Here is a 71,567-nt window from a genome sequence, read left to right on the forward strand (position 1 = left end):
ATGAAGTTCAACAGGGTAGATGTACTTAAGGAACATGAGACTTTTTCAGATAAATAAAGGCAAATATTGCAAACTACACAAAAGGCAGCCGCTAAAGCGTTTAAGTTTCAAAATAGAACAAACGAAATAGACTAAATTGTCAATTCCACTTAGAAATATTAATTCTAAAAATAAATCTTAGTTTGTTTTACAGAAGAACAGACAAAACTGACTAACTTTTGTCAGTATCAAATAAACTGAGAACTAAAAGGAAATTCTCAATCTCTCCTTGTTGTATAGCTGAGCTTTTCAAACAGTTTTAACAGTTACTTTAGTCTGACAAAAGCCGAATGACGAATTAGCACTTCCAGTCAGAGACCGAGGCTACGTCCACACGTACACGGGTATTTTTGAAAACGGAGATTTTCCGTTTTCGTTTTAAAAAATAATCCCGTCCACACATAAAGGCAGAAATGAAGGAAAACGCTGCTATGAACATGCCAAAGCAGCAGGAGGCGCTAGATTCCTAACCGTGCCTAAATGTTGGCCAATCAGAAGTCTAGAAGCCTCGGTGGGAAAAAGTAAACAAAGCTGGGGCACAGAAGCAGAACAGAGTCGTATGTGTGGACGGACAGTAACTGTGTGTATATGTAAGCATTTAAACACTGCAGAGAGTAGAATTAACAGTATTGTAGAAATTCATTTCACCGAAACAATAACGTGGCGCACAGTGTGACGCATGCACCAGTTTATTGTATTTCCAGACTTGCTTTCGGCACATTTACAGTGCACGCTACTCTGTTTTTGTCAGACTTGAAATAGCCGAAATACCTTCACACTACGGAACTTCTGTGGCTCTTCCGTTCGACAATCTCTCCGGCGTTGGAACCATCATCGGTTTTCTCTTCGGTCACGCTCGGTTGATTTTTCTAGTCGGCGCACTCATTTCCTCCATTACCCGGGCTGTACGATGGCTGGCTGCTTCCCAAACAAACACACGTGCGGCTTGGCACTTGTGCTGTACGTTACAAGTCACGCGACATGACGCTGCGGCTGTGATTGGTTCGGCTCTGCGCTACTTAATTTGGATTGCTGACTTTTTTTCTTTTTTTTTTTAAAAGAGGACAAGAGCGGCGAGGTCTATCGCGATAGTTTAATTTCTCTATCGAGTAAAAGTTATATCGCGATACATATCGTTATCGTTCTATCGCCCAGCTCTACATACCTGGCTGGGCAGCTCTCTGGGTGCTCAGCACCCCCAAAGCTCTGATCCTAGAATCGCCCCTGGTCTGTGCTTAATATTTGACTGTTTAACAGGAAGATAGGAAAGAAACATCGGTTAAATTGATCAAAAATACACCACAAAGTGGTTGCTGCAGAGACCAGAGAATTCAAAATCGAGCTAAATGCTTGTTTTGACACACATTTTGTTCATTTGACTTTTAACCCTCTGATGCATAGTGGTCACTGGAGTGGACAGCTACTAAAACGTACATATCTCTTTAATGCATTGGTTTCTATGGTGGAACTGCATATTAGCCTCTAGAGTGCTCTCTGCTGCCATGCTCCATTGAGGTCAATTCAGTGTTCAGTTAGTGCAACTGCAAGTAAATTTCCTCTGAATCAAAGATGGCAGACAAACTGTCACCCCTGCCGACCACTGCTGGCATATCCTGTCAATCCTTCTATGCTAAAAGAGCCCAACAGGTAAAAAAAATATGATGATATGCAGTAACATCTAGGGAAGGATATTATCTGTTTGGAATAAGAAATTGTTATGTCTAATATGTAGAAAACTACAATTAACCATGTGTCCACTGTAGTGGACATCATGCATTACCCACTATATTTTTTTAACATAAGTCATAAATTGTCTCACTGTTTTTTGGGACTGTTTTGGTTATTATTAAGCATATAATTGTTACATTTATAAGCTACTCATTTAAAATATATATTTCTGTGCAGATCAGCTGTAGTTTGAGTTACTATAATAATTATTTTATCATATTTTGTAGACTTCAAATGCAGCAAAGAATAAGGCAGCGTACAGAATAGTCCAGGAAATTCCATCCAGCTCCAGTGATGATGATTTCATTGATGAGTGCAGTGATGAGGAGTTCAGTGATAAGTCCAGTGATGATGAGAGTGGCTGCCAGAGCAGAACAGAGACATAGGAACTACGGATGATGAAGACACAGACAGTCAGGATGCAGAAAGTGAGAACGATGAGGGGCAGGATGAAGAGGAAGGTCAGTATGATCAGGGAGCTGTGGGAGATGGGTACATGGCACCTGACCATACTCAAGCCCGCAAAAATATTTGGAAAGTCCAAGACAATGACTTGGTTGGAGACTTGCCTCCTTTTCTAGGAGAGTGGAAATTGAATGTGGAGGGGAAGGATCCCATAGATTTCTTCAGACATCTGTTTCCAGCAGATCTAATTGATAATATAACATACAACACCAACTTGTATGGGAAAGAACTGTCAGTAACAAGAGAAGATATTCACCCTCCAGCAATGCAAAAGAGGAAGACCCAGTGGGACCCCACAACCCGTGAAGTGGAGAGCAGTCACCAAAGTAGCCTGTGAGGTCAGGTTTGCCACAGGATATCACTGGCCCCAACTGACCGAGGTGAAAAATGCAAACAGGTGCCATGATGTTGCGTGCACACGGAAGACCAAATACATCTGCATGCAATGCTGTGTGCCATTGTGCCCTGGATGCGTTGCAAACTTTCGCACAGCCTAGGTGTGATGAACATAGAACTGTTTGGAGATGCAGAGACTAAGATGTCAGTTTGTGTTTTCTTCCAGCATGCTACTAAGGGCTTGGTAATACTGTCCTGCATCGTTATAGAACTGTGTAGACTCAAAAATGTTTCTCTTGTTGGAGATAGTTTGCCATATTCAGGTGTAGGATTCACAGCTAGGACTGTTGATTGGTTTTGTTATTTACGTCTAAACATTGGGGCCTTATGAGTTGAAAGTTCCAAAAAAATTGCTGAGATGTTTTTCAAAGGATACAAGCAAACAAGTGTTTGTATATTTACAATAGAACACGAGGTAATTAATTTTTACAGTAAATTCACAGTATTTCATGCTAAGTGCTCAGGCGCATGTAGTCCACTGGAGTGGACAAGTTTATAACTTTATAAAAAAACATATTTTTGGAAAAAAAAGAGTTAAACATTTTTTTTCATGTCCTGAGAAGAATAAAAGCACTTAAGAAAAAAATCTTGACCAAGGCTTTCATAATTCATGCATCAGAGGGTTAATTTTACACGGATTTTAAAACTTTAAAAAACAGCAACTTAATGTTGTGCATATACATGAGCAGTATGTTTGCGTTTCTCATCATCAACAAAAATTATCTGTGCTTACCGCTGTTGAGGTTATTACTCAAGGAAGGTGATATATTACACAGAACACCTTTCTTAGAAGTAATGCAGTAGTTTACTAAAAGTTAATTTGTTACATTATTCATTATGTTACTTTCATGTTACTCTGAAAAATGACCTGAAACAAATTCTCTCATAATTACTTTTTAACAATATAAACCTAAAGGCTTCAGCCCCACATCCATCGCTGGTCCTTACAGAGAACAAAATGGTATTTGTATAGCGCTTTTTACTAGTCCCCCCTAGGGACTCCAAAGCGCTTTACACACCCAGTCATCCACCCATTCACACACTGGTGGAGGCAAGCTAGAGTTGTAGCCACAGCTGCCCATGGGCAGACTGACAGAAGCGAGCCTGCCATATCGCACCATCGCCCCTTCTGGCCAACACCAGTAGGCGGTAGGTGAAGTGTCTTGCCCAAGGACACAACGACCGAGGCTGTCCGAGCCGGGGCTCGAACCGGCAACCTTCCGATTACAAAGAGAACTCCCAACTCTTGAGCCACGATCGCCCCACAAAAGACATCCTTCCCAGTGTTTCTGTGTTGACTGAATGCTTAACCTCAACAGCTAATAATAAACTCAGATGTTGAAAGTTTAACAGTGTACGATCTCTGATTGGCTTCCATATGTGCACAGTTTATAGCAGGTGTCGTGCAAGTTAGTGACATTTTACTCAACCAGATGGAGTTAATGAACTGCTGAAGGTTGCTACAGCTGAAGTTGAAGTTAAAGGACTAAATAAAGCGCTATACAAATACAGGCCATTTACCATTTAAAATTGCAGAATGAGAGACTTGAAGAGTCAACTAATTATAGTTATTACAGGGTTTTGGGTTATTTTACATTCCTGATTTTTGAGATTATACACAGCAAATCCAGCATGTCCAAATTAACACTGTCGGATTTGATTTCAACACTATTAAAGTGTCTATATGGGTCCACACCAGAGAGTGTTAATTTAACTCTTTTTGGAGAGTTGGTACGTTAACTCTGATTTAGTGTTAAACACCAAATCTGTCTGGAGTTGATCATTTAACACTTGGTGTTAAGAGTTTATATATTAACTCTCAAAGAGTATTTTAGTTTAACTACTTAAGAGTTATCTTCTAATTCATTCTAAAAAGCGGGAATTTTACTGTTCTGAACTTCTAGAAATTTCTTTTGGAAATAAACATTTACTAAAAAGACGCAATGGTTTTTGAAAAACATTTATTCTGAACTGTGCACCACAATTTCAAAACATTTTCTGAAAGATGTAACAGTGTACATGTTCTCACTTTCATTAGAATTTTGTTTATCAAAAGGTCTGACATGGTAAATGCAAATAACAGCATTCTCATCACTTATTTCTTCAATACAATATGCATGTCCTTCATTCATCCCTTTGTGGAACTTCAACGCACTTCTGCTCTCCCCCATATTCCATCTTCACAAGCATATCCTGTGCGGAGATTGAATAAAAATTAGTTGACACTAATTAACGGCACAAATAATCCAGTAAACAATTGCAGCACAGTAAAAAAAAAAAAAAAAGGAATCCTCTTTGAGCCATTACTTGTGTAAAGTATTTTCCCAAAAGACAAGGACACAGGCAACAGGTAATACTGAACTAAATGTAAAACCTCAACCTTTTTCATTTTTACCTAAACCGTGTGCACAAAACTCTGGAGGGATCTATGCTAACGTAGAATCCAGTCAGGACGTCAGCTACTGCTGTCTGCTCGTTTTTTGATTTTTTTTTATGGGCGATCGTTTTCAGGCTTCAAGTAGCACCATTATACCAATATTTCACATTCTAGACATTGTTTTAGGTGTATTTGACCAAAGGTTTGACTGAAAATTCACATGCAAGCTTTTTTTCAAGGCTGTGGTATTTGCCCGCAAACAATACCTTTCAGCTAGCTAAAACAGAATATTATGCTATCACCGAGCAACATGGCTAATGCCTTTCACACAGCTTTGTCTCAATTCCAAAGAGCCACAGAAGTAAAAGCTCATAATAATAATTGAAACAATCTTTGAAAAAATGACTTACCAAGCATGGCAAACAACTCAAATATATAGAGCAAAATGTTCTGAAACGGCTGCACTTCAGCTTCGATTGGAGCCGTGCTGGGGGCGGAGTCTGTGAATTTACTCTGTTGGTGTCATAGCCCCTGTAGGAGTTCAGAGTTAAGAGGTCAGGAGTTAATGTTTCCATTGTAACACCTCCAGATTTGACAGAGAAACACTCATTTTTAACACTCGATTTTAACTACTATCATTTTACACCTCGGACTTACATTAAAAGAATGTGACTCTACTTAGAGTAAAATTAACTCTACTTTTGCAAGAAGACTATTAACACCAAAACATTTAACACTTTTGAATTTGCTGTGTAGAAACCACACATTAGGTAAGGAACATAGATGCACCTTTGATTTGTCATTAGCTTCAGTTTACTTCAGTTAATTCAGTCATGTACAGGGAGAAAAAGCAGAACTAAGTAACACACACACACATCAAGTTAGCTCAGAATGAGTTATTTTTATTGAATCTATGTGTGACGTGTAAAGGACCAAAATAACACCTATATGATACACATTTTTGGTTTCTAATGCTAGAGATTTGCAACTGGCTTTGGGCTGTGCATGTCCTATGGGCTCAAAATGTGGTCATAAATATTTTGTACTTGTAAATCAGTTTTGTATGTGTAAAAAAGATTTGTGTGCGTAAAAAAGCATTTTGAGCCCATACATGTCTCTCTCTTCCAGAAGATGACTGAATAAATAATTATAAATGTTTTGACCAACTGAGTCGTGTTCTCTCTATTCAGTGAAAGAATGACAAGAACCAGATTTAATACTTACTTATCGAGTTCCTATAATCCAACCAATTCCAGATACCAGCCACAAAAGGCTCCAGTGAACACTTCATGATGACTCGGCTAAAAGCCTGAAGGGAAAAAAAAGATGCTTTTGAAAATATAAAATGTTTAAATAACTCTTCTCTTGCCACTTTATCATCACCCTCTTTATTGCCTTAGGGTTTAACCATCGTCATTATCGATAAACTTGCATCTGTCCATTACCAGACATTTAATTTTCTACAAATCCACTCTTTCAAGATGCACCAGTTTTTCTTTTCAGTGTCTTTATCCTGATCAACACATAATATGTGTTAAAAGAGAAATATTATAAATAAAATAAATATTATATTATTATATTATAAATATGTTTTTTTAATATTTGTAATTTTTTTTGTAATTTTTTTTTGTAATTTTTTTCTTTGTTACAAAAACTGATTATGAAGTAAGTTTTCACTAATTCATCTAAACAAGGTATTTTGTAGACAGATAAGTAGCTGTGGCAGTTTGTCCTGAAACAACAAATAAAATTTCAACTTTTTTCTCAAAATGATCAAAAGTATATATTTTTAATGTGACTCTAACGATCCAGTCCAATCAGCAACAGATCCGATAGACAAAAAAGGCGCATAAAAGACTATAAAAACGAAAGTGAAACTAAAGAAATGCAACAACAACAACAATAGCAAGCCCTACACGCTCACACACACACACACACACACAGAGTTTCCAGTTTGTGCCATTCTTTAGTGCAGCAGCGAGTCAGGAAACCTTCACAATAACTGATTGAGTTATAAGAAAGACTTCAAAACTCTTATGGCGTGAAAGTAAGTCACCGCCTATCTTCCTGCTTTATGTCGACTTTTGTCGGGCAGAGCGATGCGTGTTTTTTTAATCAGCCGACATCTTGTTTTACTGCAGTAACTGCGCACATAAGAAGGATCATCGCAGCAGCAGATTTCACAGTTTACAGCGACTCAGCGTAAACGAACTCAAACTCTGCCATCGATTATTTTTATAATTCACTATTTAGGAGCGATCGAGGGTGCTGCGTGTGTTTATCCATATGTCCACGTTTAACCCTGTAAACACTCCAGTAACGTTATAAAACCGAGTCAAATTCGCATTGTTATTCTTTTACTTCCATTTTCGATTTGACTTGCCTCATAGTATGATTGAAATAGATACTCTAACTTGTTTTTTAATACCTGCTTCACCTTCACGCTGTCATTGATCATCCGTGTAAACAAAAGACCGTTAAAGAGGCCCTGCACTGTCGCACCAATCTTAAATCTTACCTGACAGTGCAGTGATTACCAAAAATATTAGGTCTGTAAACAAAGAGTAACTTTATTGAATATTTAAAAAGTGCATTTAGTGTCTAGGAGGGTAAATAAATAAATAAAGCTACAGCTGTCACTGTAGGTGGCAGTCACAGCTGCCACCTACAGGCTGCCAGCTGTCACTGCAGCTCATCGCAGTTCAGGTTCAGGAAGAAGGATCTTTAACACTGGAATTGCCAATAAACTGTATGAAGTCTGTACAGCTGGATTTTTTATCATTTACAAACTATTCTCTGTTTTTTTCATTTAGTTGTGTTTCAGCTGCAGAAATGTCTGAGACAAGAAAGAGAAAACAAGCTGACTCCGCCCCCTCACTCTCCAAACAGCCAATCAGCTCCCGCAGTGGGCTGCTAGTCAGGTATGTCCGATCATAAATAAAGAAACTCTACATTGGAAAACGGTTTTTAGTGCAGTGTGGTTACAGTTTATTATCTACACAGAGCTCTCTTTGTTTAATACTTACAGATAGGTGACATATTAAAGGAAAAAGTGGCTATGTTATGCTGGCAGGATTTGGACCCCCTTAGAGGGAAGAGTCTATAAATTATTAAGGAGTTGTTCTGAGGGATAGAGCATGACACGAGGTCTCACTGAATAACCTGATGAGGATGAAAATGATGTTACTCTGGTCTAACATGTTTGCCTGATCTCAAACAGCTGAGCAGCTGTGGAAAAGTTTGGGGCTTCTTGATCAGGTGAGAGGGAAATCTTTTAGGAGAATGGAGTTCACCCTCACGTAAAGTTCACAAGACACTTGATGCACTTCATGTAACCAGCGCACCAACATATTGTTGTTTTTCCTTTCATTTGTCACCTGCCTTCACATTCCTTTTCTGCCATCCTATTAGCATTTAGCTCAGAGGTCCATCATGGATCAAGGTTCACTGTTATTTTTTTAAAGGAAAAAAAAAGATTCATATCCTGTTCTGAACAGTTCACAGAAGAATAGAGATGACTCTCCCGGTCCCAGCTCTGTGTCTATGAAGAGTGATGGATCCATGTACCAGCCAGCTAATTTTGGTGACAAGCAACATCAGGGGTAATCCTTATTTTGTACTTTAAAATGTTTTCCATTAATTTGTTAGTTATTCTTCTTTCACTTTTCCTGGAAACAAATACAATAGAAACACAGGTGGTTTCTTTTTTGTAGAATAAATACAAATATCTCCGTTTTTAGTGGAACTGAGTCCAGAGTTCCCAGTGTTGTCTCCATGAAGAGTGAAGGATCCATGTACCAGCCAGCTAATTTTGGAAAGACACAAAGGTAAAGTTTTTCTCCCCCAAAGGAATAAATGTAGCACATTAAAGATTAAGTGACAGACTGACTGACCTGCAGTTTCACATGTGGCATGTTGATTTTTCTGTATTTTTGCATGGCAATTTTATTCAGTTCAATTTTCAATTTGATCCCAATATTTACCCAGTTACCCAAATCATAGCATGCATGGAAACAAAGTGTACACTCCACAAAGACATGTTTTCACATTGAGTTTTCAAACCCATCTGAAAAAGCAAACATTTGATCCTCTTAAAAACAGCACCTATATAGGCTGTGTTCATCTTCTTTAGGAGTCACATAAAGCTCCCAGCATGCTCCTTTTTTTACAACAATCCTCTGCGTGTCATTCTTCACTACATCCATGGTCATGAGGTCTTCCTCTTTTCCTCCTGCCTGGCAGCTCTCTGTTAGAGTCCTTTGTCAAGTAAATCCACCATCCTCTCTCTGCACATGTCCAAACAATCTCAGCCTTACCTCTAACTTTGTCTCCAAACCTGAGCTGTCCCTCTGATGTATGCATGTCTGATATTGTCCATTCTGCTTACTCCCTATGAAAATATGACCATTTTCAACTCAGCCTCCTGTTTCTTTTTCAGTCACCGACTCTAAACCATACATTGTTACAGTTCTTACTGCCATCTGCTATTTTCGTGATTGCACCTTGGTGATATATAGTCTCTGATTCTGATCTTGTAAACCTTCCCTTTAACTGCTACCCTTCTTTCACAAATTACCCATGACACTCATCTCCACCTGCTCCACCGTGCCTGCACTTTATGCTTCAGATCTCCTGTGCACTGCCGATTGCTTTGGATGGTTGACCCCAGGTATTTAAACTTTCACTTTCACTATCTCTGCATGTTTACCCTCCCACATGTCTTCCTCTCTTTCTCACCTGTTCTATCTTGTTTCTACTGACTTTCATTCCTCGTCTCATTCCTCTTCTCTCCAGGTATGCTAATTGTAATATATGATTGCACTGATTGCCGATCACGCTTCAACTGAGTCGTCCTCGGTCAGAAGGAATGGTACTCCACATTGATGTAGTTCAAATAAGTTTAATGAAGGAGAAGGCAGATGGCATAAACAGGATGAACAGGATTGGTAGGGATGTGATTGAATTACAATATATTTACATGCAGGTAAATGGGGTTTGAGTGTGTGTGTGTGTGTGTGTGGTCATCTGTAAACAGAAAAATTAATTTGTGTATTAACCACTATGTAAAACACTGCTTATACAATACTGTGGGTTTTCAGCGTAATGTTATACCATCTGTAATATAACAACATGGCCACTAGAGGGCACCCTAAGACCATAAATGAATTTTCTGCCCGTGTGTGTGTGTGTGTGTGTATACATATATCTATCTATCTATCTATCTATCTATCTATCTATCTATCTATCTATCTATATATAGATATATATATATATCTGTTAGCAAACAGGACCTCTACAGGTTACAACTACTCAGGCAATAACCATAAAGATAGTTACATCCACTCACAGCTACAATAGTAAGTCATATATGAAATGGAATATGGGCTAAAACCAAGGCTGCCTGTAATAGCCCAAAGCCGCATCTTAGCGATAGTAATGGGACTAGCTACTTAGCAAATAACACAGATAAAGTTAAACCTACAATACTCACGTGGTAACCACGCACACAGTTTTAACTCACAAAGGAATGCAAGTAAATACGTTACACCTCCGACACACCTCTCAGCACCGCACTGAACATGTTCCCATCCAAAGTATAATACTGAGGAGTAGACTTTTAGCACTAATAGTCAGAGGATTAGCGTACCTCCACCTCTCCTGGTTCTTTCCCACTTCTTCCCTACTCCCTACTCTCACTACAGATCACAAAGTTGTGTATGAGCATCATAGTGATGGTAAATTTGATTCTTTTTACTGAATCGAGTTTGAATGAGTCACTCACCAAATTGAATCGAATTTTTGCGTCATTTGAGTCACTTAGTCAGTTGCCCAGAGAGTGCAAAAAATGTACATTTTCACTCAAACCTAATTTGTTTCTCTTTTCATGGAGGAAAAACAAGGAAAAAAATTCTAAAGGGAACATTTATTTTATTTATTTTTATTTTATTTTATTAGTATTTTCTTCAAATGTGTCAAATATATATTTTCTCATGTAAATGTCCACTGAGCTGTGAGCCAGGGGGCGGTAATGCGCCTTAACATTAGTTGCCAACCAAGAAGAAGAAGCTGTGAGCCAGGAGGGAGGGGGTGAGTGAGTCCTGAGTGATTCGCTCATGCTACGATTCAGATTTTGATTCCTTGAAAAAGTTATAATCATTTCACCTTAAGAAGCATAATACAAAACTGGATTAGATTTCAGAGTACTCACAGTCACTTTGGTGGAGTAATGCTTAATGCTTCATTAAATTTAGCCTAACAATAGTGTATCTGATGAAAAAATAAATCTTCAAGGGCCCCAAATTTGATGAGACAATGTGCTCTTCAACTGTCCGTATTGTTAAGTGCAGCTGTTCAGCACGTTTTAGCTGCATGGGATTTTACCAGGAAAACCCTTTGCTTTCATACAGAAACATTACACTAAATCTAGTTTGCTCGTGAACACAAAGGCAGGCTTTTTGGAATAATGTCGTAGAACAGATTAATTGAGAAACAGTTATGTGGCCTCAATAGATATTGGCACACAATAGATAGCTTTTTCAAAGAAAAACCTTGATCTAGTAACAACAGTGAGCTTTCATGCAGAATATAGATCAATGTTTTCCAACAGTCACAAATTAGATTATGAATTCTGCATCGTGTGACAAAATACTTGAAGAACCTGGAGGTCTTTTCAACAGGGTCTAGATTAATCCTGCTAAAGGGGCAACATTAGTTTCTGCTGAGGAATATTACGGTTGATATTTGTGAACTCTAAACGGATGCAGATGCAGACTGAGTGAACGTTGATGGTGTATGAAGGTGATGTTTTAAGGCTGTTTATTTTCCATAGCAATATAGATATAAATCTCCAGACCAACAGGTTTCTGAATACAGGAGAATAATTTCTTTGTTTGTAGATCAAATGCTGCCTCAGATACAGTGATATCACTGTGTGTGATGCACAATAATAACGAAATGTTTTCTTCATCTCCCATCTAATCCAGCTGTCCAGTGTGTAAGGAGGTTTTAAAGGATCCAGTCCAGTTCATGTGTGGACATGAGTCCTGCAAACAGTGTGTAAGTTCAGATCAGTCTGATTCACCAGCAGAGGACTCCTGTCCACAGTGTGGAAAGAAATCCAGAATAACATTGAAAAGCTTGAAAGATACTGAAGATGACAATGGTAAGTATTAAGAATTTGTATAACTACTATGAGAAAAGTTTTAAACTCTTATTAGATGTAAAATGAGTTTGAGCGGTATTTTGAATGTTTGAATATTTGGGATTTTCTTGTTAATAAAACATCTCTTTTATACACAGTTTTTTAGGTGTGTAGGGTTCTTTTTAATTGGTGAATTTTCTGGATTTTAATTTTTTTTTCATCTTACCCAAAATTTAAACAATTAAACCAATGAAAACTTTAATTTCAAGATTTGTTCTCTTTGTCATTTTGTGATTTTGCATTTTTACCATTTAAAAAAATGAAATCATTTGGTATTAACAATGTAATTTTGGGCTTGTTCATCTTGCATTTCATTGTTACAGATGACATCAAACTGTTTGAGGCAAAGAAGACATGGAAAGAAGCGATGCAAAAGAAATTTTTTTTGGTGTCTGAAGGTAATGGTGACAAGCCAAGTCCATTGAACAACATCTATACAGAGCTCTACATCACCACTGGGGAGAGTGAAGGGCCTCGTACAGAGCATGAGTTCAGATATGGCACAAGTAAACTGGAAACGTGTTCATCAGTCAGTCTGAGTGACATCTTCAGACCGTTGCCTGATCAAGACAAACCTCACAGAACAGTTGTGACGAAGGGCGTCGCAGGAATTGGAAAATCATTTTCTGTGCAGAAGTTGATTCTTGACTGGGCCGAAGAGAAGGCAAACCAGGATGTAGACTTTGTTTTCAGTCTTGCTTTCAGAGAGCTGAATTTGATTTCAGGTGAAAAAAGCCTACATGAGCTCCTGACTTTATTTCACCCCACACTGTCTGAACTCAAAGATTCAGTGGACTATACCAAAACCAAGACTGTCCTGATCCTGGACGGTCTGGATGAAAGCAGGTTTCAGCTGGACTTTGAAGGCATTAAGTCTATAACATCTGTCAAGGAAGCAGCACCTGTGAGGGATCTCCTAGCAAACATCATCCAGGGTAAGCTTCTTCCTGATGCAAAGCTCTGGATTACTTCCCGTCCAGCAGCAGCCAATCAGATCCCTGCTGAGCATGTTGACATGGTGACAGAGATAAGAGGGTTCAATGACTCACAAAAAGCTGAATACTTCAGGAGGAGGTTTAGTCATGATCCAGATCTTGCTGAAAGGATCATTAAACATATTCAGTCTTCACAGAGTCTCGACAGCATGTGTCAGATCCCGATCTTCTGCTGGATTTCTGCAGTGTTATTCCAGGAAGTCTTTGGAGGAGACGAGAAAACTGAAATTCCTCAAACTCTTACAGAAATGATGGCACACTTTCTCTGTGTCCAAACAAAACACAGAAGTAGAAAATATGACAAGGACGTTGAGACAAACAAAGAGAAGCTTCTGAAAACACAGAGGAAATTTCTTCTGAAACTCGGCAAGCTTGCATTTGAGCAGCTGCTGAAGAAAAATCTTATCTTCTATGAGGAAGATCTGGAGGCCTGTGGCATTGATGTTAAAGCAGCATCCATTGACTCTGGATTTTGCACCACAGTTCTTCGGGAAGAAAAAATAATTTTCCAGAAAAATGTCTTCTTCTTTGTGCATCTGACTGTGCAGGAGTTCTTTGCAGCTCTCTACATCTATGACTGTTTCATTAACAATGATACTAAAGATCTCAGCATCTTCTTTGATGTAAAGGGCAAGGAGCATACTTTAATTGAACTTCTTAAAATAACAGTAGACAAAGTGCTGGAGAAGAAAAATGGCCACCTGGACTTCTTCCTGAGATTCCTCCTTGGCCTCATGGTTGAACCCAATCACAGAGTCCTTCATGGTCTGCTGACTCCAACAGATCGAAGCCAAGATACTGACAAGAAAATGTTGACTCACATCAAATCTGTGCGAAGGAAGAACCTCTCTCCAGACAGCTGCATCAACCTTTTCCAGACTATGGTCGAGATGAGAGATCACAAAGTCAAAGATGAGATTCAGAAATATCTCGCACTGTCAGATCATTCAAAAACAGAGTTGACTCCCCTGCACTGCTCTGCACTGGCCTACATGCTGCAGGCATCAAAGAATGATCTGGAAGTCTTGGACTTGAAGAGTTACAACACATCAGATGAGGGCAGACGGAGGCTGATACCAGCAGTGAGGAGCAGCAAAAAGGCCTTGTAAGTTTTTTTCACTCTTGTTTGTGAGATAAACTCTTCACCCTTAAATAATTTCAGCGAACTGGACTATTAGCCAGAATGCAAAAGAGGAAGGAGAGGGGACAAGTCCTCTGTATTACAAATGGCAATCACATGGTTGGCCATTAAGTATCTTTAAACATGCCTTTTCTTTACATCTATCTGTTTCTATAAAAATTAATAAACACCCATCACCCTCCATAGACTAGCAGACTGTAAAGTAAGTGAAGAGTGGGTTGATCATCTGGTCGCTGCTCTCAAATACCCCTTCTCACCTCTACGAGATCTGGACCTGAGCAACAATGACCTGAAAGATTCAGGAGTGGAGCTGCTCTCTAAAGGACTGTTGAGTCAGTGCTGCAGACTGGAAACTCTGAGGTACATTACATGTTTATGTATCATAATATAAACATAGACAACCCATCCAACCTCCTACAAAGTGAAACAGATATCACCTGGCAGAAGTTATTTTAGCACAGGTCCTGTTCTTCATAGCATCTGCCCTGTAAATACTCATTCCTGCAGTCATTTAGTCTTTTAGCGATGCAACAGATGTAGTCCTGCTGATGGATTTCTAAATCTTCTAAAAGCTGCATTTATATGTATCAAACTATTCTTTTCTCAGGTTATCTGGGTGTCTGGTGACAGAACAAGGCTGTGATTATTTGGTCAAAGCTCTGAAGTTAAACCCCTCACATCTGAAAGAGTTGGACCTGAGTTACAACTATCCAGGAGAATATGGAGAGAAGAAGCTCTCTGAGCTGAGGAATGATCCACAATACCGGCTCAGCCAAGTCAAGTAATGTTTTCCTTTATCATGCACTGTTTGGAAAATGGTCCCCAAGCTCAAAGCAAGCACGGAAACACCCCAGGAAGCTGTTTGACAAGTTTTTTAATGGATGAGAGCCAGCTCAAAATGTTCTGTTAGTCTTCATCGCAAAATGCTTTCTATTTCCTGTTAACGATTGAGAATAAGTTTATTTCCCTCTTGTAGCCCTTGAACAAACTAAAAATAGTAATAATAATAATAACAGCTAGTTAACAAACAAACAGAACACATCACTATATTATTATTATTATTTGTATATGTACCATTTACAAGAAGATGCATCACAATGAGGAGAAGAAAGTCTGATCTTAATCTAAAGTGTTTTAAACTTTAGTTTTTGCTTTTTCACCACCTAAAGATTAGAGCACCGCCACCTTTTTACTGGAGTTTCGTGCTGTAATACTCGTAGAGTGATACAGAGTAATTTTCTGTTTCCTAACAAGTCAAGTACCCTGGTTGTTACTCAAAAAAGTAACATACTTTTCTTAAACGTAATGGAGTATTTTACTTAATCACCCACTGAAGAAGGTAATTTGTTACACCTCTTATTACATTACTACCAAACAAATCCCTACACTGTCTTCCTTTTAATGAGTACAGGCACAAAGTCGACAACACAAAGCAAAGCTTGGACTACAGTAAATTTAATACATCAACCTGTATGGATAGAAATTAAAGCTAAAATGCTGCAATCCTGAATAATCATCACCTCTGTTACCTGGTGAAGATCAGACTCCAGCATGCACTCAGCTTTATCATTACTCTGTTTTCTTAGCCAGCAAGAGACCAATATTGGGTGTTGGGTGGTGAACAGAATAGATGCATATATTACTAATTAATAGTTCCATTTCTATTTCTTAAACTCAATTTCCTCCACAGTTTTGAACATGGTGGAAGTCACCGGATACACCCAGGATTGAAGAAATGTGAGTATCTACAGGAATCTGTTGAATGTTTCAATGTCTGAATTCTAAAGGCATTAAGATGCTACAGGACTTAATTACAACATGATCATTTCAGGTTAATGTGGCAGAACTTTTGTTTTAAAGCAGCTTTCTGTGTTTCACCTGAGCTTCCAGCGAGGAGCCTCCCTCAGTCTCTACCACACACCACCACAGTCACCATCAGTTTCAGTGGGTCCTCTTTACATAGTGTTTTCTGTAAGAGAGGATTTAGACTTATTAGAATAGAATAGAATAGAATAGAATTCAATTTTATTGTCATTGCACATGCACAGGTACAGGGCAACGAAATGCAGTTTGCATCCATCCAGAAGTGCTTTAGTGATATAGATATATTACAATATATATTGGCAATAGTATAGATATGAAAGTATATTACAGAAATGGGTCTATTATGGTATTTTATAATGTACACGGTATGAAGTATGTTGTGAATATTCTATAACTATAAGTATGTACAGGCTGTAGTGAGTACAAGCTATGTACAGGCTATGAACAGGATATAAATATGAAAAACTATACAGAATATGAAATAAATAACTTTACAGAATCTGAGATATACAGCTATACAGAAATGGGAACTATGCAAGTTGTAAACAGTTGTAGGATTATTAGATCTAATGGTACATGTAAAAATACTGGATATTGAAGGACAGCAATAAAATATTAAGAATCGTAGAAATACATTGTTTCTTTTTAAGATCAATTTTAAACATTCCTGTCATGGTTCTGCCTTTAAGAGGAAAAATAAACATCACTCGTGTATTCAGAAATGTTATTTTGAGAAGAATGTTGACTTTTAACTCAGGAACAACTTTCTTTTGATGGATTTTTTTTTTTTAATTACTGCCCAACAGCTCTGTACTTCATACTGCCAGTGGTGGACAAATGGTATACTATTAAAGTCTTTACTGACTATATAAGTGTTTTCTTACCTCCAGATGCCTGTGCGCTCACTTTGGACTCCAACACAGCTCACAAGAACCTGCTGCTCTCTGAAGACAAAAGAAAAGTGACCTGGGTGGAGGAGGAGCAGGCTTATCCTGATCATACAGAGAGGTTTGATTGCTGTCAGCAAGTGCTGTGTGAGCAGGGACTAAAAGAGCGCTGCTACCTGGAGATGGAGGTGTCAGAGCCCTTATGTGTTGGGTTAACATACAGAAGCATTGGCAGGAAAGGAGATGTGGATGACTGCAAGCTGGGACAAAACAACAAGTCTTGGTGTCTGATTTGCTCTGCTGATGGTTGTTTTGTTCAGCACAACAAAGAGAAGGTCTGTGTATCATCTCAGTGTTTGCGCTGCAGTCGGGTTGGGGTGTATCTGGATTGGGAAGCTGGCACTTTGTCCTTTTACAGAGTTTTTTCTGGTAGCCTCATTCACCTCCACACCTTCAAAACAACCTTCACTGATCCCCTCTACCCTGCTGTTGAACTTCACACCTGTTCCTCTGTATTGTTTTGTCAGCTACCGTAGAAAGAAGTTTCACTGTAGGTTAGAAAATGAATGCCTGCTAAACAACTTCAGGAAGGCTAGACATCAGTTGAAGCCTGAGCACTGTGGAGAAGGCTGTAGCTCAGGTGGTAGCGCAGGTTACCTAGTAATTACAAGGATGGCGGTTCAATCTTAGTCTGCTTCAGCCTGCATGCCAACTATCCTGGGATAAGATACTAACTCCGCCCTCTCTGACACTCCGCACCTGTTGGAGTGTGAATGTTAGGTAGAAAGAGCAGAGAAATAGTGCTTTTGTGAATGGGTGAAGAAGACAAGTGCTTTGAGTGCTCCAATAGAGCAGAAATGTGCTGTATAGGAACCAGTTCATTATCTTTAACAGACAAACACAAGGTCAAAAAAGTTGCCCTCTTGAAGTGATCAGTTGATCCTGCAGAGAGGATAAGACAAGAAAACGTGCTCACTATTCTGTTAGTAACTTTGTTTTATAAACATAACCTTAAGTATGAATATGTATATATGGTTATTTTAGTGACACATACAGTTTTTAAAGTGATGAAAAATGGTTTTTTAAGAAGTGATTTCTTGACAGATTAAGTTAAATAAATAAAAATTTGGTTCATTTGAGGAAAATGAACATCCATAGATAATTTTCATTTCACTTTTATTTTAAACCCTCAACTGCTTGATTGCAAAATAGCTACACTTTTAGCCAACACATCTATATGGATACTGTCAATACTGTCATAAAATGTCAAAAATAAGCTCTCCTGACTCTGGAATAGTGCCCAAGTTGTGGGAAAAGGGCGTGGAGCTCCTGTCTTCACTAAGTGGCCTAACAGTTTTTATGCTACATATAAAATATTATATGTAACATGAGTTATGGTAAATGGACTGGTTCTTATATAGCACTTTTCCACTCTTCTGAGCACTCAAAGCGCTTTACACAACTTGTGCATTCACCCATTCACACAAGCACAACTGACATTCACACACATTCATACTCCGATGAATGCATCGGAGAGCAATTTCGGGTTAGTATCTTGCCCAAGGATATTTGGCATGCAGACTAGGGGAAGCCAGGAATCGAACCACCAACCTTCCGATCAGTGGATGACCTGCTCTACCACCTGAGCTACAGCCACCTTTTATATGACTCATCATAATGAAACATGATTTCTAAAACCACATATTTGTCACACAGGACTGGGAAAATAATGTTAGCATTGAGTTTGACAGTGTGGTAAACAACAGAATAGACTAGTAGCCGAACAGCCAGGAAGCAGGCAGGTGGTTGATAGCAGATCTTCTTTCTTGTACTTACACATAAGCCACATTGTTAATTTGCTAGTTTACCTGCAGTTTACCGCAGCCCAGGTTAAGTCTACACACTGGCTGTTACCTGTTGGTGTAGATCTCATTTTAAACATATTATCTTTTGAATGAATGCGTTTGTATTACATACTTTCTTTAGCAGACCAACATGCTTACAGTATCAGTGCTAAAAAAGTGTTTTACATGAAGTGTATACTATATTTATTTACAGCTAATGGGAGTGTTGTTAGTTTGAAATATAACCACCCTGAGGAAAAAAAGTGGTTGTCTCTTGGTTTCCAGCTCACAATATTTTATATCAAAATTATACTCAAAGTTTTGAAACAAGTGTGTTGTAGGAAAAAATGATTCCTCACATTAAAGTTTTGAGATACATTAACGAGGTAAATATGGTCGAGTCTCTCTACTTTAAAAGCATTATGTCAGTGTTGATTTGATAGCTTAAGCTGCTCTCTCGGGATGAAGTAAAAGTGGAGCAAGCAGCAAAGTTGCACTAGTACATAAGGAATTAACATTCCTTATGTACTAGTCTTTATGTACTTAAGATAAGCGTTTATCTTAAGTATTAGTCTGGTTCTTTTATGTCGATTTGAATGTAAAGTATACAATAAAGCAGAGAATAAAAGATACCTTAGCAGTGTGTGTGTGTGTGTGTGTGTGTGTGTGTGTGTGTGTGTGTGTGTGTGTGTGTGTGTTTCTTTTTTGATTGGCAGCAAGTTTGTTCCCCTCCCTCTGATGTTAGACTGATGAAAAACTGCTTTTAATATTTTCTATATGTACATTTAGTTTTAAATGTGCTTTTTAAAAAATAGACTGGAATATTAAAGTAACCTGTACCATCAAGTGCTGCTGTTCTGTTAAAAAAAACCTCTTAGTTTTTCTTAAATAAATGACATCATGTCTCCAGTCACAAAATAAATATAAAATAAATGGGTACCTTCAGATGCTCACTTATTTCTAATGGTCACTGTATTTGTACAGATTCGACACAGGATGCTCGTAAACTGTAAAATTCTAAACCAGCTGCCACAGCTAGAATTCATACAAATACATACATAATATACACAATCTGGCAGGCGGCAGTGGTGTAGATCATCTACTGACAGACTATTCACATTGTTCTCAGTGTCAAAATTCTGTCCCTTTTCTACAAGCCTCATTCACTGTGTGGTCAAAGAGCAGCATAACTGTGTTTTGTACCCATGCTACTTAAACATAACACCACCAGTTAACTGCCAAACACGTCCTAGTTTGTTTCCTGTGGGAATTGTTTTCTATTGAAATTCCCTTCTTTACTTGCTTTTTACTTTCACTTAAACCCACTAGGTTTAGGCACCATAAACTTTATTGTCCTTTTGTATTTTTTGTTAATCAAATATTTTGTTTCACAATTTAAAAAAAATACTTAGTTTGTTTTAAAGAAAAAAGACCCTACCCTTCACAGATGTCATCCTGTCTCACTGACAAATTACTTTGGAATGACTGAGCTTTGGATTGTGGCTACCCCTATAATAAATCATCACAGCAGCTGCACCATCTGTTCCTAAGCTAAGCACCAGCACTGGCTATTTTAAAAAATTCTGATTTAGCTAATCAGGCATGTTTCTCATTCATTTGTGATATTGCTTTTTATTTTCTGTGGGATTCTGTGAGATATGACTTTTCCCCCCTTTTATTCAGCTATCAGTAGTTCTAGTATTTGTAGTGTTGATTGAGAAGTGTACCTATATACTGTAAATTGTCCAAGAATCCAATATGGGATCATATCTTACTATATTAGTGTCATCAGGTAGGGACAATGCAAAGCAAACGTAGTCTATGTGTTACCTGATGGGTACAATGTTGTTCCTGCTGCTGCTGCTGATAGGGCTGGAGGGCAGGGCTGTGCTGATCGGAGACTGTAGACATTAGAAAGTCCACAGGAGAAATGGTAGCTTATTGAACAAGTGTTATGAGATAATAATAAAATGCAAAGATTGGCGACAGTGCTTGGAACCATAAGGCAACAAAAGTGAGAAATAAACTCGGCTCTGCCTGTGAATCACTCTTTGCCTCTCTTCCTCCTTCCATCTCCTCATCTCATCTATCACTCTCCACTTGCTGTCCATCTGAGAAATAGGCACAACTTGATATTGCAATAATCCAGTTATTCTCAAACTTTTTACATTATTCCCCACATGGCAGGAATCCTTCTAAACGAAACTATGACAGAAAGCCTAGCAGCAAATTTATTTAGATAATAAACTCATTCACAATTTCTGTTTTGAACAAACAGCTTTCATTTCAAACAACTGTTTGTAACTTTTGTCACTAGACTGATTCATTAGTCTGCATCACTTCTTCAAAAAAGCAACAAGTTAAACAGAATGTGAACATTGCCAAACATGGAAAAATAAAGTTCAGTCTTAGTCTTATAAAAAAGAAATCCAGAAAATTGTGAACAGAGATGAAAAATATATAATTTAGTGAGAGTCTACTATTCACTCTTTGGCTACGTTCACACTGCAGGCGAAAGCACATCAAATCCGACTTTTCTGACCCTATGCGACCCATATCCGATCATGGTATGACAGTGTGAACGGCACAAATCCGATCAAGGTCACTTTCGTATGTGGTGCTGAATCCGATACATAACTGATGTTTTAGAAAGCGACTGCTGTTTGAACGGTCACGTCGCATTAAATCCGTCTTTTATGTCACTGACACAAGACAGACGCCGAGAGAAGACATCGCGAACGCTTCCTGGCCATCCAGAGAGTTGGGAAGACAACGTTGGAGAAACGTGAACATTTTATTTGTACTGTATAATCTGCAAATTTTGACAGAAATGTGCAACTATCCTTTGAAGCGCCGCTCCTCTCTAAAACAGCAATTAGGATAATTATTAGGCCATATGTAAATAACTTTATAGTTTAAAGAAAAATTGGGAAACGTAATGTCCGAAGTCTTTATATTAAGAACCATCAGTCAAACAATACTGTTCGGTCTGGATCTAAACAGAGCACGTTGTGTGTGACGCCTTCTTTTGCGCACGCGGGCCGCTTTGATGGTTCACAGACTAGAACAACACGGTGTCACATTTCATTTGTAGAGTGAACAAGCAGACACAAAGCAGTTTCATTCGTGAACACGTCACTTGCCTGCTTGCAAATAGTGAAGCACGAGGGGATCGTGCTTCACTATAACGCAACGATATAAAGAGAAAAAGACAGCTATAACTCACATTAATGAAACTTTAGGTTGTATTAAGTAGTTGTATTCACGATAATTACTTTTAAACACTTGGAGCCTGTGAGGTCCGAAGTCTGTTGCAGCACGTGGATACATCATCTGTGGACACAGGAAACGAAACAGAGACCTGACTTTATATATTGTTTATTTAAACAAGAAGAACGAAGGCAGGATGGACCGGGACGAGGCTTTTTGTCCTTCAAACAAAAGTAAGTAAGATCCGTGTATCACGTGGGCAGCGAGCTTGTCGGCTGGGTTTGATTAAAATATCTGTTATTTGATTAAAGGAAGAATGTTTTGCTCATTTTGCGCGTTTTCCCTCTTTTTAGTGTGCTTCCTTAAAACAGCTACAGTTTGGATTGCATTGTAGTCGTTAGAGGAAGTGACTCGTGTCCTTTGTCTCCATGGTTTGATTTCCCAAAACCGGCTTACCTGAATAATTAATGAATTCAGGTAAGCCACAGTTGTGGCTGGTTTCTAAGGTGATGTCTGCACAGTGACCAGTTTCTATGACTGACCAGGTTTACACCGACTCAGTTAATAGATTATATATACATCATCGCTTTATGTTTATAAGAAAAGAGATCCTGAGACCTGATTTAAAATAGAAGCGATCTTCAGGTGAGTGTGCTTCAGCATTAATGCTGTCAGCCAGTATCAGCTCATAGCAGTTCATATATTTGTCCAAACTTTGGAACCTATGTTTTAATGTATTACAATACATTATATTGCACATCTTTCCTGTGCAAATACAGTGAGACAACCGTTATAACGGTCTGTATGCCCAGATGCGGGTGTGTTTTAGTCGGTTTAAGATCATGTTAGTACTTATAGTAAACTGTAGCTTTCGTTCTGTGATTTGCATTGACTCAAACACAATTTTCATTCACATTTCCTCTGCAAAGCTACAGTAATGTGTTTTCCTAGTTTTTACTGTTGCTAAGCTAATTTTGTGAGAGGGGTTCATTATTTGTTCAGATGATTTTTTTATAACTTAAAAACGTATATTTTGACCCAGCCTTTTGAGTTTTAGTTTATTTGGATGTTATGTTTAAGTTCTTTAGGGTAGCTAAATTCGTTTGTTTATTAGTTTCTCTTGGTGTTTTCTACCCCTGTATTTAAGTTTCCCTCTCCCTGTTTTCTTGCTGCGTGTCTTATGTTGTCAAGTTTATATTGTCTTGTCTGGCGGAGCGGGGGGGGGGGGGGGGGCGGCTTACTGGGCTTAAGCCCGGGTTTTTTTTCAGAAGCCCGGGGTCTTTTGGAGTGTAATTTTTTCATAGTCAGATGCCTGGCTGACACTGTATAAAACAAAAACTACGCACGCACAATATTCGAAGCACATTGTGCACACTGTGGGAATTTACGACTGTGCATGAATCCCCCCTAATATTGGTATATGTGTGTGTACCACCGGCAGATAGAGGAGGTGGCTGATATCCAGAAATCCTACCAGTGGCTGGACAAAGCTGGACTGAAAGACAGCACAGAGGCACTAATCATGGCAGCACAAGAACAAGCTCTGAGTACAAGATCCATAGAGGCTGGGGTCTATCACACCAGGCAAGACCCCAGGTGCAGGCTGTGTAAAGATGCCCCAGAGACAATCCAGCACATAACAGCAGGGTGCAAGATGCTAGCAGGCAAGGCATACATGGAACGCCATAACCAAGTGGCCGGCATAGTGTACAGGAACATCTGTGCCGAGTATAACCTGGAAGTCCCGAGGTCAAAATGGGAGATGCCCCCAAGGGTGGTGGAGAATGACCGAGCTAAGATCCTGTGGGACTTCCAGTACTGAGGCAGGTTATTGGTTGGTAGTTGGATGGGACGGGTCCCTTCTTGGGGTCCTTGGGGATCAGGACCGTCCGACCTTCAGTTAGCCAATCGAGGTGTCTCTCGTTAACTAGCAGCTGGTTCATTTGTGCTGCCAGACGCTCGTGGAGTGCAGTCAGCTTCTTCAGCCAGTAGGCGTGAACCATGTCGGGCCCTGGTGCTGTCCAACTCTTCATACTGGAGACCCTGTCTTGGATATCTGCCACTGTGATGGTTACTGGACCCTGTTCAGGGAGGTCGCTGTGGTCTGCCCTCAGATCCACTAGCCACTGAGCATTGCCGTTATGGGTTGCGTCCTTCTCCCATATGCTCTTCCAGTATTGCTCCGTCTCCAGCCTTGGTGGTGCTGTTCTCTCATTATTATTGTTCCCTTGAACCTTTGCTGGTTCTGTGGAGAACAGCTGGTTTATTCTCCTGCCTTCTATCTCTCTGGTGTACCTCCTCAAGTGGCTGGCCAAGGCTGTGAGTCTTTGCTTGGCAGTTTCCAAGACCTCAGGTATGAACAGTTTGCTGTATTTCTTATGCACCTTCTTTGCTGCACCTTTCTGCAACTCCGTTAGTTGGCTAACCTCCCTCCGTGCTACTTTGATCTTGCTCTCTAGCCTCCTTCTCCATGGAGGGTACTGCCCCTTGTGGCTGTTCAACTTGTAGCCAAGCATCTTACTGATCACTGCTGCCGTATTGTAGATCAGCTTGTTAGTGTCGGTAATCGTGGTTGTAGGTATCGTCCGTAGTGCTGCATTAACATCATCTAGCAGACCTTCTGTGGGTACTTCACGTAATCTTGGTAATCTTGGCTACGGGGGATCCTATTTTTCAGGTCAGTTCCTCTCGCACTCAACGGTCCTTCTCCTATCGCACTTGGGGCTATGTACCCAATCTCGGGTGGGGGTGATGATATCTCCCCCCTGACCTGGCATCCTGACTCGTCAATCTCTAGCTGTGAGAGCAGTCCCTTCTTTCGAATGTTGGAACACTGAGCTACTAGTTGTTTCGCCGTCATTGTGGATGTTGGGTATCGAAGAATCCATAGGTCCGTCATCCTATTCATGTAGCCCCTTCCGCCGGGGTTACTTGCGTAGTAGCATTCCAACAACGCCCTGTTTTCGTCTCTTGCCCACCGATGCCTTCTTGTTCCAGTAGCCCACTTTTCGTCAGGGTGCCCTCAACACCTGACGCGGACCTTGTTGATCCGGGTGACGTCCGAGCCGGCATGCCTTCATATTTATCTGTCTCGCTTCATTTCATTCATATATATATATATAGCCTCAGATACTCAACTAATCAAAGTGATGTCATGACAACAATGAATGACCAACAAAATATTTTTCTCCTTCATTTCTGTCAAACAAAGCTGTATGTAACGTTTCTCGCGGTTAGTATCATGGTTGCTAGGCAACCTGAACAGTGCGACGAAGGCTAGACCGTCCCATTTCACAAGCCTCTCACTTCCGCACTTCTCGTACTTATAGTACGCACCGTACGTAGTACGCGTAGTGCGCGTAGTGCGCGTACTTCAAGCGTGCGGTCTCTGAATTGGGACACAGCCTTTGTGTCGTTATGTCAGACTTGTGTCCGCTGTTTCCCCATGTGTTTCCACTTCCCCTAATCACCCTTGTGTGTATTTAGACTGTATGTTCATTCTTTGTCAGGTCATCTATTGTTCACGTCATGTTTTCCACGGCATGTTTCCAAGTTTCATGTCTAGGTTTTTCTTCTTGTTTGTTTATTTCTCACAGTTTAGGTTAATGTCAGTTTTGCTTCAGTTTGCCTTGCCCTTTGTTTGTACCTTATTTTACCAGCTAGCATTCAAATTTTTTTCTCTCTTCCTTGGAGTCTGCATTTTGGGTCCTTTTTGTCAATCCACAAAGTCTGCTACTGCCAGACTGAGCTGGCGATCAGGATAAACCGTCACATGAAGCTGGTTAACAAGGTCAAACATTAATTTGGGTTTCCCCTACGCCAGGGCTGGGAAACTCCAGCCCTCAAGGGCCGGTGTCTTGCAGATTTAGATATCACCCTCTTCATTACCAAGTTGAGAACTTCAAGACATATTGAAGAGATAATTTAGCAATTTAAATAAGATATGTTGGATCAAGGTCACATCTAAAACCTACAGGACACCAGCCCTTGAGGCCTGGAATTCCCCATGCCGGCCCTACACGTTCACAAGAACAGGGTGGTCTTGGCAGCATCAATGTAAAAGAGCCGTTTCATGGGTCATATGACTCTTTCACTGCGCAAAGTGATCCCTGTGAGTGTAACATTTTATTAGAGACATTACATGATGATGATAAAATTCTGATCAGAACTTTCTAAATACCTTAAAAACCAACACTGTTTGTGCAGAAAATCATTAATATGATGATTTAATGCACATGATGGGAAAACAAACATTTTAATTAAAATTGTATAACCAAGCTTGCTCTCAGTGCTGCTGTTTATGTCCAAGGTGATAGGTGCCCATCAGAGCTCTGGAAATATAAACTGGATCCTTTGAAACTTGAAGCTTACAATTCAAAAGCCTAAAAAAACAAAACAAAAAAACCATCAGTTTGACATGATTAGATTCAGATTAGATACTTATAACAAAATCTGTACTTCATTTAGTGGCTTTAAGGACGGCTAAACAAAACATATAAAACGTATTGCCACATCAGATAATCTATATCACACTTATACATGCTGTAAAATAGAGAATCAGTGAAAACATTGTTGACAATTTTTGAAGACCCGGTATTTTGATATAACTTGCTCCAGACAGTTAAAGCTTTTATTCTCTCAGCTGCAGACATGGTGCAGTTTAAGGGTTTAACAGTAAAGACTGAAGTGATGGCAGGATCCTGTAACCTATGTATAGAGGCCTGTACAACAAAACTGGATTTTGACTTATGCAGGTACCTTCAGGAATAACCTTGGATTTCTGTACTGTGAAGGTGATTCACTTCTTACTTTTTACTATTTTCTGGAGAACTGATTGTTCAGTAGGTGGTGATTTGGTACCTGTTAGTCTCTAATCTGAAACTTGACCTGCTTTGGATGATACACAGCAAGTGAGCTGGGTCGCAGGGTTAACCCAGGGTTCATCCTGAAGTCCTGGATAAGCTAAACTCCTGCTTCATACTACAGGCCACTGGTTATGTTGAACCCCTTACTTCAATACAAACATGATAGTTTCTCAGTGAACTTGGACTTATAATGTCTCATAATGACTCAAAACCTAATGAGGAAGGATTGTGTTATTAAATTAGTATTTCAAGGATGCATTTTTCTGCAGCAGGTGCCTGTTCAGATATGTCTGAGGAGAAGAAGAGGAAGCTTTCAACAACAGCTTCTGAACCTTGTGAGCCATCAGCCAGGTATTACTCAACTATTCATAAATCATCACATGTAGCCACGTTTCCAAAGCAGAGGGAAAGAGTGTAAAATGTAAATAAATGCAAAATCAAATGATTTGCAAGACATTCTTCAGAAGTAAAGTTGGGGTTTGGGACTTCAAAGATTGTGCCGGGGAATTTAAAGAATAATGTTTTCCAACACTTAGTGTCATCAGTCTCTTAGAGAAAGACGATGTATTACAGCAGTAAACACACCCCTGTTTCATCTTATTGAAATGCGCTGCTGGCATTCAATTTAAAAACTAGCCTACTTTGTTCAATAAATAAATACATTTTCCTAGTTTCAATGTTTGATGTGTCGTCTTTGTGCTATTTCCAATTATTCCAATGTATGTCACTGGATTCTGTTTATATTTACATTTTATATGTTGTGTTATCAATTTAATAAACAGGGTTGTAAAATGTTTAAACACGTTTAATGGAAATCCTGATGTTTTACTTGTTTAGGGTGTCGTTTACTGTATGTGTGATGTGTATACTTTGTGTTTTGCTGACGGCATATTTGATTTGTGAAAAAAAATTTTTTTTAGTGCAGTTGAGTGGTCTCAGGATTTCCCCTGCAGTTTTTGCATTAAATGTGTAATTTTTTTGTGTAGGTGACTTCTCTCGACATCAATAAAGTGTTAAATAAACTTTCGTCTTAGTTCACAGAAAAGTGTTGCCGAGTCCACGGGTCCCAGATGTGTCTCCATTAAGAGTGATCGATCCAGGATTGAACCTCTCGTCTTTAGAGATGAGGAATCAAAATGGAAACAGTAAACTTTGTTCTTACTAATATAAAATATCTTACTGATCTCTTTCTGTTACAATAAACCACAGTGTATAGATAAAAAGTGCATTTCCATAAAAAGTTTCAATAGTTGAGCAAAGCGTTGACTGCTCAGTGAATGCTTATAAAGTTTTTACACTAAATATATATATCTTTATAGTTTACAGAGTGCAACGGAGTTCACATCTGAAAGTTCCGTTTCTGTGCAGAGCGATGAATCCACTCACCAGCAGCTCAGGTAATTCTCATTTCTGCTAAATCTTCTCTCAGTTTCTTAAAAATACTGAAGGGTAGGATTAGAAGTGATTGAGTTGTTTTTTTGTAACTCTAAGGAATATTGGAGTCTTTTTTTTTTTTTTTTTACCAGGATATCTCTTTCAGTGTTCATATTAATGCAAAAATTTCTAGTTTCTTTGTGACAAGTCAGTCAAAGATCCTTTTTTCAGACTGCATGTGTGCATCTCCCTCTTTGGCTGGGACCTGCTCCCACAGTAGAGATGTCACTGACAGCATTTTTGGCCATTTCGCTGAATGTCTTGACATACTGATGTGAAAACTCACATGCTTTAATAATCTTTTCAATGCCATGTTGATTTCCCTCAGAAGCTTTTTTCTGAATGTTTGTCCCCAATGTTAATAGTGTAGAGTCACTTAGTGTAGCAAAGTTGTACATGAGCTTCAGGTTTATCAGAAAGGTTTCAAAAGATTTATCTCTTAGATGTTTTATTATATTTAGGAGGACAATGGGCATCTAACTTCGAGATAACTTTATCAAACTTCCCTTCATCCTAATCTGGTTTGCTGCATATGAATGTGTTGAACACTTCAATAATCTGAGGCCCTGCTATTGTGAGCAATAACATTACCTTTCTTACATCCGGCTTGGTTTCAGATATACAGCTTGAAGGTGTGCCTTACTGTTGACATTTTCCATCAGCTTCAAACATATCGTTTTCTACAATGCACTTAAGCTTGGAATTTTGCTCCTGGCACTGTTTGTCTCTGTACTTCTGCAGAATGAGTCATTTAAGCCTCTGCAACATACAGTGGGGCAAAAAAGTATTTAGTCAGCCACCGATTGTGCAAGTTCCCCCACTTAAAATGATGACAGAGGTCAGTAATTTGCACCAGAGGTACACTTCAACTGTGAGAGACAGAATGTGAAAAAAAAATCCATGAATCCACATGGTAGGATTTGTAAAGAATTTATTCGTAAATTAGGGTGGAAAATAAGTATTGCCATATAATTACTGAATATAAATGAAGGCTTTGTATTGCTTTTCCTACAGTTATCCCAGTGTGGATCCAAACAGCTGTCTAATGTGTAAGAAGGTTTTGAGGGATCCAGTCCACTTCAAGTGTGGACACTGGTTATGCAAACAGTGTGTGAGCTCAAACTGGGATCAATCTGGCTCACATGCAGAAAATCTCTGCCTGGATTGTGTTGAGAAATGCAGACTTAAGAATGTTGAAAGCACAGGTAAGCTTCCACAGGTAAATGCTACTGTCACTGGGATCTTTGATATGTGTGCACCATTTATCCTTGGAAATAAAAGTGATTGCAGCGATCTTACACCAACAGAACTCGCAACAGAAAAGCCGATCAGCTGATCATTAAGCAGTTTCACGATTGAAGTAGCAGCAGGAGAGGGAGAGAGAGAGAATATATCGGTTGTTAAGCTTAACGCGGGAATGCTTTACAAACATTCAGAGATTAACTTACACACTTGTTTTACTTCTCTCTGGGATAACTTTCTCAGAGATGAAATGCCGGTTTGGTAGCGAGGCTACAAATACACACAGCCGCTCTATCACGTGATGCATACTGCTCTGACGTGCTGCGGTTATGAGTCGAGTTACGCCGTGTCGCAAGTTTTGTGAGGTGCTTTTTTGATATTTAATGGATCGGATTACACTTTTTTATTTCTCGCCGATATCCGATCCAGTAATTTAGGTCAGTATCGGACCGATACCGATACGTAATATCGGATCTGTCCATCTCTAGTTTAAACTGGTTACCAGTACGTTGTAGAATCGAAATCAAGATTTTGTTGTTTGTTTTTAAATCTCTGAATGGATTAGCTCCATCTTATCTCTTGGACCTTTTAACTAATACTTTTAACTTTTTAACTTTAAATAATACTCCAAGCAGAGTTCTTAAGTCGGCAGATAAGTTGCTTCTGGATATCCCCAGAAACAGACTGAAACGATTCTAAGATGGCATTAGTCTCCAGAAAGGCCTTGAGCTGAATAAAGGCAATTTTTTTCTAAAATTTTAGACAGAAAAGAAAGTTTAGAGATTGGTCTAAAATTTGAAATAACAGTTGCATCAAGGTTAGTCTTTTTTAAGAAGTGGGTGGACAATAGTATGTTTAAGATCAAGTGGAACTCCTCCCGTAAAAAGAGAGGTGTTGATAACAGTTAAAACATGAGGGCCAATAGTGTCAAAGACTTCTTTAAAAAACTAGAGGAGATAGTGTCAAGGTGACACATAGAGTCCTTAAGACGGGAGACTAGTTCAGCCAGAGAGTTCAGAGAAATCGTCTCGTAGTGATCAAACACAACTGAGGAAAACAAGGGAACAGAGGGATCATAGGGCGGAGGAATGAAATAAGACCTAATAGTATCCACCTTATCAACAAAAAAACGTAAAAAGTTTTCACAGGTACCAAGGGACCCTAGTAATTGAGAGGTGGATGGGGGTTGATAACAGAGTGATTAGTATTGAATAAGATACAAGGGCTGTAGCTGTGTTTGCTGATAATATCCGATAGGTACAATTGGATAGGTAGTTTTTGCTTTACGCACAGCATCTTGATAAAGAGACAGAGCATCTCTTAACATATTGAAGGAAATCGGAAGTTTGTCTTTTTCATTTTCTTTCGGTCTTTCTACAGGTCCTTCTAATGGCCCGGGTGTCCTTGTTTAGCCAGGGATCAGTTTTAGGTCTAGAGCGTTTAGTTTTTCTAAAAGGAGCAGCCATATCTAGGACGTTTGTACAGGTGACATTAAACATGGTAAGCAAATGATCAACATTTTGCTTAACGGAGAAATTGTCCATGATAGGGAGACCAGAATTCTGATAACCAGCAGAGAATTGCTCCGCAGTAACTGGTGTAATGATGCGGTATTGGCGGACAGGAAGAGGAGGCTTAACTAAGAAGTATGGGACAGAAATTTTGAATAAAACAGGCATATGATCCGAAAGGTTAAGGTTACAAATTTGAATATCCTATAGCTGCAGACCGCAGAATAAAACTAGGTCCAAGGTTTGTCCGCGCTCATGGGTGGGAGTCTTAACTGATTGGAATGAGATTAAAGGAATTAATAAGATCCAAAAGTTGTTTTTGGTGACAAAAAAACACGAATATTAAAATCACCAAGGATTAAAATGCTGTCAATGTCCAGAATGCAAAGAATAAGTAGTTACAGGAAGGTGTTTAGCTCACACTTGGAAAATACACCTGGTAGTTAGGTTGAATCGAAGCTGGATCACTTTTCACACTTTAAACAAACTGCACCAATCTGGACTTTGGAACGAAGCAAGACCTTCTCCTCAAGTGTGATTATCATACTTGTTGTTCACACCCGCACAAACAAACTTTACCAAAGGGGAAAATGAGCAGAGTTGTACTTATATGAACTAAACAACATAGGTGTGAAAACACTTTAAGACTCCAGTTTTCATCTAAATTTAGGATGCCAAAGGTAGATGCCAAATTTTAACAATTTTGCCCAACGCAGCTTTTATTTATTAAACAAAATGTAATGAATTCCTGTTTACAAATCTGAAAACATTGCTCTGTTTGATTCCAGGGAACATCCTCCTTGTCAAAGTAAAGGAAAATTTGAAAAAGGCAGTGAAAAAGAAATTTGCTCTGACATTTGAAGGTAATGGTGACCAAGAAAATCTACTCCAGAACATCTACACAATGTTGTTCATCACCACTGGAGAGAGTGGAAGACTAAATGAAGAGCATCAATTCAAAAGTAAATGGAAAACGCAATCATCCAATGACTGTTCAGTAAACCTCAGTCACATATTCAAATCGTTTTCTGTCCAAACCAAACCCCACAGAACAGTTGTGACGAAGGGCGTTGCAGGCATTGGGAAGTCTCTGGCTGTGCAGAAATTCATTCTTGACTGGGCCGAAGAGAAGCAAAACCAAGATCTTGACTTTGTTTTCAGTCTTGCTTTCAGAGAGCTGAATTTGATTTCAGGTGAAAAAAGCCTACATGAGCTCCTAACTTTATTTCACCCCACACTGTCTGAACTCAAAGATTCAGTGGATTATACCAAAACCAAGATTGTTCTGATCCTGGACGGTCTGGATGAAAGCAGGTTTCATCTGGACTTTGAAGGCATTAAGACTATAACATCTGTCAAGGAAGCAGCACCTGTGAGGGATCTCCTAGCAAACATCATCCAGGGTAACCTTCTTCCTGATGCAAACCTCTGGATTACTTCCCGTCCAGCAGCAGCCAATCAGATCCCTGCAGAACATGTTGACATGGTGACAGAGATAAGAGGTTTCAATGATCCTCAAAAAGCTGAATACTTCAGGAGGAGATTTAGTCATGATCCTGGTCTTGCTGAAAGGATCATTAAACATATTCAGTCTTCACAGAGTCTCGACATCATGTGTCAGATCCCGATCTTCTGCTGGATTTCTGCAGTGTTATTCCAGGAAGTCTTTGGAGGAGATGTTGAAACTGCAATTCCTCAAACTCTTACAGAGATGATGTCACACTTCCTGTTTGCACAAACAAAGCGTAGAAGCAGAAAATATGACAAGAAGGTTGAGACAAACAAAGAAAAGCTTCTGAAGACACACAAAGAATTTCTTCTGAAACTCGGCAAGCTTGCATTTGAGCAGCTGCTGAAGAACAACCTCATCTTCTATGAGGAAGACCTGGAAGACTTTGGCATTGACATTAAAGAAGCATCCATCTACTCTGGATTTTGCACCACAGTCCATTTGGAAGAACAACTCTTTTCCAACAAAAGGGTCTTTTGCTTTGTGCATCTGACCGTACAGGAGTTCTTTGCAGCTCTCTTTGTCTATGACTGTTTTATTAACAATAATACTACAGAACTTAAAAACTTCCTCATTTTGGAGGATAAAGACCATACGTTACTTGATCTTGTAAAGGTGACAGTTGACAAAGTGCTGGAGAAGAAGAAAAATGGCCACCTGGACTTCTTCCTGAGATTCCTTCTTGGCCTCCTAGTTGAACCCAACCGGAGAGTCCTTCATGGTCTGCTGCCTTCACCAGATCAAAGTCAAGATACTGACAAGAAAATCTTGACTTACCTCAAGTCTATCAGAAGGAAGAACCTCTCTCCAGACAGCTGCATCAACCTTTTCCAGACTATGATCGAGATGAGAGATCACAAAGTCAAAGATGAGATTCAGAAATATCTCGCACTGTCAGATCGTTCAAAAACAGAGTTGACTCCCCTGCACTGCTCTGCACTGGCCTACATGCTACAGGTATCAAAGAATGATCTGGAGGTCTTGGACTTAAAGAGTTACAACACATCAGATGAGGGCAGACGGAGGCTGATACCAGCTGTGAGGAAGAGTAGAAAAGCTATGTAAGTTTGCAGCAATAATTTGCTTTCATGTTGAATAACAACATGTTAAATATACTTTTCTGTCAATCAGATTGTGTAAGGTCAGGGTTTGCTGGAAAGGAACTGTTCTTGATCAAGCTGATCAAGTGTCATCCTTAAACCTTTGTCATGGCATGGATTTAATTTATGACCACAGCAACCACTTCCCTGATGACTTTATGGTCTTAATTGTTACTTTTTTTTATCCCAAGTTGAATAAAACAAGATAAGATTATTTGATAAAATAATAAAACATTCTGCTCAAAGAAGGCCAAGATCATCTAGCTAAATCAGCTGACATTATCTACTCAATACTTTACAACAAAAAGATGAGAATGGCCAAAATGTAAAAATAAAGGTTTCAAAACTTCTGTCTCATAACACTTTTTAAAACCTTTAATTTTTTCTTTATTTGTCTACAGAATGAAACAGCTTTGTTCTCTTTATACTAACACTTAAACACCCACCCACAGGTTAGCAGATTGCAAAGTGACCTCGGTGTCAGCTGAGCATTTGGCTTTTGCTCTCAAGTTCTACTGCTCATCCCTGAGAGATCTAGACCTCAGTGACAATGACCTGAAAGATTCAGGGTTGAAGTTACTCTGTGATGGACTATCAAGTCAGTGCTGCAGGCTGGAGATACTCAGGTAGTAACACATAAAGTACACCAAAAGACACTAGTAATGGACCTCCTTTAGCCAGATTTAAGCTGAAAAGAAAACTGCTAGAAATGTGACTCTGTATAATAAAAATGATAGTTCTTGCTCTGATTTCAGTGAGGTCTTTATCAATAATAAGTCAGATAGTATACTTAGATTGACAAAGCATTTTCTTTAACACTGTACACTTCTGACACTCAGGAGTCACCATCTTGGTTTGATACCAGAGTGGCAACCCACCAGTGGAAAAAGAAAGGAACATCTGAACTAGCCCATTAACATTGGCATATTACCTTTTCACATAGTGATGTTACATGGGTTGGTTGACGGGGGTTGTTTGGTATTATTATGTGTGGTCAGAAGGTCAATAATAAGTTAACAATCATAGTCAGCTGTTGCAATCATCAGTTTAGGCACATAACTTGCTTTGTTTGGTAAGCAAGAACAAAATGTACTACTGGAATTATTTCAACTGAAAAAGTGTCTGTTTTATCAGGTTATCCGGTTGTCTGGTCACAGCGACAGGCTGTGCATATCTGGCTTCAGCTCTACAGCTCAACCCGTTTCATCTGATAGAGTTGGATCTGAGCTACAACCACCCAGGAGACTCTGGAGAGAAGCAGCTGTCTAAGCTGAAGAATGATCCTCGATACAAGCTGAGCAAACTCAGGTAATGGAATTTTTTAAAGTAATTTTTTAAAACTTCATTAAGAAACATAATTAAATCTGAGATACTTTTCTCCACAGTGTTGAACACGGTGGAAGTCACAGAATGAAACCAAGCTTCAAGAAATGTAAGCACTTCAGTTATTTTTGGTGGCAATAAGTAACAAATCAATGAAATTATGATCTAGTAACAGATCATTGTTCAAAGTGGCATGGCTTCTTTTTGTTGTTGCAATGAAGTGTTTTCTTATTTCCAGATGCCTGTGAACTCACTCTGGACTCCAACACAGCACACACAAACCTGCTTTTCTCTGATGGGAATAGAAAGGTGACCTGGATGGAAGTTGACCATCCACATCCTGATTCCAAAAAACAGCAGGTGCTGTGTGAGCAGAGCCTCAATGGGCGCTGCTACTGGGAGGTGGAAGTGTTTGGCTTTCTATGCGTTGGTATTACAATCAGAAGAAGAGGCACAGAAGCAAAGAAAAATGAGTTTAAGATGGGATACGATGACAAATCCTGGTGTCTGGTTTTCTCTGATGATGGTTTTTACATTCTGCACCGTAACAAGAAAGTAGACGTGCCTTCAGCTGGATGGCGCTCCAGTCGGGTGGGTGTGTATGTGGATTGTTCAGCTGGCACGCTGTCCTTCTACAGGGTTTCTAATGACAGCTGCATCCTCCTTCATAGCTACAAAACAGCCTTTAACGAACCCCTTTATCCTGCTGTTGAGCTTCACTCTCAGTCGTCTGCTTCATTTTGTCAGCTAACCTAAGTTTCACCTGCAAGTTCTGTCCATCAGTTCCACACATTAAACTGCTTTTACGAGTATCCCATTGTTTTTCCATGTTGTCCTAATGAAGTTCTAGGTCATGTTTCACCTATTGTAGCTACATGGTATTCTTTATTTACTCTATCTTTTTCTAATATTTTTTTAATGATCTGAAACAGTTAAGTGTGACAAATATCCCCCACAAAAAAACAAAAACCCAAAAACTAAGAAATCAGAAAGGGGGAAATACGTTTTTCTGTGCATTGTAACTGCAATTTCCACTCTTGCTGATGAATCTGTTTGGTAGATTTACATAATATTTTCAACTACTAAGTCATTCTTCAAACAAAAAACTGTTCCGTCTCCAATGTGACAATTGGTTACACTTTCCCTGTTTTGTATTTCTCTAAATTTAAAAATTAATATTTTGTTTATGTTGCTTGTCAGAAACAATGTCAGCATTTTAAGTGGGCAGTTCTGTTTCATGTATTTTTTGTAGAACTTATTTGTATTTACTTCAAACTCAAAATCAGGTCTAAACCTCTGAACTCCTAATCTGTAACTTTGAATTCGCAATTTACTCACTTTGATAATTGAACATAGTGCCAAGAAAAATACATTCAATGAGCCTGATTTCACAATTACAAAGTAGGAGATTACATTTTAAAAAACTGACTAACAGTGCATAAATTTATGAGTACAACCATCTACAGCTGGTTTAAGTAAAGAGCAAGAAGATCTACAGAGGAGAACACAACCAGTAGACCCAGAACATGCACACTTTAAACAGAACGTTTCTAACCAGATGGTGGAGCCGAACTCAGGACTGCTGTGAGGCTTGCTACTACACCACCATGCTGCCCACATTTGACATGCAGAATGTAGATGTTGGTGGCTGTATTAATGTTCTTTTGTCTTCTTTTATTTAGAATTTACCTTTCTCTGTTTTAAATCAAATGTGTGTGGCAACTCTGAGCATCTTTTACAGCCTTTTCACTACAAATCAGGTGTGTGTGAGAGAGAGGCTGTTTCAAAGGCGTTTAGTTTCTGTCCTTTATTTTTACTTAGCTTGAAGCTTGTGTGGAACAAATACTGTGTAAGTTAACAGAAGTCTAAGTATCACAGGTCTGCAATTTTATTAAATGAATGTTAGGTCCTGGTTGGCATGTTATGGTCTGACAGTGAAAAATAATCAGAATTCAAATGTGAGGTGAGACTATTAGATGTGATTCAACATGTACAAACTGGTGTCCTGTTTTAGATCACAAATGGCTGCTTATTGAAAAATAAAATGTTTTTTTAAATTTGCAGTGTAAAGCAGAAGTTTCTAATAGTTTTGTCTTACTGATGCTCATTAAGGAATAACTTCAGACGCTGTTAAAAAAAACTAGTTTCTCCTATTACCGACACACAGAGGTCTGAGGGATCTTCCAGGAATTATGCCGCTAATTTCCAGAGGCCTGATTGGGCATTATCTCTTATGTTGAACATAACCTGGTCCACAGCTGGGCTGTTGTGGAGCACAGAACAGGTGCTACAAAGCACACCTGTCACAACAAAGCCCAGCTCACTTCAAACAAGCTTTTTCTTTTCACAGTTCAGCATGCATGCAGTCTACTTGCTTATACATGCCATCTATACAGGAAATGCACCATTTGAAAGAAACACAAACATCACCTGTCATTTTAATCTGAGAACATAAAAAACCTCCTTCATTAATCCAACCATATTATTATTGGCTCATGTTTCCTATAGGTCACTAACCGTGTTAATGAGGGGGTGACTTGGCCTGAGAGTAAAGGGTGGGGCAGTCTGCCTCACAGCTGCTCTCAGCAACACCAACCCACCCAGAGAAAGGGGGGGGGGGGGGGGGGCTCTTTATCTGTTCAGCACAATAAAAGCCTTTTACATCAAAGGAAACAGAACAGAAGTTAGAGATCAGATCCCACGATATCATTCACCAAACTCCAACCAAACCTCCAGAGAAAAAACAAACAAAAACAATTTAGTCCTACATAAAGGCTAATGTGGGACCTACCTGACACTGGGACACTTCAATACAAGACAGGTAAACTGAGATCAGAGTAATGAGTCACATCGCAAACTAATCAGCTGCTTTTACCATTTTTAATTCAGTTTTTATACAAATAAGCAAAACTGCAGTAGCTTCACAGCACAACAGGGGGCCCCAGCCCACTGTATGAATCACTGTCAGGTATATTTACTGGTTTGGGATTCAGTTGTTTAAAAGTTTTATTTAATGTTGTTTTTAACTCCCCTGTCATTGTGACAGTGCACATTGTCTCCCCACCTCTCCTAATAAACTTAGCATTATAAATACATATGTCCTCAATACATTTGTGGGTTGAGCAGCAGAGTATATGTGGGTTAGAGCCATGGAAAACTTGCCACATCTTCTCTGCCAGTACTAACTGTATTTAGGAGCACGTTAAATTCTGAGTTTCCCTCATATCTTCAAACTTATAGTTTGCCTAAAGTGGACACTAGATTGGAAATTCATGTCCTATAAACACAACAGAAAACTACAGTCAAACTGAACTTTTCAGACCAAAACAGAAAATGAAGTTGGGCAATTTAAAAATATTACATCAACACATATCTTTAAGTAATCATTAAAAAAAAAACTGACATAGTTTTACGGTCATCCAAAATCATTGTTTCTTATTGGTCCACATAAACAAAGTACAAATAACTTAACATGGGGCAGTACTGTATGATGTCTTGGCTAATTTATGATGTTCTCTGCTTGAAGTAAAAAGGACATTTTCAGGACCTGTGTCTTAGTTTGAAACAATTAAACGGGACCCTATAACACCTGAGCCGAGGGCAACACAGGTACATTTAGGGCTCGTTTATAAGTTTTTATTTTTGTTAAGGTCCTGCAAAGTACTGGATTTAGATATCTCTCAGAACTATGAAACCAGCTCAACCTTTCAGGAACAGGTCTTCTGATCCCACACTGATCAACATGTTTTTGCCTGTTTATGCTTCAAGTTGCTGGAATAACCTACTGACTCATGTTAGGCGTTTTCCAATATTAGCAGCATTTCATTTTAAAAGCACAGTTTAACCTTTTCAGTTGTTGTTCCTGGTCTTAATTTGCATTTCATGTCATTTCTATTTATTTCATTTATTGTTGTTGGAGAGTCTTATTAATTTTACTGGTGTTAACTAATGTTGATCCTTAGTTAATATTTCATTTTATTTCTACTTCTTTGACTGGATTAAATTTTGCTCCATCATTCTAACGGGTCTGTTGTTTACTCAAAACCTCAGTTTGTTAAATTTCAGTTTTTGGGTTCATGTGTGGGTCTTTATTCTTATTTAATGCTGCCTTCATGTTTTTGTTGATGCCATCTGTTCTTAATTATTCCTCCTAATGCGTTCCTGGTGAGTTAGTTTCAGGCTTTCTTAATGGTTTTATAGCTCCAGCCTGCTTCACTGACTCCCACAGCTGTGTCCACCACAGCTTCATCAAATATTAAGATTGAGCAGAATTATTTATTACTTCTACCATTATAATCATTCACTATTACTTATTTATAAGCCGTGGTTCTTACAATAATCACTTTGCAATTAAGTGTTGCAGACCTTTTTGTGAGTTATATATTTAGTTATTATTGAGACTCATGTTGCAAACATGAGTTATAAAACTCCATTAAAAGGACAGTAAGCTGTACTGTGTATGGAGTAGTACAGGAAGTGAAAGAAAAACACAAATACAGAAAGAAGAACATCTATAGTTTTCCTCTTGGTCTACATTATCATCTACATCTGTGTATTTAAACGTAACTAAATCTGTTTAAATGAAAAACCTAAGTTCCCTCTGCTATTAAAAAATCTGATCTCTATGTAACTAACTATGGAACATCATTAATGTTGTGATAAAAAAACGTTTTTCTCAGCTGCTTCAGTCCTTTTCAGGGCCTCTTAAGGAAATTAAGGCAGAGTAGTAAGTCGAAATGGTTGTGTATGTTTTTATGAGCAAGCTAGACAGATAATGTTTCTATTGTCTGCATGCTATCAAATATATTAGCATTGATTTGTAGCTGTGAGCCTGTTATGCTGCACGGATCTGTGGCTGAAGTGACACGATGTCCAGTGATGCCCTGCACATACAATATAGTCCCATTTTTTGTTTGCTCGGTGCAGCACTGTGCACACTTTAAAGTAAATATTGTTTTCCCTCACAATATATGCAAACGTAAGAAGTCTCTTTCTTTACAAATGGGAAACATGTGCTTTAAAAATCAGTGTCTTGGGATTATTCTGTTACATAATCCAGTAGAGCAGGCTTTCAGCCTCAGAGAAAAGTCGGACTTTAATAGACGTCATATGGGTCTCACAGCCTTTTGTAAGCAATCCTTTGCTAAGTGGCTGGTACTTTCTGTTAAAATGCTACCACCTTGTGGTGAAAGTTTTCATTCACTTTTACAGACGTTTTTCAGAAAAAAGAAATCTTAGATTTGTCTAAGAATAGTAACGTTTTTCATATTTACTACATTTCGAAATAAATAAAGAAATCATGCTTCTTTGCCAACACTGCTTTTTGCCAGTACCCTCGATCTTTAGATTGACTTCAGTGAAATTCAAATTGGGATTTTTAGTGGCTATTTTTAAGCTTTTAAGCTGCTACATGTTTTATTCACTATGAAAATAAAGAACTTTCGAGTCATTTGCACAGACATGTACTCGTGGTGCCCTTTCTAGTTTGCAGCTATTCTGTGTTAAACGTGTAAAATATAATTTAAAAAATATATATAAAAATTAGACACAATTTACATCATTTTAGAATTTCCTAAAGACAATTAAATGAATGGTTTTCTTAGTTCATGCACCAAATAATTATAAATCGTACTCTAAATGATCCAGTATCCATGTAGATTTTTGTAGATTTTTTTAATCCTTGAATCTATCCATGTAAAATTTTTGTAAAAAAAAATAAAAAAAAATAAATAAAATGTAAACCTTGAATCTTGTATATAAAGAGCAATATTTTTAATGACAACTCGCGCAATTACCAGTGCCATGCGGTGGCCCGAACTGGACCCTATGGGGGCCCACCGAATGGCACTGGGCCGTATGTTTGACACCCCTTGTCATAAAACAATAACGACAGAAAAGTAAGTTTAATTTGAGGGAGAGTCAGACAAAAGGCAGGGAGGAGAGACACGGTAGAGCGAGATGGACAAAGACAGACAGAGAGGAGGAGGAGGAGGAGGAGGAGGAGGGACGCTGTCATCACGTACAGCCGCGGAGAGAAGGGAAGGGCGGGGGTGAGCCTCAGCCGGTGTCTGTCTGCAGCAGCGGCCATGCTGCCTGACTCGGTGCATCCCGGTCCACCGGTGTAGCCTCCCTCCTGCATCCCTGTATCCCAGGTCAGCGGACGGACCCGGAACAGCTCGGTTAGAGTGGTTCAGCCCGCCGGGAGCCCCCGGAGCAGACCGTAACCAGAGCACCGAGGAGGGGAAAGAGGAGAAACGCTCCATAGCAACAAACCGGTTCCACAGCATTATTGGTAGGTGCCTCCCTTTCAGTGTACGTGTGTGTGTTTGAATGACGCTGTCAGCCAGCTTAGCAGTGTTAGGGCGGATAGATGGATAAAGTCAATTCTGTTATCAGATAGAGAGAGAGAGAGAGAGAGAGAGAGAGGGAGGGAGAGAGAGAGAGAGAGAGAGCACGGGTATTATAAGCATTTCATCTGCAGGGTTTTATTTCTCATTGGGCTTAAGCTAAATCTAATAACACTGGAAATCGATGCAATTCTCCCACAGTGGCTGTGCAGCCAAATTTATGTCACACATTTGAACACATTGACTGTATGATGCCTATCAGTCCTGATGTGCATGTGCAATTTATCGTGGGGGGCGGGGTCTTAATGATCTTCAATAGAAGCCCATTCTGCTCGGGCCAGCTCCAGGCCAGGTACTTTTTGTAAACGCACTGCAAAATGCAATAAAGACCATCACCACAAGGTGGCAGCATTTTTGCCAGAAAGTTTATGGGCAGTTGGAAATTTCACGGGTGCGTGCCTCTGACAGACCCTGCAAACATAGTGGACACAGTGCTAGAATTACCCCAGTCAACAGTGTTTGTGGCACAATGGCAAAAACTGCACTGTAGACCGACAGATGCTGACGTTTTCAGGTACTGTTGTGGACCAGTGACTCTTTCAGGACAAGGAATATTTATTTTATTATTGCATGAAGAAAACAAACACATGTATTCATTTTAAATATGGTTTGGGATTGATAGCTAATTTAAATGGTTGTGATCGAATGAAGCCCAGCAGGCTGTGAGTCTCAGATGTTGCCACAATATTCCATCCAAGACTTGATATCGAGGGGAAAAAAGGTTTAGTCAACTTTTTTTCCCTCGATATCAAGTCTTGGTTCTATCTTTTTCACAGATTGACATTACAGGTGTTTCAGGGGTGGAGCATTTAGTGTTCATGCCTTAAAAAGCTTCAGGTCTTTTGTTTTTAAAATGTCTCCTGTGTTTGACTTCCTGCCCTCCGCATCTGCTCTGTGCATCCTGACATATGTGAACCAGGAATGAGTCCAAGATGAGCCAGTGTTTTCCCAGAGTTCTGTTCTACTATGTATTTAATCTTATATTGGTTTGTTGAAGGACGACCTCTCATTAATCTAATATTTCTATGTTTTTTGTTTAAAAACTCTCTGAGCTCTTCTAACTACTAAAGCAAGTCAGCGAAGAGAGAGTGACAAAACTGTGCAAATGTTAACTTGCATGATGCTTTTAGGTGTCATGTTTGACTCAGGGCAGTTTGGATGCCCACTGGATTTTTGGGGGTGGTTTGACGCGGTACTCTGTGAGATGACAGCTCAGCCCTAAAAAATTTCAGTATCAGACATGACAGGAAAAGTCATAGCTGTTTCCTCACATGGTTTTTGGTGCTTTCTAAATAATTTAAAAATGTTGTAAAATCTAACTTTTAAAGTTTTTTTTTAACACTGGTTTAATTTAATCAAAATTAAAAATTATTTTTGTTTATAAAATATTGAATAATTAAATAAAAGCAAACTATGTGCAAGCAATACCGACTCTTAATTACATGGTTTTATACAAAATGACCTTTTTAAAAATGAATTCCTGCTCTATGTCTGCACTGGTATAGAGTTGGAGGCTGTTCTCGAGATGATGGTGACTTCTGTCTTGTCAGTAAAACCATGTGATTGTCATTTCTTCTTTTTTTCCCCAGTGACGGAGGGATGGTGAGGACACTAGAAGAGAAATTGTGAATGAGACATAAATCCCAAATCAAGCAGGATTAGAGGGACTTCGAGGCACTGGCCCAGATCTAAACCTGGAGTCGATTGAATGGGTTGTCTAAGGTCTGTTCATTCAAAGTACTGAGTTCAAAGCCAGATCACTGATGTTACAGCTGCGTTCCTGACACTGCAGGTAGGTGACTGTGAGGACAGACAGATAATCAAGTGGAGGTTTAGCCTTGGTGGGAAAAATCTGTAATTCAAGGATCAGACTTGCCTTCATATTCACATTGAATTTGCTAAAAATAAGGTGAAACAAAAACCTTACAGTTACAACCCCAAACTTATTGACCAGTGGACATCACGGATTAGAGCATGAACATAATACATGATTTTTAAGGATTTTTAAATTGGATAAAGGATATTTTTGAGTTCTGACTTAAGCTGGATTTACATCAAAGTGACCTGATGTAGTTTTGGGGATTTCACCTGGATTATGAAGATTTCAGTTGATTTAAATGAACCATGACTGGTCTGATTGCCACAGTGCTGGTTCTTCGTTCAGGCCAACTGGACTACAGATCATCTTAGAAGTCTTAGGACTACAGCTGGTCTATGAGAATCTATCTACTGGAAGGAAGTCTCCAAGTTATAACACATTTTTTAGGGATTACTTATCACATTATCTATACGTGAGCAAGATCTGGACTACATAGCTTGGATAAACTTTTTCCTGCTGTTTGAAGGATGATTCTTTTCTAGCACGGATTTCGTTGAATGTTACTGGACTGTTATCCGCCATGTCTCTGAGTAAGACCCTCGAGTTGGAGCATTTTGACGAACGTGACAAGGTTCGGCGAGGACGCTCCACCCGGGCCAAGAGAGATGATTCCACCAGCAGTGCTGGTGGTGGAGGGTCTGGCCCGAGCTCCAGGGGCAGCAGCCTGGTCCCTAGTCCTGCTCACAGCGCCAACTGCAGCTACTACCGGACCCGCACCCTGCAGGCGCTCACCTCGGAGAAACGAGCCAAAAAGGTCCGGTTTTATCGCAACGGAGACCGGTACTTTAAGGGCCTGGTGTACGCTGTTTCTAGTGACCGGTTCAGATCGTACGACGCTCTGCTAATGGAGCTCACACGCTCGTTGGCGGATAACCTGCATCTGCCTCAAGGAGTGCGGGTGATCTACACTATAGATGGCAGCAAGAAGATCACCAGTATGGATGAGCTGGTGGAAGGTAAGACTGGCAGCTTGGTTTTCATTTTCTAACAACTTGTCAATCACAAACCTTTAGGCAATGAGCAAAAATGCCCAGCTGAGGTAGAAAATGTCACGCTTTAGTAGGCTATGGGTGCACACTTACTGTGGTTAGTACGAATATTTTAAGACTATTATCTGGATTGTGGTTAGGGCATTCTTTAATTTGATCCCTATTTACTCTGCCAATACTCATCAATAATGTCTTTGTCGAAAGCATCTGATCTCCTGGATCATTTGTCATCATAAAATTAGTCAAAATTGGTCTACAGCCATTTCCATTCCTAGTTGACCACCTACACACTTGTTCCCTTTGTCAGATTTTTGATGTCAGGTGCTTTATATTAGCAGTGGTCTTGCTGACTATTGAATCTTTGTTTTGTCTGCAAATGTTGCATATCCTTAAAATAAATATACAGTAGTCATTTGTCACTGAGTCATAATTTTGTGCAGACTTCAGTTGATTACTCTCACCACAGATCAATCAAGTGGCCTGTCTTGTTTAAACTTCCTCATGTTTCCTTCCTCTCGGCTCCCTCTTGGCTTTTGTTATCCAAACATGCTTGAATTATTTATTTCTGTGTACATCAACAGCAGACTGATAAGTACATAATCAATACAGTAATACTCAAGGGTATATCGGTTTTAATATTCATTGGGGAAATAACCCAGGACCTGTCTGAGGTGTACAGCTGTTTCTGTATAAAAAGTATCATGTTGTCCACTACTGAATCGACCCCTGACACTATATATCCTGTAATTTGGTGAAGTTGTCCCTGTGTAGTTTTTATGCACATGCAGATTTACAGCAGTGTTAATCCTATTGAAGATTTTAAGCTGGAGACTCCAAGTAAAGCTTGTGATTAATAAATAAGTGCATATGTGTTGGTTAAATTTTGGTGGGAGCAATTTAAGGTACTTAGGTATCTTAGGGACGTATCCCATCATCTCTACCATAGATTTTGTCCATGGTGACACTGTATGTATGTGGGATAACTGAACCCACCAGTAAACGCATAGCTCATTAAAGTTGAAGCAAAGGATAATTGTGTTTTTTAACATTTTATTGAAAATGATACCTTCCCACCATCTAGTCACACTCCTTTCTCTTTTAAACTGATATCCAGTTAATTGAAACTGCCGGCAGTGATGATTGGGATCACACACCTTTGATAGGTCTACCTGCTTCCTGTGGATATTTTAAGCCCAGGATGGATAACTGGCTGTTGCACACATACATCCATCAATTGTTTTGCCCAACGTGTGACATTACAGAATATCCAACAATTACAGTTGTGGGTTTTTTGTTTGTTTGTTTTTTGCTGTTGCCAACAGACCGTTCAGGGAAAGCCCACCAGCTTCGTCATTTAGCATCACCTAGATGTTTAGATTGGACTGCCCATATATTATGTGAATAATTAGCTCAAAATCTTCAATGGGATTAACATTGCAGTTTTTTGCCAATGTTTGACAAATGACTATTCTAAAGAATGCCTTGAAATGGAAAAACTTCAGCTTAGTGCAAATGCCGTAAAAATGGACTTCCTGTTGGGTTTCGTGCGGGCTATGTTATTGATATGCTATAATGGTGCTATAGACACAGAACAATTTTGAAACATCTTGTGTATAAAACCTTTTAACTATGTAAGTTTTTACCACTTTTGACAGAATTTTTCAAGCACTTTTTAACCCCTCAAAATTATTGTGACGTAATTACAGTAATAAAGATAATATCTAGAAGACCAAACTGAGCAGTTCCACTAATGCCTTCACATATTCAGTGCACAGTCATCTAATGACCCATCATTATGTGTTATATCCTGTCTCCAATATCCTCTTGTAAACTTCAAGTGTACTTTATCTTCTAAAGAAGCATGTATCTCATAAATGCTCATAAGTCTTCCACATCTAAAATTTATACGCACGAACAATATTCCTGGATAATTTAACAGCAACTCCGAGGTCCACTCACTCTGCTCATCCTGTTGCCCTAAAGTCATTTAGTGAGAAACAGACCAGTGGCTGAGTAACATCACTTATCATCAATATTGATGAGTGACTGGTTTAATGTCCTCTGATGAGCGTTAGTGCCAGGAAGCTGTTCAGCCGGAGATCTACTAAAAGACAGATGCATCGCTCTTAAGCACTTAACAACGACAAACAGACCACAGCGGCTCAAAGCTGCGAGTGTGAAGTGGAAAAGTCATCGCTCACAACTTAACTGAGTATTTGAGCTGTAACAGAGGGGGAAACATGGATTATCTGATTAGCTGTGCTGGAAAGCAGCTAATGCACTGGGATGATTGATCTGAGTGTGTCCTGCTGAATGTCAAAATTATTGGTTTAGCATTTCAAAAGTACTGTGACAGAGATTTCAAATATCATAACCTTTCAGGTTTTTCTAGGCTTGGCAGCAGCCATAACAATCAGCTCATATACATCATGTTTTATGGTTGTAATAAAATTATTATTATTTTTAATCCAAAGCATGTTTTAGAAAACCCAACTAAACCATTTCAGTGCTTGAGGAAGTCTGGTTTGCTTCATCATTAATGAATCACTAGGAAGTTTCTTTGAACTTTTAAAATTTTCCCCTATTTTTAACAATATAATCACACAAAAATGGTTTTAAGTGTTTAAACCTTCTTGATTTTAATCTTATTTGAATCCTTTTCCATTGCTTTTAAATTATAAGATTTTGTAAAGCATGTTGTTTTATTAAATCCTAATTAAAATGAAACAAAACAAAAAAGTCTAAAAGTAATAGGGAAAAGGGGGCTCAAACCTCAGTCTCCTGGGTGAAGGTCTATTTTTTGTCTATAAAAAGCCACGAAGGTGCAATCTGTAGCTTTTTATAGACAAAAAAACCTTGAGTCAAGTGAATTTAATGGACACAATAAAAATAATAAAGACAATAGCTTCAGAAAAGTTTTTATTTTGAAACTAATGCTTAAAAAATTGTCCCAAACTCCACAAATAAGCTGCAAATGTTTGTTAATTAATCAATGCGATAATTTCTTAACCTTAAAAGCTGAAATATTAAAAGTACCCTTCATTAAATTTCCCGTTTGTCGCGTCTTTACATTAAACAGCTCCTGAACAGAGACTGTGCCGGTGTCTCAGCTCTAATGTCGTATCGACACACAGACGGTGCTTCTGTGTTTAGTCACTGAGGTATTTGAATGAATACCTGCAGCAATCCTGTCCATCTGGTTTGAATTGCAAAGTGAAAGCCTGCATGTGGAGAGACAAGGTCACACACACAATACCTGCAGAGAAAGAGTGTGTGTGTCAACATGTAATGGGGATGAAACAAAGGGAGGAAAAAAGGGGCATTTTACTAGAGGCTTGCTGGCACAGATAAGCGTGTGTCTGATTTTAAAAGAGAGTGAAAGGTGTGCACGTTGGAAAGGTAGTGAGATAAAGACGAAGAGAGAGGGGAGTGTTAGGTGAGCCATTTTTAACCATATATGGTAAAACAGGATATGTGGCTGGAGGCTGTTGTACATGTGATCAGCTGCAGTCTGCTGGAGCCTTAGTATAATTTATAATTTTATCTTATATTTAAAAACTTTTTATACAAACAGCCCAATGGATTTAACTGATGACAGATTTAAAGCTCAAATAAATTTAGGCACATGCACATTAGTCGCTAATCTAAGTAAGAGGATAATAAAGGAATTAAACTGTTTGTCATCATTGGTAGAACTTTATTGTTCATCCTTTTCTTTCTTTACATACATCAAAAACTGTGCCATAAAAGTTAAAATTGCCAAAGGGAACATCTATTTTAATAGTTTAGTTGTTTCTGATCAGCAAAATGTCAAATATTTTTTGTTTCTTGAATCTTAGGCATTTCCTTTTCATGCAGATGCTGATGAGGAAAAACATTAAAAACAAAACCAGCAGCTATGATCTATGGTGGCTCCAGCTCACAAATTTAACGATCTGCTACTAATGTCCTGGTGCCAGGCTCTACAGGACACCTTCAGAGTTGTCATGCAGTCCTGGACATGAAGGGTGTGATGTGTTTTGCAGGCACTATAAGCACAAGCAGTGAAGTGATGGCCACATCATGGATGTATATCTGTCCATTTTCTTCTGCTTATCCAGTTCTGGGTTGTGGGATGGGGTGAGAAATTCGAGGCGGGGTGCATCGGGCTGTTGCAGGGCTAACACAGAGACTCGCATTCAAACGCATGGTCAATTTTAAAATGATCCCCCCCCCCCCCCCCCCCCCAACTGAATGTTTTTGGACTGTAAATTTAAAATATTGGATTTTGGACTGATAATCTGAAAATGAAACCTTGGTCTATGTGAAATGATAATGGGTTCTTTTCCCCTTTAATGTGACAATGAGATCATTGATGTGGAAGAAAATTTGTAATTATAGTGTGTCTTTAAATAATAGGTCAGCCATAATTTGCCCCTAATAATATGATCATTTTCTAACCACTCCTGGCAGATTTTGGAGATCTCAACATGTTGAAGCTGTAGTTTAAAAAAAAAAAACACAATACAAAAAAAGAACCCCTTGAATTAAAAGGGTTTGAATGGTGGCGTTCTTAGGTTTCCACTGCTTATTTCCTGCTGGTTACTGACTGGGTTTCAGAGGCAGCAGTGTAAGCAGAGACCAGCCACCACCTTCGGCTCTTCTTGGGAGAGACACTGCAGCATTCCCAGGCCAGCTGAGATGAGAGACATAATCTCTCTGGCATGTCCTGGGTCTGCCCTGAAGCCTCCTGCCAGTAAGACTCCCAGGAAGCATCCCGGAGGCATTGTAGTGAGATGCCACCACCTCATCCAGCTCAGTCTGATGTGTAGTAATAGCAGCTCTACTCTTAGCCCCTCCCACCAGCCAAAAAATTTGCAAGAAATAGATTAAACTGTCTTTTTACTTAATTTGGGTTGCAAACTATAGCAATGTAACGTCTTTATTTTGTAGGGAACACTTTATGTAAATAAGGCTCTATTCATAGCTAGTACATCTGTTAAGGTAGTATAACTAATTCTAATATGACCACTAAGTGAAACAAGCTGTTTTTGAATAACAGCTTATGTGGAAACTAAACTGGATTATCAGTCTGACTTTACATTTTATTATCATACTCATCGCAGTCAGATTAATTGGAGCTGCGCTGCGATATGAAACACTGCATGCTCATCATTTCCATATTTCCTGCCTGGGTGCTTGAACGCTCTGACGAGTGACGAGCTGTTCGGTTTTCCAGCAGATCAGACAGAGTGAGAGGAGTGAATCTGACATCTGCTGTCACCTTCTCTTCATCCACTGTCACGCACAAAGCTTGTATTACCGCGCTCTCGAATAAGCCTGTGACCCTGAACGCCCTCCTGTACATCACTCACTTATTTCACCTTTTAACTGCGTCCATGACAACAGCCAGCAGGTACAGATGACACAGCATAGCTTCCTGTATTCAAGGCTGCCTTTTAGAGCCAGTTCACTTTGCTTAATGTTTCTATCGAAGTTGTTGCTTGAATATTGTTGCTTTGTTATGGTCACAATCTTTGTGATGATGGTCTATTAAAGAACCGATAACTTAATTTTTACTTGAAAGGATTAGTACTATGCAAAAAACTGCCAAGAACATGCAATAAAAATCCAAGTAAGGAAAAGACAGAAGGCAGCAAAATACTTCTGAGACACACGGAAATGAACTGCAGATATAAAAAAGTGGGCACAGGATGAAGAACAGGGCTGCGTTCCGGGTGAACAAAATGTAGCAGAAGGATTTTTTTAATATAATTTAAATGTGGTGAATTCAAAGCCTAAGGACTGCAGTCATGGCAGCTGATTAATCGTGCCTGCCTTTCTCCATGCTGCTGTTGATATTGCAAAGTGTACTTCAGGGCCCATTGCCCACTGCTACACTTTGTATGTAAGTAAAGGTCATTTGTAAAGTGCTTTTAATTGGCACAAAGTCGCAAACTGATGTACAATTAAAATAAAAAATACATTAGAAAATTAAGATACAGTTAATAGCTTTATTAACCCCGGTTAAAACACACAACAAAATAGAAATAGAAATTGCAATTAACGTGCTAAAACAGCGTCCGTCTTTGGTGGCATTTGGTGTCCTTGAACACACATTTCATAAAAGCCTAATATTTAAGTTAACTATGTGAGATATTTAATGCTTTTTTTTTCAGTGTACGATATTGAGCTTTAATGGTTTTTGGTTAATTTTAGTCAAAAGTTTCTCCTGTAAAACCTTTGCAGTATTTGTTTTTAATGTAACTTTTCCTCCTCACACCCTGCCTTGCTGCTCAGGCGAGTGCTACATTTGTGCCTCCAACGAGCCTTACCGGAAGGTCGACTACACCAAGATCTCCGTCCCAAGCTGGAAGCCCGGTGCCAGCGCTGGGCCTGGAACAGCAAGGTCAAGTGGAGCCTCCACGGCATCCACAGGAGTGTCGACGACCGTCCCCAAAGATCGCCCCGAAAGTCGAGAGGGCAGAGAGAGCAAAGACTTCATCAAACCCAAGTTGGTGACGGTGATCCGCAGCGGCGTGAAGCCTCGAAAGGCAGTGAGGATTCTCCTGAACAAGAAGACGGCGCACTCCTTCGAACAGGTGCTGGCGGACATCACCGAGGCCATCAAGCTGGACTCTGGAGCAGTAAAGAAGCTCTACACGCTGGACGGGAAACAGGTTTGATAACTTTTGGTGTTCCTGTTTTGTTCTTTGACACAAACATTGAAAAAGCTGCAACATGAAGCTACTTCATGGATTGATAAAGCAGCAAACATGGACGCTTACACAGTATGTTCAGACTTTTAGCAGCTTCAGTGGAGAACACATCTGTCCTGCATAATCATAGACATATAAAGTACTCGTACTTAGAAATCCATGAACTAAAGAGAGCCTGCTCACTTCTTTTCAGTCCCACTTACACCTAGAGGAAGCTCAGGAGGAAATCCTTAATGAGTGAAACACAAAGTAATGATTTACACCTGCCTCTAGACTGAAAAGTTCACTCCTGCATCCTGTGCCATCAATTATTAAGCTATTAAGTGCTTCTACAGTTCGATGTTAGTCTGATGGAGTCAATGCAGGTGTTTCAGATTCATCTTGTGTATGTACCAAAAGTGACATCTATTTATACTCATTTAGCCCACTGTATTTTTTCCTTATAAGAGCCAGTTATTCATGGAAATTAGAAGAATAAAGCTGAAGATGATTTTTTGGGGGGACGGGAGTACAGGGAGAGAGAGTGAAGACACACATCAAAGGGATGGGATTCTGACTCAAACTCGGGCTGCTACATTTCAGACTTGCAGCATATGGTCGCCTGCTGCCTCCATGAAAACACTTTTCACCCTGTGTCTAAGGCTGAGCCCAGACACGCTGCTAGAAAGCTTATTTCCACTGGCGGTATCCACCCTGACCTAATGGCTACACGTTAGGCTATGTAGGAGCTTAGATCGTCTGATAAACAGACAACCTCACAGAATTCACCAACTCTTGGGTCGACAACTTGTTCTTCACCCAGAGTGGGCACTCCTCTGGGCACACCCTTTTCTGTCTGAGAACCATGGCTTTAGACTTTAAGGTGCTGATTTTTATCTGCGGTTCCCACTCACTTAAAAACTTCCCCTTTGGGAGCTGAAGGCAACAGAACTGCATCATCTGCAAAAAGCAGGAATGAGATCCTGAAACCACCAATCACAAAACTCTTATTAAAGCTAGAATCCATCAACATTTGTGCTTCCTACCACTAAAGCACTCATCATATGCTAATGCAGGTTATAGATACCGAAAGCCACTTACCATCATCTTTACTTAGAACTGCCATGAACTTGCATTAGAGTGACAACACATGGCTCATGCATTTCCCAGTTCAGGAGCAGGACATCTGTCGTCTCTAGCAGTGGAGAATTCTCCCACTGATTTCTATTCAGCATTCTTTAAGTGTCATATCTTCTCTTCTGAAGTTCTCTATTTTTTGGCAGCAATTTACGGTTTAATTAGAAAAAATGACAGCAACAAATGGGTTGAACTAGACATACTGTGGGTAATGTTCACAGCCTGACTGTGACACACAGTTAAAGTAATTTCAGCCGTTTCGCTGAGCTCTAAACTGACGCACACTCAGACAACACAGGGCCAGTGAACGAGGGCTGACTGCGGAAATCAAATTACAGCACTTCATTATAAAATTACTCCAGGAATGTGTTTCATTTTGGGATTCATCATATATAAAAGAGTTCATTTAAGGTGCAATTTTCAGTGTAAAGTGTACGGATGGTTAGCGTAGTCTCCTTGAAGTTTAAATCTGCACTCTCTGCTCTTTATAAGTACATGTGTTTGAAGCCCTGGAACTGCAGCAGTCAGCTGAAGTTAATTTGAACAGAGTCTGACTAGGAGCTGATCCTCCTCAAAATGCTTTTGTGAGCTCATATTGGGTTAAGGATTTAAACGCATCACACGGCAGGGTTATTTTTACCCCACACATGCACGCGCTCTGTCTTTGAAGTTACAGATAACTGTGACACTGATAACGGAGAGCTGAAGAAAAGCAAAGACAGCATGTCGAGGCGCCGGTGTGACTGAAAGAAGCTTGTTGTAGTGAATGCAGCTCAGACTTGTACACACACACTCACACACTTACACATAAGTCTACTGAGTTCACCCTCAGAAACACACACACAAGGCACAAAACTGTCTCCGTTTGTTAAGATGTAGCTGCACCATTGCCTTGGGAAAAATAAAAACACATTCTGCAGATGCTTCCTTCAAAATAAAAGTATCCATTGCATCTGCCTCCTTAACAGTCTCATTGTTTTTACTTTAAAAGCATTCCCCCGGGCAAAGTTTATATATGAACATTGACCCTTTTCAAAAGTTCATAAGAAGAACTAAAAAAAATTAATCTGATATCACACTTGAAAAGTTATAGTACGAAAAGATTATAAAAGACTTAAAGAGAAAATTAACCTATCCACAAACAGGATTCACCAATCAGCATTACCAATTTAATGAAACCCTAAAAAAACTTGGAATGAGTATTTTGTTTATCATTCATATTTGTTTTGGTGCCCTGGCACAAAACAGGAATACATACTCGGACTTCTCTCTCCCCACCTACCTCCTCCAACTCTTCACCAACATAGCACGTTGGTTGGTACTGTCGAGTTCACATGTTCACCTCATATTCACATGGGCTCTCTCATAGCTTCCTCCAACAGTCCAATGGCAGACAGTTAGTGGTGTTAGGTTCATTTGTGATTTTAAATTGCTCATAGATGTGAGTGTAAATGGTCGTCTGTCTGTAAGAGGATAAAATAATGAGGATGATTTTTGTCAGTAATAGAAAATAGAAAATATATAAGGTAGTGGAAATGCCCAACCCTGACTTGTAGCAGCAGGAACTTTTTATTTACACAATTCTTCAACCTCTTGAGTAACATGCTGGTGTTTTCTGCTGTATTTATACTGTATTTTATATCTGAAAATAAATGCAGCTGACTTCAACATCAACAGACAGAAACAAAAAAAAAAACAAATAATAGTTTTGTGTAAATGAATGTTTTTATTTTGAAAGGCATGAATTGTAATGAGGGCTTTTATTCTCTTTCTGCCTCAGACTGCTTCATTTCATTTAGTCAGTCTCACAGGAACAAGGCGAGAGTGTGTGTGTGTGTGTGTGTGTGTGCGCGTGCGTGCGTGCGTGCGTGCGTGCGTGCGTGCGTGCGTGCGTCCTTGCCCTGTTCCTTCAGTTTGTACAGCCTCTTTAAAGAGTGGGACAGAAATCCCGTTTCACATACACACATTCACATACTTTGACATTGCAGTGTGGTTACCGTAGCAACCAGCTATCTAGGAACAGCCCCTTGCTACAGACACACACAGAATGTTCAGTCCAGTTCCGGAACCGTTAGGGGGAGTGTGGTCCCCATGGCAACCGTACAGCATTGAAATGACTTTGTATCAGTTGCTGTCTGAGTGTGGAAAGCAGCTTAACAGTGAAGAAATTAGTCTAATGTATTGGTTTGGCTCATATTAAGTTATTTCATCTGGATATTGTCAGTGTACACTGGTGACTGATAAGAATAAATACAAATAAGTCATGAGTGGAAAAAGTAACATGGAATACTAATGAATGAATGAAATGCGTGACACGTGCTCGAGAGTGGTCCACCATACTTGATATGATACAGAAACTGGCTGCTAGGGTAACCTGGTAATTGCAGGCGTCGTCTGATATCCTCTTTTTGTAGATGTCTCATGGTAATCATAATCAATATTGGTCCAGCTTCAACATTACAAGTGACCAATGACACTGTTGTGATATCATAGTTTTGTGATGTGGAAACTCTGACCCCAGAACCCTAACCCCGTCCCTGACCTCAGCCTAACACAAATAGAGTAGAGATGTGCAGTTTTCTTCCACATCACACAACAGTGTAATTGGTCACTTGCGTTGTTGAACCTGAAGAAACACCAAGGTTTTGTGTTTTAGATTTTTGTCCTCTTCACACCAGCATTAGAAGCTATGACCGGAGACCATGAGTATAAGCTAATTCTCAATACTTGACTATTTGCCTTTTTCACTAAATCAATCATATGTGCAGTCGGTCAATAGCGAGCCATTTTGAGAGCACGGACCAGAGTCTGAAATGGAGGAAGCTCCACTGTGGGAGGAAAATAACTTGTCTATACCACAGAGGAATCCTTCACAGTGCCGAGTCGGGACTTAATGATTTAATGTGACTAATGAATAAACTGGGACAACTTAAAGAGCTAATTAGCTAAAATCAAATTTGTTTGTAGTCACTCTGAGAGGCTCTGTGGGTTGATTAAAATCTAGCAATCACTTGCGTCAAAAACTGGGATGTGAGAGGATCTTTTCATATTCATATTCCAACCAGCCCTGTGAGCAGTCTCAGCGTTTGTGTGAGGAAACGGGGATGAATTTCACTTTGATGACTGAGCCTTAACTGTAAACCTCTCATCTTTTATACCTGTTCCTATACCTTTGTTCATCCTTCATTTCTGCATCTTTTCCTCTCCCACTCTTTGTTCTCTTGCTCCTCCCTCTCTCTGAATCTCGGACAGTTTGATGTGCAATTTCTATTTAATCCTCAAAACAGTTCCTTAGACAGCACATTGTGTGTGTGTGTGTGTGTGTGTGTGTGTGTGTGTGTGTGTGTGTGTGTGTGTGTGTGTGTGTCAGAGCCCATTGAAGCGTTGCCAGCTGTAAACATGATTCAAAATTTCCCATCTGTCATCTGCTCTGTTGCTCTCTCACAGACACACACATGCACACATGTCTGGTGTTGCTACACACACACACACACACTCTGAACACACATATGCCGCTGCAGCTTTTCCTAAAATCTGATGAATCACAGCGTGTGCTTCTCTTTGTGTGTGCAGCTGACCTGTTTGCAGGATTTTTTCGGGGATGACGATGTGTTTATGGCCTGCGGTCCAGAGAAGTTTCGCTACGCTCAGGACGACTTTGTGCTCACACACAGCAGCAAAACACCGGCCTTTGTGAATGGTAACACAGACGCACACCCATCTTTGTATTGTTTGTAGAGTGTTTTTCTGTTTTTTGTTAGCAAACAACAAATTATTTGAATCGTAAAAAGAAAAACAAAGACTCACAAAATTGGGGGAGGGTTTATTCAGTTGTATTTACATGTTTACATGTGCAAATACAAATATGAAAAACATCAAAAGCCTGCTCATAACACAATCCTGTTAACCACTGAGAGAATGTGTAGCTCTCAGTTTTACACGACCCTTTTCTCTCTTTCCAGAGTGCAGGACCAAGGTCTCTCGCTCATCTGCCCCTCAGAAAACAACCAAGACCCCCAGCAGCTCCGGCTTCTCCTCCTCTAGGACTCTACCCAAAGGTCCGCCCAGGACAAAGTCACCTGGTCCAGGTATGAAGCAATAAGAAAACCGCCGCTAATAACTATCAGTAGAAAGATATAACAAGAAGTTTTTGTCAGGTTGATGTCACAAAAAGTACATACACAGTTCTTCTATCATCTAAGTGTTGCTAAAAGTCCTTGTTTCTCAGCCTTGGGCATCTGAACTATAACCCTTTATTCACATAGTGCTTTCTCACTCAAATTAAAATTTGCACCGAAATTCTTTTTTTTTTTTTTTTTTTTAACAACTCATATAATCAGCCAGTGTTTTCTACACATATGGTAACAGCTTACGTAGTAAAAATAATGTATCTTTAGACACTTTGCTGCAACAAAACACAAACGCAAAACACATCACTTGTTCCTGCCTCTTTACTCGAATCTCTGAAAAATCTCAGACACTTTAAAAGAAATTAAATAACATTTTTGCACCAACAAAGTGATTCTAAAGAGCTGTTAGCCAAAAAAACTTATTGCCATATGTCATCTCGCAGTACAGCGTGTCCTCAAAAAGCACTTTTCCACTCATAGCGCTTTGTGTAACATGCCATGGAGGAGCAAAGGAAAAAAACGTAACAAAAAAGCAAAGATCTGATTAACAGTAAATTCATATTTCAGTGCAAAATATTCAGCAAAATATAAATAAATTAGCGGTGAAATTTGCACAGCAGACTGTGTGCCAGCTCTTGGTGCAGTGTCAGCACCCACAATTGGGCAAAGCATGTGTGGTAATTGATTTCTGCTGCTTTTTAGTGAAGCGATTTAATGCATCTGTGGTAGGTAAAAGTCTTATTCAGTGTTGATAGTCACAAAGAGATATCACTGGAAGACTCACATGGCCTATCCCTGGTTTAAAGGGATTTAGATTAGTATTGCAATAGGTTCAGTTAGTTACATCAAGGGCTACAAAGCAAGATCGTTTCATAATATTTTCACAAACTGGTTAAACTGATAAACGGCTGTCCCTGTTTACATGGAATAATGAACATCTGTCAGTGTTCTCTGAGTAGAATTGTGGGCATTTTTTCACAAGGGACCAGGTTTAAATTGCAGAAAATGGGCACTCAAGTAAGAATGAAGTACATGAATAATTTCTTAGCACACTTAACCATCTGTTTCTTCCACCACATACTTCTTCATCACTGTCTTCAAACTCATGCAGGTATGTGTATACAATTATTTTGACCAATCAGATCACTTCCTTCTTGCTTTCAGCTAATGAGACCTCTGGAAAATCATCCAGGTCCAGCCCATCCCCCACCAGCCCCGGGACTCGACGCAGCCTCAAGGTCACAATGATCAGATGATTGATGGATTGTTTCTATTTGTAATTGTTGTTTGCAATGAAAATGTCTAATGGTTCATCCTTACATTTGTCTTCAGATCTCACCTCGTCGTGCTTCCTCCACTGATGTAAACGGAGAGGCTGAACAGCCAGATGACACTGCTGAAGGTGAAGGTGAAGGTGTGTTTATCTTTTAATCAAGTCTGCAGTTTGTGAGTGTAATATCTGAAGTCAGTGACCGTGAAATGTGAACTTCTTGGTAACAGATCCAACTTTACAAAAAAAAGCTCCTACATGACACAGAAGTTGAGTGAGTTTGATGGCTGTTTGAAAGACCTGAGAGGCTATAGGCTGAATATCAAAGTGAATTATTTAAAAACAGCTTCTTGATAAAAGTACACATGGTGGCTGAGAACCTCACTGTGTGCCCAGTGCCAGGCTGAAAGCATTGAGCCTCTGGCATCAGTGCATGCTCCCTGGCTTGCACTCTGAGGGTCGCACAAGTGCTTGAAAGTCAAAAGACCAAATAAAAACCCAGAGAAAAGGCTCAGTGGCTTAGGAGGGGGTAAGGATGACAGCACATCTGTGACTCTGTGGGTTTGAAAGCAGATTTTCTGAGGTGATGCTTTGAAGGAAGTTGTCAAACTCTGAAACTTTCAGGTTAACTCAGAGGTTGTGTGTTCAGACTTTAGGAAGTCAGTGACATTTGAAAAGTCTTCTTTTCACAGTGAACGGCAATCGAACAGTTTCTTCCTCAACCATCAACGAGAAGTACAAGGTTGGAAAGGTGATCGGAGACGGAAACTTTGCTGTGGTGAAGGAGTGCGTGGAGAGGTAAATAACCATCACATAACTCAGTGAATGCACCTGCTGTTTGTAAACTGATATACTTAATCACACTGAGAAAAGTCAAAAACTAGAAGGGGTAGGGGAAGTTTATATGCAAAAAATGCCTCATGTTAGCCCTTTGCTAGATAGTTGCCAGGTAACATGATGCTGTTACGACATATCATGCATAATTCAAGTTTTGTAGATATAAATTAGATGTTATTATTAAAACGTTGCAATGCTTTTATAAGGTATAAGGTGTTATAGGTCCAGAAATGCTAAATGTTTGCTAGGCAACATGATGAACCTCAAGGGACCGAAGATATACCTGTGTGCCAAGGTTGGCTGCTGAACTTCTGATGGTCTTGGAGAAGTTTGTGGTCAAAGAAACAAACACAGACAGATTTTGTGTATTATTCTCAGGCTCAGTGTGGCCCTCTGAGTGCAGTAGCTCAACACTGGGATTCAGGAGGTGTGTGAATCTGTAATATTTTATCTTTGTTTGACTGACAGGTCAACAGGACAGGAGTATGCTCTGAAGATCATAGACAAAGCTCGTTGCTGTGGGAAGGTAAGACTCACTGATCTCTGACTAATCCTGAGTTTATGTAAAGTCCTCTGAAATGATGAAGACACCAAACCTCTGTGTGTGTAAACAGGAGCACCTGATAGAAAATGAAGTGGCGGTCCTGAGGAGGGTTCGACATCCGAGCATCATCCAGTTAATCGAGGTGGACGAAACGCCCACTCAGCTGTTCCTGGTCATGGAGCTCGTCAAGGTTTCGCCTCTTCTTCCTGTTTTCTCCAGAAAGTGTTATTACATTGGGAACTTTCAGCTGCTTATTGAAGCAAAAACTATGAACTGAATGTTTTTCAGGTTTCAGCTTCTGTTGCTGCCTCTGTTTTTCATGTAGAAAAATAAAGAAACCGAAGAACTTTTCAATCACCACAAAAGTTGCTAACACTCCAGTGCTCTTATTCTTTTTATGAAACACAACAAATGTATTATTTTCATGCCTTTGTTTGTTCAGGGTGGAGATCTGTTCGACGCCATCACTTCCTCTACAAAGTACAGCGAGCGAGACGCCAGCGCCATGGTGTTCAACCTGGCCGGAGCCATCAAGTACCTGCACCGAATGAACATCGTACACCGAGACATCAAACCAGAGAACCTGCTGGTACGAACATGCACACATTGTGTTCACAATACTTGAATTTTATTTTGCAGTTACGTTTTTTAAATTCAGAAAAGATGAAAAAACAATTGTGAAGCTTTTATTTTAACAGTTTCTTGAATTTTAAATCATATAAACTGTAGTCTACAAACTATGCACCTCTTCATTGTTTATTTTACATTTACAATTTTAATGTGTTTTTGGGGCGATCGTGGCTCAAGAGTTGGGAGTTCACCTTGTAATCAGAAGGTTGCCGGTTCGAGCCCCGGCTTGGACAGTCTCAGTCATTGTGTCCTTGGGCAAGACACTTCACCCGTTGCTTACTGGTGGTGGTCAGAGGGCCCCGTGGCGCCAGTGTCCGGCAGCCTCTGTCAGTGCGCCCCAGGGCGGCTGTGGCTACAATGTAGCTTGCCATCACCAGTGTGTGAATGTGTGTGTGAATGGGTGGATGACTGGATGTAGTGTAAAGCGCTTTGGGGTCCTTAGGGACTAGTAAAGCGCTATACAAATACAGGCCATTTACCATTAAAAATGATTACCTAACGTAAGTAAGGCAAACTTTAACTTAAGAACAGTGTAAGTTCATGACACGTTTTAATGAGTAATTTTTTACTTTTTTGAATACTTTGAACATAAATTGAAGGTAATATATAGTGTATACCTTGTAAGTAATTTATTTACAATACTTCTTTTAGGTCATTCTTTTAAAAAAGCTGTATTGTTTTAACTATAGGTTGATGATTTTCCTACTCGTGGGACTAATAAAGGTATCTTATACTTATATATTATGCTGAGTAATTATTACTTCTGTTGACTTCCTGATTTATTTGGAAACATGATTATCAGGTTCGTAAAATAAGCCTGTGGAGCTGTTTACCTCCTCTGATTGCAGTCTTTGTGTACACCTTGGGAAGATTTCATGTATTTGTATCCCGCAGGTTTGTGAATATCCAGATGGCACTAAGTCATTGAAGCTGGGGGATTTTGGTTTGGCGACAGTGGTGGAAGGACCACTGTACACTGTTTGTGGCACGCCGACATACGTCGCCCCGGAGATCATCGCTGAGACCGGGTAAGGGAGGTCACAAAACCCCAAATTTATGCTAATCTCCTTTTCTGAAGTCGATTGGGACAGATGGTTGAAAGCAGGAATATTAGATTGTTAGGTCTGCAGAAAAATACTGCAAATTAAGCTGTGCACATGAAGAGCACATTTAAAGACCTGTTTTCTGTCTCATTTCTACAGCTGCATTCATAAAAAATGTAAAATAGCAGATCCAAATAATAAATAACCAATTTAAAATTGTCAGTACAGACTTGGTCAAAGGCTGGCTCTTGATACAATGCAATATGTTTTTTGCTTAGCAGAATAAAATAAACTAAAATAAATAGCTCTAAAACCCATTAATTTGTCATCTTCATTCAAAAGTTGTGCATTACTTTTTTTCCAACTGTTTTATAAAACAGTAAATTTGAAAATACACAGGGTGACAACATTATTTTTAGCAATTAATCACTTTGATTAAAGAGTTTGAACATACTGGTGGAGTAACCATTATAGAAATGTAAAAATTAATTACAAATACTGTGAATTTAGGGCAGCTGTGACATATACCTTACATTTGGTGGTGGTCTGAATAAATGTAATATATTTGGTGGTTTTATATATATGTACATTACATATGATGCATTGTTGTCTGATTCTAAAGCTTTAATTTTAAATGGATAATGAATGAATTAAATGAATGAAAAAACTTCAATTTAAAAGAATTATTCAAATGAAAAGACCAAAATTTCACTTTATTAAAATATATATGAATGTTAAATAAATATAAATATTTAAATTTAGTGACAGTTAATGTAATAAGTCTTTGAAAAAAATTGACCTCCAGAATAATTGCTTTGTATCCTGTTGCTATAAAAAAAAATATTGTTTACAACATGTAGTATAACTTAAGTCAGAAATGTATCAATATATATTTCTTTTATTTTTTGCTTGTAAAGAAAAAAACTTCTTACCTTTTCTTATAAACGTTTATTTATAGTTGACCGTCTCTTATATTACACTGTTTTGTTTGTGTATGTGTGCAGTTATGGTCTAAAGGTGGACATCTGGGCGGCAGGCGTGATCACCTACATCCTGCTGTGTGGATTTCCTCCTTTCAGAAGGTGAGTTAGCATAAAGTTGTTGTTTATCCAGTCGTGCATGTGTTAATTGTTTCATTTGTTGTATTAACGCAGTCTTGTCTTTTGTATTGCTTTGGTATCATGTGACCTACCATCATTTTGGTTACGTTAATAAACAGCTTTTCCTGATTCTTGCTCTTCCTCAGTGAGAATAATATTCAGGAGGAGCTGTTTGATCAGATCCTCAGAGGGAAGCTGGAGTTTCCGTCTCCAGACTGGGACACCATCAGTCTTCCAGCAAAGGTACCATTCATGAAGTTTGCAAACAGTAAATACATTGTTTGGTATCCGACATCAGCTCAAGAACAAACATGATTATCTTGTGGCTTCACCATTGACTAAAGCCCTGCATTTTGCTAAGATGGTTTTTGAGTTAATGTTTTTCCAGTTTTTATGAAGTTTCAGTGGTTTGATCTCTTATTTAGTGGGTTTAGGAAGCACAAAACTGAATTTTAACCATCTCAAAATTAGAGGCTATTCAGCAGGACAAAGTGAAAAGAGAAACCATATAAAGCAAAGGCACATAGCATGAAATACAGCAGTGTGACCTAGTAAGCAGCACATTGGTACGGTGTACTGCAGACTGGTAACTGTTGCATGATCTGGTCCTCAGATGCTGATAAGTCAGATGCTGCAAGTGAATGTGGATGCCCGTTTCACTGCCGAGGAGGTCCTGTCGCACCCCTGGGTGACGGTAAGGGCACTCAGACATGTAATCTCATCAATACTGCAATAATACAGTAATTATTAACTTGGTGGTCATCGATACTCAATGCTTATTTTCATTTTCATAGTAAAATATGGTGTGTTTGTCTAGGATGAGGCTCCTATAGAATCCAACACTGTGAGCAGCGCTGAAGAGCAGAACAGTGGAGACACATTGGAAACAGAGGAACCAGAGGAACCAGAAGAATCCCCAATACTTGAAACCAAGCAAGTTCCCTCACCTCTGGTCTAAAACACATCCCCCTTATTGAATGGAAGAACAGAACAGTCTTTGTTTGGTCCACTGGAAACCCAGAAAGTTTCTTTATATCTGAACGTCTCATTAATTCCCAGACCAGATCGGTTCCCTTTAATCTGGTCTAGAACCTGTTACATGACATCATGTCACCTTAGTTAAATGAGTTTTAACTTCTAGAAGCCAACAACTCTCCTTTGAATTCTAGCTTTCTCTCATTTCCATTTAAAATCAAACCAATCACTTCCTCTTGGCTTTTATTTAATTTCATCTTCAGGAAACTGAACAGAACATATCGGACTTGAAGAAGTTTCTACACCTCTTTCTCTTGGACATGTTCATTCTTCTAAAGACCGAAAAGAGGTCCCACCATTTAAAACCAATCTAGTTCAATCTACTTGACATGAAACCAGTCCCATCATGCTTTGTGAAACAAAATGATTTGGTTCAGTTTTCTTCCACAAATATTCCCATTTTGGTTGTGAGGTATAAAACAATTTCCCTCTCTTGTGATGTGGAATTAATCCAATTTCTCCCTGTGCAAGTCAGCAAGTCCTGTCAGTCACCCGTCATCTGCTTGAATCGAACACGATACTATACATTCTTTAATCAGAAATGTGATTGAATCTTTACTTTGCTTTACTTTACAAACTTTACTTTGCTAATTAGAAAGCAAACATTAGTCTGGAAACCCAACAAGTTCCTTAAATATGGTCTCTCTGGCTCCCCTGGCCAAGAACCGAAAAAAGTAAATTGAATGTGATTTAAAGTATGTTCAGTTTAATCTTCGTCATCAAAATACATTCTTTCTAATCTACCCCAAACATATCACCAACAAACAGGTTCTCTCAGGTCTAGAACATATCCCCTATCGGGTCATGGAGACATTCTTTATTCACCAAGTGGAATCCAAAAAGTCCAGTCAAGAATGCAGATTGTTTTCTATAAATTGACTGAAGAAAGGAAAGGAGGAGGAGGAGGACAGGAAAACAAGCAAATGTGGCCCATCCTATACCATCTGGAAAACCAAATATGTAAGTTAGTGGAAATAATAAGTTTCCTTAGATCAAGTGAAAACCCAACACTTCCCTTCTTACATGATTTAGAATACAACCTGTGTCATCTCAAACCAACCAAGTAAGTGTCCCCAAACTTAGTTTAGTGTCTAGAACAGTTGTTCACTATTTTGATTTGCTGGAAGCAGTCGTGTTCCCTTACTTTTACTCTGGAGTCATTTTGCTTCCCTTGGTTGGATGGATGTACTGTTTGGGGTTTTTTTGTATGTTTTTTCTTCTTTATTTCTACTGGAAGCTGCACAAGTCTGCAACAATGGGAGTTTGTTGCACAAACCAGTTTCTCTACTATTTGTCTATCCTGTGAACACCATCCCACCTTTGGTCTGTGCCATTAAAACTACTGAAGACTTTTACAAGACACGTCTCTGCTGCTGATGAGCTCTATTAGAATGCTATTAAATGCCCATTTTGTTGTGAGACACAATGCCCGGCTACTTGAAGGACGCACACTATATCGATGTCGGGACACCATGAAGGTGCTATTCAACTCATCTTGTTTTATGATCCAGAGTCTGATTGGACTGTATTACCATTTCTTGTAAATGGCTCTTACCTCTTATCTGAATGACACTGGAAAAACTGATTGGACGGCTGTAAAAAGGCGTCAACCACTTTCATTAAGATATGAACACCTGACTCATTTTCAAATGCTCCCTCTGGTTTAGAGGTTATCGTTTCTGTAGTCCCTGCTGCTAGGCAACCAGGATGTCTTCCATTTATTCCGGGAAACGTCGCATTTCTTCTGCCTTTGCCCTCCAGCCCTCCTTCTGCTGGCCCGAAGGACGTCTCTCATTTCTTCTACTTGCACCTGCAAACTGGGGAGGTGATTGAGTACTGTGCCTGTTTACACTGCTGGTTAATTGCTTTCTCTTACAAGTTAAAGTCCCTAGAAGTTTGATATTTATGATAGCCACACATGAAGGCTCGTTGTGTTTGCTTTGGTTTTGAAGCACTCAGAATTTGTCTGGATTTTGGGAAATTGACTTTTCCTACTGCGAGATACTGGCAAATCTAAACATAGGATACTTCATCAGCTGGAAAAAGACTGTAAAAAAAGAAAAGATTCTCTGTCCAAAGTTCACATTTTGCGAGTGTATTCTGTATGGAATCTTACGTTAATGCATGTACACCAAGTTTGTGTGTAGATTAAACAAATGAAAATTTACACACAAACATTGAGGTTTATAGTATAACCAGAAAAGCCTGAACAAGTATGGTTTGCGTGCATTGAGTTGACCATGAACTCCTCTGTAATCAAAGTATTCTAGAGTAAAATTTGAGGCCATCTTTTTTACAACAAACGCTTGGCTGAAATTGGGTCATGTAACAGGAAAATCAAAAGAATCAAGGGCTTGCAATGACTCCTGACCTCTACCTGATTGAGGTCCTCTAACAGGACATTAACAGAGCTGTGCATAAACATAAACCTCGATGATCTAAGACAGGGATGTCCAACTCCAGGCCTCAAGGGCCGGTGTCCTGCAGGTTTTAGATGTGTCATTGATCCAACACAGCTGATTTTAATAACTAAATCACCTCCTTGACACATCTTAAAGTTCTCCAGAGGCCTGGTAATGAACTAATCATTTGATTCCGGCTGTAAAGAAGAGTGAGCCAAAATTCCCGCACGACAGTGTGAGAGACTGATAACTTTAGCTGTGATAAAGTTATACAGAGAAAGATTAAAATTGATTGTAAAAGATAAAAATCATGCGGTGCACTTAGTTTCTTTTTCACATAACTGTGTACTGCACAGAAAGTAAATATACTGTTAAAATAGGATGCTAGGTTTAAATAAATATTAAACTACAGCACTTCAAATTGTTAGCAAATATTTAAAATATGTCATTAAACAAATTAAGTAAAATTAAGCAGTTAAAGGTTTTGATAAATAGTTAAATTAAAAGCATAGTTTCCAGTTGGAATTTTTCAGTGAAGGTTTTTTCAAGCCACTTTCTGAACACTGAAAGCCAAAAAACAATGAGCCTTATGTACAAAGACTCCTTTTGTTCCTCTGAAGGACACGTCCTGTCGTCTCACTCGCCTTCTGCCCTTTACCTATTCCCCCAGGCTTCGCACTGTATCTGAAATGAACTGAGGGACTTCAAAATGTCACATTTTCAAAAACAATTTCAACAACCTTTTAAAGTTTCTACCTGCAGTATGACTGAGATAAAGGTCACCTTTGAGTCTAGTCCCCGAGCTTACTGCCTCTCCTCGGTTCACAGCAGTTTACGGAGGATAAAATCTGTTGTAAATAATGTAAATATCACTCTGTCTGTTGTTGTCTGTTTGTCTGTGTGAGTCAGTTGTGAAGTAGGGAAACAGTAGCAGCCTGAACAAATACTACGACGATGAAAAAGAAAAAAAGTCTCATTGTAGACATGTGGTGTCAGCACCCTGAAAAAACCTTGTGCTGCCCAAAGAGACTGCGTTTCTTGGATGAAACAAATGATTTTCCACATTGATATTGGAACATTTTGTCATTCTCAATAGATACTTATTAAATTTAAAGAATAGTGGAGTTTCTGAAGGGTGTGAAGTAAGAGTTCTTACCTTAAAGTCAAGTTCTTGATAGATTTGGTAGCAACGAAGGACTGGACACTGACAGAGCTCTTTCATCATGTGGTTATGCGTCTGTGAGGTGTCACCAATCATATTGCTCCATCCACACACCCATCATGCTGTCTGTGATATTACTGATCATACATCAGTGAGAATGAAGGAATGCCTGTTTTTAAAAACAACGACAAAAAAGTGTGTTTGTGTGCGTGGGTAGTTGATTTCCACGACATAATGTTTGAAGTCCTGTGGAAAAACTGGAATGTATGAGGTTTGTAAGTTCTGAGTCTGTTTGCATCTTTCTTTAAAACTTGAAACCAAGTGTCAATCGTCATCTGGGTAAATGCATTGACCTAATGCAGTGTTATGACCTTACCGTGACCTTTGAGCTTAGCATAACCTTTCCATGGCCTTGACCTTAGGCTGGAGCTGCTCATTGAGAGTTTGGCAGGGGCATTTGAAGTGTTCATGAGTGGGACTAATGAAATAACTTCGAGCTCACAAACTGTTTTGAAGGGCAGAAAATTATTTATCTCACACATTAAAAAGTTACAGCTACCTGACTGTACCTAGGCAATTACAGGAACCACTGAACAAGCTTTTAATAAATAATACAATCATAAATATGCATAAACTAATACCTACAACAAATTCCAGCAACATGAACAAGTTGAAAAAAGAAAATGTCATATGCAACAGTTTAAGAAGACCCGACCCAATGATTGGTGTGATAATAACCAATGCATGCTGCACAAAAAAACAGTAAAAAAAACACACTTTACCTTGCTGGTACACTCACGTTTCAAAATCTTAAACACCTCAATGTCTAGAAAAGGGACTTTTGCAGAGCCTTGAATACGTGACTGTTTTCTTTAAACAATTAAATGGCCTGTGATGTACAGCAGAACAATAGCTGCAGACAGATACATTGTTGGGGTCATTTTCTTTTAGGTGAAACAATTAAATAAGCCCCAGAATTAAAACAATTTAATTGTGTTCTGAATGGCATTATATCATTAGCACCAAATTAGCACCAGTTACTGTCATATGTTTTAATGTTTGGACATTTTGTTACAGCCCTGCAGTATTATAAATCACAATGGCACGGTCATGTACTCAGTAACTGCTGACGGTAACACTGACAGTATTATATTCAGTAGCACCGACGATGTATTTAGAATGTTGCTAACAAGCTAGCCGTACATATCTTCTCACATTGAACACTCATGAAGACCTTCAGCGGCAGCCAAACTCTCAGTCAGCGGCTCGGTCTTTGACCTTCTATGCCTGCTATGAACCCAGTAGTCTTAATTGTTTCCTTTTTATACTTCATACCAAACCAAGAAGAGCCTTTTTGTTGCTACTGTTGCAGCCACCCGCGTCAACAAGAAGCCAAACTTGATGTTTCACTTGTGTTGATGCGTTTCAGCATCTATTAGTTTTTGCTGTTGTCGACTTTGAACCCATTGTGCAAATTTAACTGCCAACCATTTTCACAAATCTACTTTAGTTTCATTTCCTGCCTTTGTTATTACTTTTAGTTTTCAAATTTATTATGGTTTACCAAATCTTCTCAAGGACTTTTGGGACACAATTTGCAGTCAAATTATTGGGAAGAAAACAATTTCTCATGCAAAGTTTAATATAAATTTTATGTTTTCAAAGTCAGTTGATTGGTTTTTTGGGTTGTTGTTTTTTTTTTTATTCTTTACATCCTTGCAATTAGTCTAACTGATGTGTGACCTTAAATTTACTGATTTCTTTGGGTGTTTCAAGCATCCAGCAAATAATTTAACATTCTTGCACGTCAGTACATCGTTGTCATTATCACTGTATACAGCTTGGCTGGTTTTACATGTTTTAGATGTTTGGTCCATGGCATTTGCAATTCTCCAAAGAAAGGTAGCTGTCAAATGAAAAAAAATCTCTATTTTTGGTTGTAAATGAAAAACTTTGACATTAAAACCCTGATGATCATGAGCTGTAAGGTTTTACTATGTCAATAGTACACTTTGAACTGTTTTGAGCAAAGTTGGAAACAGATGATTCAGTTTCACTTTGACCCGGGTGGCTGTGATTACTGGGTCCTTTGTGTTTTTATGGGATGTGATTGATTGAGTGTGTGTGATCATTTTACATCATGCCTCATTATAGACAGGAGCTGATTTTATTTTTTATTTATTTTTATTTTTTTATGCACTAGACAAGTTAGGATTTTGAACCAAACTGGGCTGGTTTTCCAAAAAGAAATCTGAGTCTGAGGTTGATCTTTAAGGTCAGTACAATTTACTAAAGAATGTCTTAAATCATTTAATAACAGGAATTTTGCATGAAAAATCTTTAATTTACGAATTTAGACACAATCGATTTGTTAACACAATCAAACTGGACAATTCAACAAGAAAAAAAAGGCTTGCTTTGCAGCTCAAATTTCTTCAAAGCTGTGGAAGATTAACCATAAGTTCACCTTGAGGTGCTTTTTAGGAAAACTAGCCTTGGCTTGATGTGGAAGGAGAGGAGTGAAGAAAAGAGTTTTAACGACATGTTGTAGACATGTGTTAATGCTAATAATGATCTGTAATGTGATGTGTGTTCATATGAAACATGGATGTTTGCTGATATTAAGCTGGAGAAGAAGGGGGGTATACCCTGATTTGTACTGAGGAAACAAATGCATTCAACTGTGAAAATTAAACTAATGCAATGATACAATGTTGAAGTGCTGTTTTTTGGAAACTTCTGATACATACATACAAACATAGAGACATGGATAGATAACATAACACAAATAAGACAGATTTGACACATAGTGGTGTACTTTTACAGAAAGGCAAGCAGAGACGACCCACCCCCTGCCCCCCAAACCCAACCCTCCCAATAACACACACAAGACATTTGGCCATTCGGCGCATTGAGCAGCAAGACTTCCGGATGTCTTCCGCGCAACTGGCATAAAATGTGATCTCCAAAGTGCATACGCCGCTCAGACACCATGTCATGGAGGGGACGTGTGGCAGTCCGGCTGTCGATTTCTGGTCCCGGTAAGAGACCCGCAGGGTCCATCTTAGACATTGCTGCTGTGCCTCACTGAGTCCTTTTTTAAAAAACATTTTTGGCTGATGTTTTCTACATCTCAAATGCATAGATAACAGTGGGTATAATGATGGAATTGAGCAGATGAATCTTCTTCGCCAGGTCAATCTTTGGGGTCGACCGGATCAGCCAGAAGCGCTGTAAGACTGCATCCTGTGCCACCATGTGCCAATCCTCGTGACCTTGGTCTTGTACACGTGTACACACAAACACACACACACAAACACACACAATGGTGAGGAAATCTGTGTAGCCATCCTCTGTGCGGACGCAGCAACTGGATCAAAGGTAGAGGGTTTGGAATATTTTGACGAACCGCTCAGGGATGCCATGTAACCACGCAATGTTATAGAAGGAATCTCACCTATTGAACACCTTTCTGAAACTGACGAAACTGATTAAGAGACGCTGCTGGTATTCCAAACTTGATGGTGCACAAGATGAAGATCTTCATGCGCGACAGGCCACTGCAAAATCTAGCGTGCTCTTCTTGGAGTTACTGGTCCACGGCCTTATGTCTTCGGAGGAGGACAATGCTAAAAACCTTGCCCCAAACCAAGAGGAGATTGATTCTTTGCCTGAGCTTTAGGATGACTCACCTTTGCCAGTCTTCTTTCAAAGTAAAACAGGAAATATAATACAGAGAAGCAGACTTGACACTGAGAGAGACATGACTGACCGGGGAGACAGAGGGAACGTGAAGCACAGAGACAAAGAGTAACCAAACGTGAAACACAGGGAGGGTACAGAAACAGAAACTCCAAGCTTCTTTAACAATAATCAAGAAGTAAAAATCAAACACAAAACACTGGGTCATACCCAGGACCATGATACAAAGTATCAAAAGTAAGAATAATTCTGCAGAAAAATGTTCTCCATCAATATTAAATTGAAAGATATTACTTCTGCATATGTTTAAGACTTAGGTACTAACTACTTTATATTCAGTTTTTCCCCCCGCATTATATTCTATAAATAATAATGATATAATAATAATAATAATAATAATAATAATAATAATAATAATAATAATAATAACACGTTTTATTTATAGGCGCCTTTCAGACCCTCAAGGTCACTTTTTTTTTTACCTTACTCAGTTTTTATATTTGCTTTTATACTTTTATGACTGTTTATGTCTAAATTTTAGCTACCATGTTTGCTATATATACATTTTTCTTATGTTTTTATGGTATTGTTTACGTGTTACTGTAAAGTGACCTTGAGGGTCTGAAAGGCACCTATAAATAAAATGTATAAATCTCAGAAAAGAATTAGCTGTTCATTGACTCAGGAACACAGGCCTACATCTTGATTTATTTAAGTATATCGAAATATGATATGATATTAACAATAAAACAAAATTTGCTGAATTAAAAAAAGTTTGAGCAGTGTGTGAGATGGCTAACTGTTAATACTGTGGCGAGCTCAGACAAGGAGGAGACAGAGGTATCGTTTTGTCTTGCTTCCTGCAAGGGAGAGAGCACAGCCCTTTATTCGCATTCAACAGATGAACACACAACACTAACACCACCGCTCGGCGCAGCTCTGGCGTAACAACAACAACAACAAAGCAAAATGGCGCTCTCTCCACCCAGAAACACACAGTCACACAGAGAGAGAGAGAGAGAGCGTCACCTGTAACCATGGCAACATAACAACAGAACATAGCTGTCAAAACAAAACCCCAAACAGCCCTGACCCACAACATAGCCCCCACCTAAGGAGTCAGTCGTCCCCGACAACCCCATTACCCAACAAAAAGTCCTGCAAATGTCCATGTGTCTTCTTTCGGTGCGCAGGCTGATCTCAACCAGCAGGGGAAGAGTCACTCGGATCAGAACATGGGGTGCCACCAGCATCCCCTGCCCCGGCGACTGCTCGAGCGAGTGGTCAGTATCGCGAGAGTCTGTCCTGGTGCAACACCACCATGCGCCCCGGGCCCGGCATGCGGATCGGTACATCACTTCTGCTAGCCGCTCCACAACCTCCGCCGGCCCTTGCCAGTGACTGCACAGCCTGGGGGACACTCATCTTTTGCGAAACAGGCATTACACCCAAACCTTGTCGCCAGGCACGAAAGCTCCCCCTCGGCACCTGGTATTGCAGGCTCTTTTCTGTCGTACTCCGGTACTGGCCT

General features: G+C 39.3%; 3 protein-coding genes, 1 long non-coding RNA gene and 1 pseudogene across 5 annotated transcripts; 4 read left to right on the forward strand and 1 right to left on the reverse strand.

The window, feature by feature from the left end:
• The first annotated feature begins 1,427 nt into the window (after nt 1–1,427).
• On the forward strand, nt 1,428–2,569 carry LOC146713836 (uncharacterized; annotated as a pseudogene).
• A 2,003-nt stretch (nt 2,570–4,572) lies between these two features.
• LOC146713837 (uncharacterized) lies at nt 4,573–5,451 on the reverse strand. The gene is made up of 2 exons (XR_014919291.1): nt 5,416–5,451; nt 4,573–4,821 (listed from the first exon to the last, which is right to left on the reverse strand). It is a non-coding gene; the product is annotated as an uncharacterized LOC146713837 (long non-coding RNA).
• Nucleotides 5,452–6,945: 1,494 nt separating this feature from the next.
• On the forward strand, nt 6,946–19,834 carry LOC146713838 (NLR family CARD domain-containing protein 3-like). Of its 2 annotated transcripts, XM_085450302.1 has the most exons (11): nt 6,946–7,052; nt 7,819–7,926; nt 8,503–8,607; nt 8,746–8,832; nt 9,633–9,674; nt 11,989–12,167; nt 12,530–14,306; nt 14,529–14,702; nt 14,950–15,123; nt 16,033–16,079; nt 17,057–19,834. In XM_085450302.1, exons 2-11 carry the CDS (start codon nt 7,838–7,840, stop codon nt 17,587–17,589), a joined length of 3,207 nt encoding a protein of 1,068 aa, XP_085306428.1. In that variant the 5' UTR covers nt 6,946–7,052; nt 7,819–7,837; the 3' UTR covers nt 17,590–19,834. The 2 variants fall into 2 exon arrangements, with proteins under 2 accessions (XP_085306428.1, XP_085306431.1); XM_085450305.1 differs by lacking the exon at nt 9,633–9,674.
• A 2,211-nt stretch (nt 19,835–22,045) lies between these two features.
• On the forward strand, nt 22,046–37,155 carry LOC146713839 (NLR family CARD domain-containing protein 3-like). The gene is made up of 10 exons (XM_085450347.1): nt 22,046–22,340; nt 27,242–27,323; nt 28,007–28,117; nt 28,292–28,369; nt 29,421–29,611; nt 31,948–33,730; nt 34,222–34,395; nt 34,904–35,077; nt 35,155–35,201; nt 35,331–37,155. Exons 1-10 carry the CDS (start codon nt 22,304–22,306, stop codon nt 35,846–35,848), a joined length of 3,195 nt encoding a protein of 1,064 aa, XP_085306473.1. The 5' UTR covers nt 22,046–22,303; the 3' UTR covers nt 35,849–37,155.
• Nucleotides 37,156–41,142: 3,987 nt separating this feature from the next.
• On the forward strand, nt 41,143–69,046 carry LOC146713840 (serine/threonine-protein kinase DCLK2-like). Its single transcript, XM_085450312.1, has 16 exons — nt 41,143–41,384; nt 43,089–44,334; nt 50,647–51,026; nt 55,755–55,881; nt 56,144–56,269; nt 57,476–57,549; nt 57,644–57,725; nt 58,274–58,379; nt 58,887–58,944; nt 59,033–59,152; nt 59,405–59,551; nt 60,487–60,620; nt 61,640–61,717; nt 61,882–61,978; nt 62,349–62,429; nt 62,553–69,046. Exons 2-16 carry the CDS (start codon nt 43,899–43,901, stop codon nt 62,691–62,693), a joined length of 2,187 nt encoding a protein of 728 aa, XP_085306438.1. The 5' UTR covers nt 41,143–41,384; nt 43,089–43,898; the 3' UTR covers nt 62,694–69,046.
• Nucleotides 69,047–71,567: the final 2,521 nt, after the last annotated feature.

Source organism: Copadichromis virginalis, linkage group LG3 (genome assembly GCF_057382275.1).
Source record: "Copadichromis virginalis isolate Kocher_CV1m ecotype Utaka linkage group LG3, C_Virginalis_male_GT1.1, whole genome shotgun sequence".
NCBI lineage: Eukaryota > Metazoa > Chordata > Actinopteri > Cichliformes > Cichlidae > Copadichromis > Copadichromis virginalis.

What these genes read in the sequence shown, in the direction of transcription:
- LOC146713839 (XM_085450347.1), top strand. Translation starts at nt 22,304, where the DNA reads ATGGACCGGGACGAGGCTTTTTGTCCTTCAAACAAAA. An exon ending in GAGGAATCAAAATGGAAACA is followed by an intron (nt 28,118 to 28,291) that starts GTAAACTTTGTT and finishes ATATCTTTATAG; the next exon opens with TTTACAGAGTGCAACGGAGT. An exon ending in TACAAGCTGAGCAAACTCAG is followed by an intron (nt 35,078 to 35,154) that starts GTAATGGAATTT and finishes TTTTCTCCACAG; the next exon opens with TGTTGAACACGGTGGAAGTC.
- LOC146713838 (XM_085450302.1), top strand. Translation starts at nt 7,838, where the DNA reads ATGTCTGAGACAAGAAAGAGAAAACAAGCTGACTCCGCCCCCTCACTC. An exon ending in AATTTTGGAAAGACACAAAG is followed by an intron (nt 8,833 to 9,632) that starts GTAAAGTTTTTC and finishes TTTATGCTTCAG; the next exon opens with ATCTCCTGTGCACTGCCGAT. An exon ending in TACCGGCTCAGCCAAGTCAA is followed by an intron (nt 15,124 to 16,032) that starts GTAATGTTTTCC and finishes TTTCCTCCACAG; the next exon opens with TTTTGAACATGGTGGAAGTC.
- LOC146713840 (XM_085450312.1), top strand. Translation starts at nt 43,899, where the DNA reads ATGTCTCTGAGTAAGACCCTCGAGTTGGAGCATTTTGACGAACGTGAC. An exon ending in TGCTGAAGGTGAAGGTGAAG is followed by an intron (nt 57,726 to 58,273) that starts GTGTGTTTATCT and finishes TTCTTTTCACAG; the next exon opens with TGAACGGCAATCGAACAGTT. An exon ending in TGGTCATGGAGCTCGTCAAG is followed by an intron (nt 59,153 to 59,404) that starts GTTTCGCCTCTT and finishes TTGTTTGTTCAG; the next exon opens with GGTGGAGATCTGTTCGACGC.